The sequence below is a fragment of the Mobula birostris genome, chromosome X (assembly GCF_030028105.1).
Source record: "Mobula birostris isolate sMobBir1 chromosome X, sMobBir1.hap1, whole genome shotgun sequence".
Classification (NCBI taxonomy): Eukaryota; Metazoa; Chordata; class Chondrichthyes; order Myliobatiformes; family Myliobatidae; genus Mobula; species Mobula birostris.
The window spans coordinates 48,602,645-48,674,733 of NC_092402.1; the positions used below are offsets into that span (position 1 = coordinate 48,602,645).

General features: G+C 42.6%; 1 protein-coding gene across 1 annotated transcript; it reads right to left on the bottom strand.

The window, feature by feature from the left end:
* Positions 1–35,600: 35,600 nt before the first annotated feature.
* LOC140191588 (G-protein coupled receptor 182-like) lies at positions 35,601–40,590 on the bottom strand. Its single transcript, XM_072249106.1, has 3 exons — positions 40,535–40,590; positions 39,796–39,849; positions 35,601–38,061 (listed from the first exon to the last, which is right to left on the bottom strand). The coding sequence occupies exon 3, from the start codon at positions 38,052–38,054 to the stop codon at positions 37,032–37,034; it is 1,023 nt and encodes a 340-aa protein (XP_072105207.1). The 5' UTR covers positions 38,055–38,061; positions 39,796–39,849; positions 40,535–40,590; the 3' UTR covers positions 35,601–37,031.
* Positions 40,591–72,089: the final 31,499 nt, after the last annotated feature.

Below are 72,089 nucleotides of genomic sequence, written 5' to 3' on the forward strand. Positions count from 1 at the left end.
TATTTGTCTCCCCCTCTGCGTCTTCTCCAGGCCTTTCACACCTCTCCTCTCTCAGTCCCTCTTGCGTCTCTGTCTCTCTGTCTCCATCCGTCTCTCACACAACACATTCACACCATATCTTTTGCTTTTCTTCTTGCAAATTCCTCCTTCATTTGTCATATTTTCTCCCGCTCTCTCTTCCACATCACGCACACTCTTGTTCATCACATAAATAGGCTTCTCGACGGTGCTTTAACCTAAGCTCCGAGGACAGGATGCTTGTTAAATCACCAGGAAATGTGAGTAGAAAGGGACATGATACTGGAGGGGGTGGGGGCGGGTGATGGAATAAGAGGGATGGACAATCAAAATGCCAAAGGAAGGAGAAAGAAGTCTGCAACGTTTAGCACAGAACAAGTCTAAATTAAGAACACGGAAAACTACAAACACAAGGGTTAACAGTTAACAGTTTTTATTTGAATTGACATAGCCCTTAGAAAAATGTTAGCTGAATTCACGGCGCAGATAAAAAAAATTAAGAGTATGAGCTAATAGGTATTGCACTGACATAGTACAAGATGAAGAAGGCGATGTGCTTTGTATTTTAAGTTACACAATTTCCCAGCAAAATAAGCTAAAAGGGGGGAAGGGAGATGAGATAGAATTATTATTCAAGAAAGTCACCGGAACGGTGCTTAGTCACGATAAGGAAACATTGTGCTGTGGAGATATTGGAAACTGCAGATACTGGAATATGGAGCAACAAACGATCTGCATTCCTTTCCCCTCACAGATGCTGTTTGGACCAATGAGTTCTTCCAGCAGTTGGTTTGTTGCATTGTGTTGGGCTGAGTCGGAGATATTGAATGACTGGGGAATGAAGACCGGCGGCTCACGCATTCTCCTAGAGCGAGGCCTGTCAGTGGAGCTAAACATACAAATCCAGTCAAGGGGGTCAATGAGATATTAAATCCAGAAATAGCAACGCCTGGAGACAGGCTAAACGACTGTTTGCTTTCAGGAATTAGCAGCAAAGGACAAAAAAAAACGCACGAGAAAAGAGAACATCGACTGTGGTGAAATAAAAGCACCTATAATACCTAAACGAAAGGCAGAACATTTCTGTAGATATGCAAAAAAGAGGAAATATATGTGCAGCCAAGTCACCAGCAAATGAGTTTGGGTAATTTACAGTACATCATGAAACTATGATATGGTGGACATGTCAATTTATTCTACACCAAGTTTCACTGAAATTAGCGCGCTGTTCAAATATTATGGACAAACTTGTCAAATCCTAAACACAGCGGGGGGGGGGGATTGAATAAATGAAACATGAAATTAAGTAGAGTCGACTCGCCAGCAGGAATGTTTAAAGGAGTTCTTGCTACCTGACTTGATTCGTTTGTTCAACCTCAGCTTTGATCTTAAGTGTTCACCATGTGCACTTGCTTCCTTGTTAGTAGTGTTATCCGCGCCATTGTTAACATAAGGACACAACAAAATACGAGCAAGAGTAGTCCATCACACCCTTCAAGCCTACACGGACTATCCCTGTATCATGACTGATCTATATTGCCGTGACTTCTCTTCTGCCACAGCTCCTCATAATCCTCACTTCATCGATCTTTCAAATATGCGTCTATTGTGACCTTACGTCTATCCAATGATCTGACCATCGCCGTCTGCCAGGGTAGAGAATTCTGGAATACAATGTTCTCTAAGGGAAGAAATTTCAGTTCCAAGTGAATTTCCTTATTTTGTAGCTTTCCCTCCTTGATCGCAATGATCACACTTTCGAAATAATCTCAGCTTCCACTAGGTCAGCCTCCCCTAAGGGTCTTCTATGTTTGAATAAGATCATTATTTTAAACCTCAAGTGATGCAAGGTGATATTGCGTAGAAATCTCAGCACTCTCAGCCCAGGAAATTGCCCGGTTTTATGTGCTGAGCTCACGGTCGTCAAGAATTTTGCTAGTGTTTGGATAAGATGCGGGGCGAGGGCAGACGTAGTGTTAGCTTGGAGTTCATTCCGAAACTAATCCTCTCACTATGAGGCGGGTTTATCAGTAGCTGGAATTTGGTCTTTGGCTTGCGTTACAGGGGCGGATTTGTTTAACTAATTCAAGCAGCGAGGTAACCGGATATGTTGCGGCGCTCTTCACCCGTTCCCTGAACCTGGACTGTAAGGTGTTCGTGCAGCAACTGAAATTTCTAAGCAAATATCCAACTTGTTCAAATGCAAGTTCCGAATCATTACCACCTTCTCCTGTTCCTGTGAGGTTATAATATAAAAAACTTCTAATACGTACGTCAACCATAAGAGAATGAAGCTGCCGGAGAGGGTGAAAAGTAAAACCACAGACCTCCTCCGGCTCTCCATCTCCGGGTCACTGCTGTTCTCCCCCTTGCTCTGACCCCTCAGCCCCTTACGGATACGACTTGCCACTCAAATGTGCCTGACTGTCAGAGCGTTGAGCAGTAGAATTATAGCGAAAGGAAGCAGAGGAGTTAAAACCGTATCCAACCAGTCAAATGTCAACCACCCAGGATCAGTGTAGAAACTCATTTTCCATACACAGAACCAAGGTACTTCGTCAATGATCTCTCCGGGTACCTCTGTGAAATAAAGGGGAATGTTTTCCATGCATATTAGACACCCGGTAGTTAACAGTACTCCAGCCGCACATTTCCCGGTGCAATACTTTGTTTTCAGCTTCTGGCAACAAATAGCAACAAATCGATCAAAGGTGAAAGTGACAGTGAACCAGACTGAACAATCTATAGCCTCATACGTTAGTGCAGTGATAACGCTGCACACGGGGGTGATATCCAGGACCGATCTTGGGAAATAAAAATATTTGATCCGGAAACATAAGACCTCCGTAATAATCACCAGTAGATCTGCCACGGCCATGGCTACGAGGTAACGAGTAGTGCAGGTGGAAAGGCCACATTTTCTCCGGGGCAAGATCACAATCGCCATAAAATTAACTGGGAAAAGGAGAAGATGAAGTAAAATATATTACTGAGCAAATATTTCCCTGTATGTTCTTCATTTGCATTTGAACAGAGTGATGCGTGGGTTCGAATGGGATCAGTAGTTAGAACACCTTCCCAGTTGAGGGTAAAAGGGAGAATGGGGGTGCGTGAGGTTAACAACGGGGAAAGAAAGAACAAAATACCACCTCCAGCAAATGGGTTGAAGTATAAGTTCATGTACGTTGCTTGGTTTTGCTGGAACCAAATTCAGATTTATTTCGTTATCACATGTACATGGAAACGCACTAAACTGGGTTGTTTACGTTAACAGTCAACACAAACCAACGATGTGCTGAGGGAAATTTGCAAGAGCGCTTTTAACTCTTAGCTCATTAATTGCTTTCCTCGACTTTGCTGGAACCGAATTCGCGAATATAACTGAAACCAGCCATGTGACAGTCGCTTCTGGAAACTCAGTAACCTTCTGTAGCTGACCAAGGCTGCAGAGGGACAGAAATCGCAATGTCATGTCCGACAGACTACTACCAAGTACCTGGCAGTTTGCTTGGAGACAATAGTCTGATAACTTCATCAGCCGCCGGGAAAGGCAATTTTATCAATTTAAACTCCTATACAAAATAAAAATAGTTCCCGAATCAATGTCGGCAAAACCACCAAATTTTCGCAAAATCTTACATTCGCTACTGGCTTTGATTAAATGAAATTTGGCGTTCTTATTCGTCCTGACGTTTATACGATTCCGATCACAAGGCAACGCAGGACGTTCAGCGGTTCTCCGAGATGCCCGCAATGCATACGCAATTTAGGGACACGACGATGGATTGTGACTGAGAGAAGTACTTACATTCAATGATCAGAACTGTAAAATAACCTTTTCTTGTGGACCAAGAAGCTGATCGGACACTATCTAAATGCATCACGGAATCAGAATCAGAATCAGGTTTATTATCACTGGCATGTGTTGTGAAATTTGTTAACTTAGCAACAGCAGTTCAATGCAATGCATAATCTAGCAGACAGAGGTATAATAATAATAATAATAATAGTGCCAGGTTGTTGCTGCGGCACCACTCCACTAGTTGGCATATCTCACTCCTGTATGCCCTCTCGTCACCACCTGAGATTCTATCAACAATGGTTGTATCATCAGCAAATTTATAGATGGTATTTGAACTATGCCTAGCCACACAGTCATGTGTATATAGAGAGTAGAGCAGTGGGCTAAGCACACACCCCTAAGGTGCGCCAGTGTCGGTCGTCAGTGAGGAGGGTATGTTATCACCAATCCGCACAAACTGCGATCTTCCGGTTAGGAAGTCGAGGATCCAATTGCAGAGGGAGGTACAGAGGCCCAGGTTCTGCAACTTGTGCGAATGATGGTATTAAATGCTGAGTCGATGAACAGCATCTTGACGTAGGTGTTTGTGTTGTTCAGGTAGTCTAAAGCCGTGTGGACAGCCATTGAGATTGTGTCTGCCGTTGACCTCCTGTGGCGATAAGCAAATTGCAACGGGTCCAGGTCCTTGCTGATGCAGGAGTTCAGTCTAGTCATGACCAACCTCTCAAAGCATTTCATCACTGTCGATGTGAGTGCTACCGGGCGATAGTCATGAAGGCAGCTCACATTATTCTTCTTAGGCACTGGTATAATTGTTGCCTTTTTCAAACAACAGTGTACCAAGGACTGAATTAATGCCTGTGGGTGGGCAGCGAATGCTACAGTAGAAGGGAGGGACACTAGCAGTTTACTTTCAGTCTGGCAAGAATTATTGTCGTCACTGTAAAGCGGAGAATGGGTGCTCTGCTAGGTGGTCATGTGCAATCTGCAAGCCTCGATCAATTATCATCCTGCTGATACCAAAGCTGTCAAAGTTGTGCTCTTCAGACCCTGTTTCCTCGTAGCCATCTATTTGATCCTTTGATTTCCCAGAGCCGAATGGCTGCAGCGACTCACATTCAGGGACCGGGATCGAGAAGCACATGAGGGAAAAGCCATTAAGGGTTATACATAACAGCATTGGTAAACACGGGATGGAAAAATGCCACGGAGCACCTAAACATGGGCAAAAGCCGTTCAGTCGGTGGCCAATTGAACTGCTGGAAGCGCCTCATGACTTGAATGAAAAACATCGCTGATTAGAAACTGCATTCTTGGTTATTGAATGTGCAAATCATTTCATCATCTTGGTCATACAAAAATATTGTACAAAGTAACTAAACATCCCTGTATTCTGTAGAACACACATTATTTGAACAGAATTCAAATAGATTGTATGAATAAATATGTAGTAATAGTAACTTAGAACACTTCCATCAAATACTGAGAGGCTGCTGTCATGAACAATTCAGCAACATCAGTACAATATACACTGTGTTCAATAAAGCATATGTAGGGATGACACTCTGAATCCAAGGACATAGTGCAAATATAAACAGAAGCAAATAGTGTGTTTAAAGTAAATGTATGGAGAATAGAAACGAGTTTCTGCACGGAGGACTTAAACATGACATTGGAGATGCTCGACTTATTTAACGTTTAACATTTGATTACAGCGTATCTCACGCTAGAATTCAACAAAAATTAGTCATTATTTTCATTCAAAAGCTTACATGCAGAAAAAAACATTCTTTTGGCAGTGAACTAAATATACATTTTTACTTTATATACTGGAACAGCACTGCGTGCAATATACATTCGTTGATTCCCCCAATACAGTAATATTTGTCAAAGATGTTCAACTCCTGCATTCTAACTGTGAAAGTCTTACGCAGTAAATAAAAGTGGTTATTGTATAAAGTCGTGGAACAGTACAACACAATACCAGGACCTTCGGCCAATCTAGTCCGTGAGAAACTGTAATCCTGACTGATTCCTTCGACCTGCACCTGGACCATAGTGTTACATACTCCTGCCATCAATGTATTTAACTAAATTTCTTTTAAAATTTGAAATGGTACCCATACCCGTCACATCCGCTGGCATCTCAGTCCACATTTGCACTACCCCTTGAAATATTAAGTTCCCCTTAAATATTTCAACTTTCACGCTTAACTTTGTGATAAATAACCCACTATCACGAAGTTACTTGATAGTAACTACTTTCTTCCCAACCCCTTTGATACCACCGGATAGTTGTGTATCCTAAGATTTCGTTTCACTGTACATAATATCCCGCTGAAGGCAAACGGCAGTTTACACGGTTTCATCCGAAATTTATTTTTTGCTTCCCTATAAACTTAGACCACTCTAAGGTACGAATTAATAATATTGATTCTTCTGCAAGCAAGATACAAATTGGTAAAATAACTATGAATCAAAATCATCGCACACACGGTGTTGCACAGCACGAAATATTGTGTTCACTTTACCGGGAACACCAATGACGGCAATGATCACATACAAAATTTTCTCGACAATAAAGTAGATTTCCAACATTTGCGTTCTTTGCGAATACGTTTCTGTCTACAACGCAGGCAGTTCTGATGAATACAATTTAGAGCCGATACGTCGCAATGCTTCTTATACGCATTTAAATTGCCAAGGGGATACTGCTGTGTCAGAAAATTAAATATAGATAAAGATACGAAGAAGTCCTCGCTGGCACAGATTTTTTTTCAGTATATAACTCCGGAACTCCAAAGATTTTAGAATCTGTTGGGAGTGGTATTCTTCCATTAAAGGAAATATTATATCGATGACCATTACATCCAGCTCTCCATCTCGGGGGAAGTCCCTCAGTCTGTCTCATGCAGCAAAGTGAGTTCCAATGCGTTGAGGATACACGTTTCACAATATTCTAAGGTGGATATTGTGAGATTTACGTCCATATTTTGAAAGAATTACATTGATATGCAATCTCAGACTAGCAGAGAGAACCAAGCTAATGTTATTACTGAAACCAAAAAAAAAATACACATCCTTAGAATCTTACGTTATTTCCAGGTGGTATGAGAAATTAAGATTGTACATTTAATCGACACATCTGCTCAGCTGAAATTGTTCAAACCGATGTCGCAGTCTCAATCTGATGTCACTTGTATAACTATTAGATCCCTCTCAAATGCTATCTGGCAGAACTATTGCGCAACTCAGTCGAATCCAGCATAAGTTAAAAAAATATATTTAGTCCAATACAGAAAATCTAAGTAAAACAGCGTCATTAGTTAAACGAAATCATTTGAACCAAATCTAGAAAACTTAAATGAAGGAATGTTTACTGTTTAATCAGAGTCGTCAGGCTTTAATAGCAGAGCGATGAATTTAGATAGACTCCAGAAATGATTTTGAAAATAATTCTGGATCATTAATAGAGTCATAGGGTTACGGTCCCTTCGGTCATCAAGACGGTGCCGGCTGTCATTCTGCCTGGACACATCGACCCGCTCCAGGACCATATCCCTCCCATCCATGTACTTATCCAAAATTCTCTTAAATGCTGCAACCGAATATGTATCCACCATTTCCGCCGGCAGCTCATTCCACAACTGAACGACCCTCTGAGTGAAGAAGTTCCTCCTGAGTCTCGTCTTAGATACTTCACCTTTCAGCCTTTAACTATGATTCACCCAACCTCAGTGGAAAATGCCTGCTTCCGCTTTAGCCTATCTCTAGCCCTCATAATTTTGTATACACTTATCAAATCTCCACTCATTCACCTATGCTCTAGCAGGTAAAGTCCTAACCTATTCAACCGTTCTCTGTAGCTCAGGTCATCAAACCTTGGCAACGTACTTGTAAGTTTTCCCTGTGCTCTTTCAATCTTATTGATATAATTCCTGTAGATAGGTGACCAGACATGCACATAGTACTTCATATTTGCTCTCACTGCCGTCCTATACAATTCAACAAAACTCGTGTACTAAATACTCAAATTTCTGCTAATTAATCCATTTCTTTGCAAGCTGGAAGAACAGGAAGAGAGCTTGCAAGAAGAAATGATCGAAATTCAGAATGATGAAGAAGCAAAAATGCTTTTCAAAAATGTCGGCTTTTGTAGCGTGTGGTATACTGTTACACCAAGTTTTCTGGTCTTAGAAGAAGAGCCAAACTGCTCGTCATGGCGGACTGAGTGTAGGCACATAATTCTCCATAACTTCGGCCATCTCCAACGGGATCCCATCACCAAGCACATCTTGCCCTCCCCACCCCACCACCCCCACTACTTTCTGCTTTCCGCATGGATCGCTCCCTACGCGACTCCCTTGTACATTCGTCTCTCCCCCACTGATCTCCTTCCTGGCACTTACCCTTGCAAACGGAACAGGTGCTACACCTGCCCCTACACCTCTTCCCTCACTAACATTGAGGGCCCCGAACAGTCCTTCCAGGTGAGGTGACACTTCACCTATGAGTCTGTTGGGGTCATCTGCTGGATCCGGTGCTCTCGGTATGGCCTCTTGTGTATCAGTGAGACCCGATGTAGATTGGGAGACCGTTTCGCCGAGCAGCCATGCTCCGTCCGCCAGAAAAAGCAGGATCTCCCAGTAGCCACCCATTTTAATTCCACTTCCCATTCCGACATGTCAGTCCATGGCTTCCTCTACTGTCGCGATGAGGCCACACTCAAGTTGGAGGAGCAACACCTTGTATTTGATCTGGGTAGCCTCCAACCTGATCGCAGAAGCATCATTTTCTTGATCTTCCGGTACTGCCCCCCCTCCGCCCCTCACCATTCCCTACTTCCTGTCCCCCGCCCGCACCTTATCTTCTTAACTGCCAATCACTTCCCTCTTATGCACGCCCCTCCCCTTTCTTTCTTCCATGGCCTTCTATCTTCTCCTATCAGAAACCCCCCCCCCCTTCTCCAGCCCTGTATCTCTTTAACCAATCAACTTCCCGGCTCTTCACTTTGCCCCTCCCCCACCTCCCGGTTTCACCTGTCACCTTGTGTTTCTTCCTCCCCTCCCCCACCTTCTTACTCTGACACCTCATCTCTTTTTTTCTGAAGAGTCTCGGCCCGAAATATCGACTACATTCTTTTTCTTAGATGCTGCCTGGCCCGCTGAGTTCTCCAGTATTTTGTGTGTGTTTCTCTGGAATGCAGGTGCGGCACTTTGAAGCGGAGGGATCTTAGCCATTGTTCTGGCCTCTAGAGGCGCCCTTCGTTTTATATGCAGTTCGTTTTATGCAAACTAAAGGTGTAGCCATGGGCACCCGTATGGGTCCCAGCTATGCCTGCCTTTTTGTTGGCTTTGTGGAACAATCCATGTTCCAAGCCTATACTGGTATCTGTCCCCCACTTTTCCTTCGCTACATCGACGACTGCATTGGCGCTGCTTCCTGCACGCATGCTGAGCTCGTTGACTTCATTAACTTTGCCTCCAACTTTCACTCTGCCCTCAAGTTTACCTGGTCCATTTCCAACACCTCCCTCCCTTTTCTAGATCTTTCTGTCTCTATCTCTGGAGACAGCTTATGTACTGATGTCTACTATAAGCCTACGGCCTCTCACAGCTACCTGGACTATTCCTCTTTCCACCCTGTCTCTTGCAAAAATGCCATCCCCTTCTCGTAATTCCTCCGTCTTCACCGCATCTGCTATCAGGATGAGGCTTTTCATTCCAGGACGAGGGAGATGTCCTCCTTTTTTAAAGAAAGGGGCTTCCCTTCCTCCACCATCAACTCTGCTCTCAAATGCATCTCCCCCATTTCACGCACTTCTGCTCTCACTCCATCCTCCCGCCACCCCACTAGGAATAGGGTTCCCCTTGTCCTCACTTACCACCCCACCAGCCTCCAGGTCCAACATATAATTCTCCGTAACTTCCGCCACCTCCAACGGGATCCCACAACTAAGCACATCTTTCCCTCCTCCTCCCTTTCTGCTTTCCGCAGGGATCGCTCCCTACGCAACTCCCTTGACCATTCGTTCCCCCCCCCCCCATCCCTTCCCACCGATCTCCCTCCCGGCACTTATCCTTGTAAGCGGAACAAGTGCTACACATGCCCTTACACTTCCTCCCTTACCACCATTCAGGGCCCCAGACAGTCCTTCCAGGTGAGGCGACACTTCATCTGTGAGTCGGCTGGGGTGATATACTGCGTCCGGTGCTCCCGATGTGGCCTTCTATATAATGACGAGACCCGACGCAGACTGGGAGATCGTTTTGCTGAACACCTATGCTCTGTCCGCCAGAGAAAGCAGGATCTCCCAGCGGCCACACATTTTAATTCCACATCCCATTCCCATTCTGATATGTCTATCCACGGCCTCCTCTACTGTAAAGATGAAGCCACACTCAGGTTGGAGGAACAACACCTTATATTCCGTTTGGTAGCCTCCAACCTGATGGCATGAACATTGACTTATCTAACTTCCGTTAATTCCCCACTTCACCTTTCGTACCCCATCCCTTATTTATTTATTTATTTCCCCTTTCTCTCTCTCTCTCTCTCTCTCTCTCTCTCTCTCTCTCTCTCTCTCTCTCTTTCTCCCTCTGTCCCTCTCACTATAACTCCTTGCCCATCCTCTGGGCTTCCCTCTCCCTTTCTTTCTCCCTGGGCCTCCTGTCCCATGATCCTCTCATATCCTTTTTGCCAATCATTTGTCCAGCTCTTGGCTCCATCCCTCCCCCTCCTGTCTTCTCCTATCATTTTGGATCTCCCCCTCCCCCTCCCACTTTTAAATCTCTTACTAGCTCTTTCTTCAGTTAGTCGTGACGAAGGGTCTCGGCCTGAAACGTCGACTGTAGATGCTAGAGATGCTGCCTGGCCTGCTGCGTTCACCAGCATTTTTTACGTGCGTTGCTTCCAGCTCACAGGCTGTTTTTTTTAACATCTTTTCCTGTGCGGGTTAATATGGATTTCGACTTGCAGCAAGCACGGTAGAAAGACATCCATCTCCATCCACAGTTTATTTGCCTTCGAAACAGCAACATCTGTGGGTCTTAAGCTTTCTTAATATAAGTAAACATTTAGTATGTATTATGAAGGAAATATTATGTATATCGTCCTTCGCTATTGAGCTATCGTTGCCCCTCCAGTTCACTCTCGTCTACGGCATAGCTATTGAACATTGGGCATGCATGATGATCGTGAGAATAATATTAGTATATTCAGGCGTGCGACGATCATGTATTGAATCGAATACATGTTTACTTAACTTTCTGCAGTTTCACAATGCTTTTCATTGAAAACCCTAAAGAAAGCTTCAGGCTCGGGCTATTTTTGAGAAGGTGTCTGGCTTTGAACGGAACGCACTGCGAGGGCAGTAGAGTGAAAAGATAACCTGCTTTCGAAGGCATCGCCCACGATCCGGAGACGAGATTCAACGCCGTATGCTACAATATTAGCTTCCGATCCCGACAACGTCGATCGCCTCATCCTGGAACTCCGGTCAAAATGAGGCGCATGGATCGCGTCTTCGCAAAACTCAAGCAAGACCACGATTAGCCGAGCTGCAGCACGATCCCGCGCCAGAGTTGAAGCGGCAAGAATGAGAGCAGAGTATGTTAAGTGCAAAGTTGAAATGCTGGTGGAAAGAAAGCTGCTTTAGACATGGAGGAAGCTTGTATAAACATGGACAAAGCAGGCTCAGACATGGAGAAAGCTTGTGTAGAAGCTGCACTGAGTGAGCTCAAAGGAGGCTGCCTTGGCAGAGACAAAGGTGCATGAAGCAGCAGCTGACTTAGTGGTGGCAGTCTCTGTGGGAAGATGATTGAAGAACTGATCAATCGTGCAAGGCTTCTAATATGTCATGGTTGCTCAAAAGAGGATGAAATCGAAGCAGCAGACACAGATAGGAACCAGCTTCCTGTAATGTTTCACACCAAATGTTTGCCCAGTCCTCCTGAACCTGCATCCGCTGCTTCAGATTCAAACTCAGAGAAAGATGAACCTTCATTTAATGTAGAAATTGAGAAATGCCCATGGTCACCCAACTTGGGAACAGTTGGGTGTTCAGCGCTTAGTAAGAGCACACCAGGGCTAAACAGTGTACTAAGAGCATCAGTGGCTGACCTTTCAACAGAAGCTAACACGGAACCAACTGCACAGCCCTCACTCGCTCCACCGGGCTTGGAGATAAATCGCCATTGAACAATAGCTTGAGTGGGATGTTGAGTCTGGCCAGAGAAGGCCTGAGGCAGAGTCAGCCCGAATCTGGACAAGACAGTCATCCAGAGAGGTGTGGAGAATCTGGGGAGAGTAGCGAGGAGAACTGGAGAAACAGTAATAAAATGTTGCAGAACATGGATGGACACATGGTGCAGCAACCTCCAGTGGCCTCCAGGAAACTGAGCGAAGAATCTATTAACACTTCAGAAGAATTAAAACAAGAGACCGCGGTAAATTCCAGCCCAGCGCCTTGGGCTGCTGTTTCCAGCACACCCGTAGATGTAATTTGAGGGAAATACTATGACTATTGTTCATTGTTATTAAGCTATCGTTGCGACACGAGTTCATTCTAGTCCACAGCAGAGCAAAAGAATGTTACGTATGTTTATTATCTTGCTTGACGCTGATAATGTTAGTACTTGTTGTGGGTATGACTCTAAACTGCAACCGCTGATGAGGCTCTGGAGACTCTCTTGAAGCACTAGATGGAGTAAGTCGCACTTGACTTTGCTGCGTTCTTTTTTTTCATTAATTTACCACCCGTTTAGTATTCACATTGAAGTGTTTACATTATTTTTGTATGCTTGAATTTTGACTTTTAATTCTTGGAAATGACAACCAGAGGGAAAAAGGCACTTACAGAGAGAAGGAAGCTGACATTGGAAATGGAGAAGGAGGCGACCCTAAACAGTCTAAACAGGCACAACTGACTTTCAAAGTTATATCCAAGCTTTTGGATGACAAACTTCACAAATTTGATAAAAGATTTTCTAATCTCGAGATAAAGTTAAATAATATTGAAGATCAACTCGGAGCAATTAAATGTTTGAGAATGAAAAGCAACAACAACTAATTTCGGATCTTGATGAAAATGGCAGATAAAGAGACCGCAGACTGAGCTCGTTGGAGAAGAAAGTAATCTCGACCACTCAAACACAGGAACGATATAAAGCCAAGATCATTGACCTGGAAAATCGCAGTCGTAGACAGAATCTACGGATTATAGGACTTCGTGAGGATGTTGAAGGTGGCGATCCCGCTCAGTTTTTTGCTCAATTTTTAATGGAGGTATTCAGTACTGAAGTGTTTTCTAACCCCCTATACTAGACCGCGCTCATCGCTCATTGAGGGTTAAACCTCCGAAAAATTTAAAATCCAGAGCCGTTCTACGATTCCACTATGTGCATACAGTACTAAGGAGCATTTAATTCGAGTTGCACGTCGGAAAGGAGTGATTGAGTATGGGGGTCTCAAATTTCGTTTGGTGGAGGATTTTAGTCCAGAGTTATTACAAGAGAGGTCTCTTTTTACGTCGGTGATGTCGGAATTATACCAAAAGAAATTATACCCTGCGTTGCTATATCCTGCGCGTTTAAGGGTTGTTTTGCCAGATAAATCACGTAAATGGTTTAAATCAGTAACGGACGCTCGTCAATTTCTTGAAGATCTTGACTAGTTTTCAACTGTTTAATAAATTTACTGCTTTCTCATGTTTGAATGTAGTTGTTTACTAGTTTAAAACTAATGTGTAGATTTGCCTTTAAAGTTCGGGAATTCTCATTCTTGGTTGGATTATACCTGTATTTTTTTTGGAGTATAGATGTTTATTATGCTTTTATGTTAAGATTTCTTTTCTCGTTTATTATTTTATGTAAGTATTTTTAACTGTTCGTTTAACGTTTTGACTTGGCGACTGACTGTTTTTTTTGAAACATTAATAAAATCGTATTTTGTTTCATTTTTCAAGATTTCGCCTTTCAAAATATCTCGCAATGACTGGGTTCTTTTTTTCAATATTTGTTTTGTCCTTTTCTTGGTATTTCTCACAATCTTTTGTCTGTGTGTGGTTTATTACATTCCTTCCATTTGGAATTATGACTTCATGAGAGTTGTGGGTAATATATTTGGGATTTGTTAGCATACTGGCTGGCTATTGATCAGTTTTTTTTTCGGGCTTGGTGGGTGGGAAATGGGGATTCTTTTAGTATTTTCCCGTTGGGATGTTCTGAAACTACAAATATGTCTGAATTGTCGTAGATTCCGGTTCCTCTTTAAAGTTTCTCCTCTTCCTGAGTCATCGGTTTCCCGTGCAGTAAGGTTAACCCTTTGCATACCATTGCTTATTGTAGTAAAATGGACAATGTTATTAATTTTGTTTCATGGAATGTAAATAGTTTGAATCATCCGATTAAACGGAAGAAGATTTTTAAAGTCTTTCATAGACTGAACGCTCAGATTATCTTTGCTCAGGAGACTCATATGAGGACGGTGGATAATCTGTTTTTTTTGGGTTTTGGAAGAAACAACGGCTTATTCTAATTCACAATCTAAGGTAAAAGGAGTCTCTATTTTTATAGACTCCTCGATTTCATTTGTTCATTATGAAACAATTTCAGACTCGGATGGTAGATTTTTGTTAATTACTGGTTTACTTTATAATCAAAAAGTTGTTTTGGTTTATATTTATGCACCAAATACTGACTATCCTGAATTTTTAAGCATTTATTTGCATCTTTTCCTAATTTAAATGAATATAAGTTGATAATGGGTGGAGACTTTAATTGTTGCTTGAATCCTTTGATGGATAGGTCTGCCCCGAATCAAATATCTCCAAACAAATCAGCTATTTTTATTTTTAGTTGATTCCGGAATCTTAGATGTTTGGAGGCTTTTATATCTTAATGGGAAAGAATTCTCATTTTTCTTCCATGTATATCATAGTTATTCGAGAATTCGTTATTTTTTTATATTGATTCTCGATTAGCTTCGTCTGTTATTGCATGTGAATATGATGCAATTACTATTTCTGATCATGCACCTCTGAAACTATCAATTAAATCCACTGACTTAATTTCTAGTACTAGACAATGGAGGTTTAATTCCACTTTGCTTCAGGATTCAAACTTTGACAATTTTATTAAAGAAAAGATTGATTTTTTTCTTTTCAACTAATTCTACAGATGAAATTTCCAGTTGAATATTGTGGGATACTTTTAAAGTATATATTCGTGGGCAAATTATTTCATATTCTGCTGGATTGAAAAAACGAATTAATAATGAAATATGTATATTGGTTGATAAAATTAAAGAAATTGATTAAAAGTATTCTGTTGCTCATAATCTAGAACCCTATAAAAAGAGGGTTGAACTTCAGATGCAACATAATTTGATATTAACTTCCCCGATTGAAAATCAATTACTTTAAGAGTCAATTTTATATACATGGTGATAAATTGGGTAAATTATTGGTAGACCAACTGAAAGCTGCTTCAGCTAAACATTTGATGAGTAAAATTTCTAAACGGGATGGTACCTTGACAGTTGATCGTGACAAAATTAATAAATCTTTTCAAGAATTTTATACCTCTTGATATCAATCAGAATTTCCTGAAGAGTCTACTATTATGCATGATTTTTTAAGGAAATTGAACATTCTGAAATTACCACTTAATGAATGCCTAGAACTAGATGCATCCATTACAGAAGATGATATTAAAAAAGCAAATTTTGCGATGAATACTGGAAAAGCACCAGGTTTGGATGGATTCACAGAAGAATTTTATAAATCTTTTTCCAAGTTACTTTCACCATGGCTATGTAAAAGTTTTACGGATGCCTTACTTGTTGGTAAATTACCACAATCCTTTTACGAAGCATCCATTTCTTTAATTCCTAAAAAAAAAAGGACCTTACTGATTGTGCACCATATAGACTTATATCTTTGTTGAATGTAGATTCCAAAATTTTTTTCTAAAATAATAGCAAATAGATTGGAAAAGGTACTGCCACAAATTATTTCTGATGATCAGACAGGATTTATTAAAAATCGTTTTTTAACATTTGTCAAAAATGTTAGGAGATTAATGAACATTGTATATACTCCGTCATCTAAAGTTCTGGAATGTGTTATTTTGCTCGACGCCGAGAAGGTGTTTGACAGAGTTGAATGGAACTATTTATTTAATGTGCTTGAGGGATTCAACTTTAGCCCAAAATTTATTTCATGGATTGAATTGATATATCATTCACCTTTGGCTTCCACAGTTACCAATAATCAGAGATCCCCCTTTTTTAGACTTTTCAGAGGTACTAGACAGGGTTGTCTATTAAGTCCTTTGTTATTTGATATAGCTTTGGAACCCTTGGCAATTGCCTTTCGTGATTCACCCAATATATTTGGAATTACTCGTGGGAAGGAGACGCATAAAGTATCATTGTATGCAGATGACTTGTTACTATATATCTCTAATCCAGAGAAATCCATCCTGGCAGTTTTATCACTACTAGCTCAGTTTAGTAGTTTTTCTAGTATAAACTAAATCTTAATAAGAGTGAGCTTTTTCCATCAAATATGGAAGTTCCAATTTATAGACAATTACCACTTCAATTAATTACTGATTATTTCACATATTTGGGTGTCAAAATTACTAAAAAAAATAAAGATCTATTTAAAGTTAACTTTCTACCTTTAATTGATCATGTTAAACAATTGTTTACTAAATGGGACCATTTGTCACTGTCCTTATCATTGATTAGTCAAATTAATGCTATTAAAATGACTGTTTTACCTAAATTTCTGTATTTATTTCAAATGGTACCAATTTTTATCTCTAAATTCTTTTTTGATATTATTGATTCTAAAATTTCTTCATATATATGGCAGAATAAAAATCTTAGATTGAGTAAGAAACATCTACAGAAATCAAAAAAGGACGGTGGTTTAGCATTGCCGAATTTTAGATTTTATTATTGGGCAATTAATATCCGATATTTAATGTTTTGGACGCAAGATTGGGATGAAATTCATTGTCCACGATGGGCGAACCTGGAGGGTGAGTCTGAGCAGGAGTTCTCATTAGCTTCTATTTTAGGAGCTTCGCTCCCCTTTGCATTAACTAAACGGAAGAAACAAATAATTAATCCAATAATTAAACATACAATACGAATATGCTTTCAATTTCCCAAATTTTTTGGATTGAACGAATTTATTTTATCTAGTCCTATTATATCTAATTTTTTCTTTCAACCTTCTAGCATTGATCAAGCTTTTTCCTTATGGAAAACGAGGGGCTTAGCATGCTTTCGTGATTTATCCATGGATAATGTTTCATGTCGTTTGAACAATTATCTAATAAATATAAGTTGTCTAGTTCACATTTTTCAGATATCTGCAGATTAGAACTTTATTGAATGGTATTTTACCTAATTTTCCAATATTTCATCCAACTAATATTACAGGAAAAAAAATTAGGTTTAAATCTCTATCAGAAGCGCTTAATAGTAGTTTTGTATGATTTAATTACAAAAATACATCTAGGTGCATCTGATAAAATAAAAAATGAATGGGAAAGAGAACTTCAGGTATCTTTACCTATAGAGAAATGGGAAAAAATTCTTCAACTAGTTAATATTTCCTCAATGTGTGCTAGACATACACTGATATAATTTAAAATAGTCCACAGGGTTCATATGTCCAAGGATAAATTAACTCTTTTTTACCAACATATAAATCCTGTGTGTGACAGATGTAACTCTGAGGTGGCCTCTCTGACACATATGTTTTGGTCTTTCCTTCTTTTAGATAAATATTGGAAAAATATTTTTGATATTATTTCAACAGTTTTGCGTATTAATTTAAAACCTCACCCTATTACTGCAATTTTTGGATTACCAGTGACAGATGTTGGTCATTTATCCGTTTCAGCTGGTCGTTTGATTACATTTGTTACACTAATAGCTAAAAGATCCATCTTACTTAAATGGAAAGATTCTGATCCTCCTACTAATTTTCAGTGGTTTTCTCAAACTATATTATGTTTAAACCTGGAAAAAACTAGGTGTGGTATGGTTGATTCTTCAGTTAAATTTGAAGAAACCTGGAGACCGCTTATTCAACATTTTCATATGATGTAAGCTGTCCTTTCAGAACCGTTTTATTTTTTAATAATCTTTTGTTTACCTATGGAGGAGCAGAGTTAATGACAAATAATGTTCTTATCCGAAGGAATAGGACATCCCAGTTTTTTGTGTGTGTGTTTTTAAGTTTAGGGGGTTCTTTATAAAATTCTTTTTTCATGTTCAATTACTCAGAGATTGGGAGGCTTGAATTATATATCTTACTCGAATTATGTTTGTATAAGTTAACCATTATCAATGTTACACCGATATCTTTGTATCATTAGTATCGTTATGTATATTAATCTGAAATTTAATAAAAAGATTGAAAAAGGAAAGGTGATGAGGCTCTGATTGGGGACTTTCAGAGCTTTGGGGAAAGTGGAGTTACCCCTTAGTCATTCATTGGAATAATACCAGAAGAGATGAAAAAATCAGTATCTATCACTCTTCCTAAGAAACCTGGAGCAATAGAATGTGAATTACATAGGACCATAAGTTTAATGAGTCATATCACCAAAATACTTCTAAGAATTTTGATAACAAGAGCTAAAAGTAAGATACAAGCTGAAATAGGCAAAGAACAATGTGGTTTTGTGAAAGACAAAGGTACAAGAAACGCGATATTGATGTTAAGGATACTATCAGAACGAGCTATTCAAGTGCAAAAAGATTTGTTTGTTTGTTTTATCGACTACACAAAAGCATTTGATAAAGTGAAGCACAATAAGTTATTTGAAATATTACTGAAAACTCTAGATCTAGATTCGAAAGACCTCCCCCTAATCAGAAATCTGTACTGGGAATAAACTGCCGCTGTAAGAATAGATGGAGAAGTGAGTCAGTTTACAAAAATCAAGAGAGGCATTAGACAAGGGTGTATTTTCTCCCCTGATTTATTTAATGTGTACAGTGAAACAATATTACAAAAAATAAGAGACATCTTGGAAATCAAAGTTGGTGGTGAAAACATCAATAATTTCAGATATGCAGATGACACTGTGTTAATTGCAAGTACGGAGGAAGAACTACAAAACTTAATTGAGGAGGAAGAACCACAAAACTTAATTGATATAGTTGTTGAAGAAAGTGCAAAAATGGATCTATCTATCAATTGCAAAAAGACAGAATGTATGGTGATATCCAAAAAGAAGGAGAATCCTATCTGCAGGCTGAGAATAAACGGGGAAGACATAAACCAAGTACAGAATTTTTGCTACTTAGGAAGCTGGGTGACATCAGATGGCAGGTGCGACATGGACATCAAAAGAAGAATAGGGATGGCAAAAGACTCTTTTACGAGAATGAAGAGTATACTGACCAACACTAAACTAGGCATGACAACCCGCCTCAGAGTACTGAAATGTTATGTATATCCAGTTATGTTATGTGGCTCAGAATGTTGGGCACTATCTAGTAACATGAGGAAACGAATTGAAGCAGCAGAGATGTGGTTTTTGAGGAGGATGCAAAGAATATCATGGACGAAACGAATATCTAACGAGGATGTCATGAACAGAGCAAACACAAAGAGAGAAATAATGTATGAGATCATGAAAAGGCAACGTGACTTCATCGGATATGTGATTAGGAAAGAGAAGTTAGAATGCACGGTAATTATGGGAAAGATTGAAGGGAAGAAAGCAAGAGGAAGACAAAGACAAATGATGATGGAGACAGCAGCCAGAGAACTGGAAATGAATACCAATGAATTGATCCACTTGACCCAAAACAGGAGTGTGTGGGTCATGGCAGGCAAAGCTCAAACTGGGCACGGCACCTGATGATGATGATGGTGATGGTGATGAATGTCAGTACATTAAGGCGCGCGACGATTCTGTATTGAGTCTAATACGCGTTTTACAAAGGCTTCTCATTAAAAACCCTGTAGAAAGCTTCCGGCTCGGGTGATATTTAATAAAGTATTTAACTCCCTGTCTAACTTTGAATGCAAACGCACCGCGGGGCAGTGGAGCTATCATTGCCGAAAGAGAGGTTGAAGAGACGGCTGGGGCAGATATCAAGCCAAATCAAAGCGTCGAAACCCGAGAGTGGAAAAGCCCGTCCCATCTGACTGCGTTTGACCTGTTTCCCTCTCTTCCCGCTATAATCATCGGGCAGGGGTCTTGGATTCTCGCCGCTACGGTCGGGAGCAGATCGGCTTTCTGGGGCGGCTGAGCTCGCCTCAGCGCTGAACTGACTCAGCATTTGGACTCACTTTCGGGGACTCTGCAGCCCACGCTCTCGGTATTATTACTTTACTTTTTTATTTGCATCATTTGTCCTCTTTTTCATACTGGATGCTTGTCAGTCTTTGTTATGTTTGGCTCTTCGTGGATCATTTTCTTTGTTTCCTGTAGGTACAGTACCTGCAAGAAAATGAGTCTCGAGGTTGTATACATACTTTGATAGCACATTTAGTCTGAATTTTGAACTTCCAGCCACCCACCGTTCCCTGGAAAACCTCCCCACACAATCCCTTTGAACCACATTAGCTCACTGTAAATATATCCACTCGAGTGTTGGATACTTCGGCACGGGGAGCGTGGGTGGTATGGAAAGACACCTGCCATTTACCCTATTTATAATCGCGAAACTTCGGAGTGCCACACAGCTGAATATTTCCGAATATAATCTCTCTTACTGATGGATAGCCCAGTACTAGCACGAAATCCACATAGGGATGGCTAGCAATTAATGTCCTGCCTCATGAAGTACCAGTACTGGAACTCTTCACTCACCAACGTGACTATCAAGAATGTCGCAGTGAATATGAAAATGGTGCACAGGTGAAACAGAATACAAACGTTCCTCTAACCGGTTTCCCTGCCCCAAAGGGTACGTCAGATCATATTGATACAGCGAACAGCTATATCATACCACATGGTGATCTGTAAAGGGGAAGGGAGCGTGTGGAGTATAAAGAGAGTTTGATGTTAATAAGTATATAAATACAGACTGCCAAGTAGGGAAATATCATTGATAAGATTGTAGTTTCCAAGCATTTTGTCAATCTATTGCTGGCATGAGTATAGCAAGGGTAAGTGTGCAAAGGATGCATGTATGTCGTAGATAACTCTCATTTCGCTTGGAGAATGCGAGAATGGCCGACGCTGAAATGTATATATAGCCCTCATTTTTCTTCATTTCATCAACCAGTATTTGAAATCTAAGTTACAATTGACAATAAAAGGATAATTGTTTAACGATTACATTTTGTTTTAGCTGTTTGTAGCCTAATGTAGTAAATGTGGAAAATACATGCGTGAGTGCGCGCGAGAACACGGTCGTGTGCGTGTCTTTGTACGCGCGCACGCGCGCCTGTCATTTCTCTCTCTCTCTCTCTCTCTCTCTCTCTCTCTCTCTCTCTCTCTCTCTCTACTCTCTCTCTCTCTCTCTCTCTCTCTCTCTCTCTCTCTCTCTCTCTCTCTCTCTCTCTCTCTCTCTCTATATATATATATATATATATATATATATCTTTTATGCTGCAAGGCCCGGAACGGCAATCATTTCATTCTCCTTTACACTCGTGCGCTGAATAATGACAATAAACAACCTTGAATCGTAAATCTTGAGACACACACGCACGCACGGAGAGACAGGGAGAAAATGAAATCTAACGGGATTCAGGATGCAGCAAAGCAGTGACAAAAAGAAAAGAAAGTAACAGTCCGTTAGTGAATTGCAGACATTACGTTGATTGAGTGTCAGATAGCCATCTGCCTGGGAGATTGAACACACGTAGTGAATTAGAGTGAGAACGGTGAACATCATTGTGCATGATGTGTATTTGAAGCGATCTGAATTGTGTTTTTAATTGTGTCACATATCAGCGACTAGCAGTTTCCACAGGGGGAAAAAGACAGCTAGGCCCACTGGAAGAGAAGCAACCTGCATATTTCACAGTTCACTTCACACTATAGGCGACTACATTGACTATCTCGGTCTCAAAACATGAATTTTCATTGCCTCTTTAAACATTATTGTCAGGCACCTCCCAGTCTCCACCCAGCTAACAGGAGTCATCTGCCACTCGTTTCGAACTGATAACCCACAGCCTCTTTAAACCAAGCCCACATCCAGTCCTTATTCACTCATACGAACCACCCAGCCTCTCTACCAGTTGCTCCTAGCCTTCAGTTAGCTTGTTGCCTTGTCGTGTTAAGTATCTGTACTCTCTTGTTCTGTAATCTCCCCTGGCTTGTTATTTTGCAGTTTATTATTAAAGTTATCGCTCATCGCTAAATCACCTCCACTGCTTGTGTTTGGGTCAATCCTCCTCTATATTCCCTGATAGGATGGGCGATTTACCGATTGACCCAGCAGAGTTTCCTCACTTAGAGAAAGTCGTCTGTTGATAAGAGCACACGATCCAGAAGCAGCAGGGGAACAGTTCACCACTCTTCCAACTCTCCGTCTCGATATGCCACCCCACGACCGTGAACCGTCTCCCCCTGAGCCCCGGAATCTGGCCCGAAGGCTTCGACAGATCCCCAATCCGAAGCCGCAACTCTCTGACCCAGGGCGTCTTGCACTTCGCGCTCCAGCCATCCCTGTACTGTACGAGCCGAGCCAAGGTTCCTTCGCTATCTCTCTCTTTCAACTGGGTGAGCTCTGACATAGGTTGCCGCTAACTGGAACAATAAAAGCATCATTTGCAATAAATATAAGGATTCTACCGCTGAGATGCAACTACTGCCGCCAAGCCAAACAGCGTCAGCGCCCAGCCAAACTACTCCTGCCTGAGGAGCGTGTCTAGCGATCCACGCGAGATCTGTCCCTACGCACCGACTCCCGCAAGTTCTCTCCCCGTTTCGTCGGTCCCTTCAAGATTACCAGTCAATCCAGTCACTTCCATTTCCACCTACCACTTCCCTCAGGATCACACCTACCTTTCTCCTGCGCCGCCTCAAGCCCGTTTTTCCTGAAGCACAACCCACCTGAGCTTGTACCTCCGGGACCTAGGAAGGTAGAAGCTGGTCCCGTGTACACGGTTTGTCGGTTGATGGATCACGTCATCGGGGTATGCACTGCCTGGTTGACTGGGGAGGGTATGGCCTGCAGAAGAGGGCTTTGGTCCTGTCCTGTTTCATCGTAGATCCGTCGCCCATCGCCACCATGGGGGGGGGGGGGGAGGGGGAGTGTTGTCCTGTCAGGACTGTACAGGCGTGCACACCCCTCCCCCAGTCTCCACCCAGATAACAGGATGCAACTGCTATTTGTTTCCAACTCATCTCCTGGAGCCTATTTAAACCCAGCCCTGATGCGCTGACTTGCTTCACCCATCGAACCAGTCAGCCTCAACCCGTTGCTCCTAGCCTTCAGTTCCCTTGTTGGCTTGTCGTGATACATATCTGTTTCTGTTTTGTGGCCCCCGTGACTTGTTATTTTGCAGTTTATTATTAAAGTTATCACTCACCGCTAAGTCGTCTCCACTGCTTAGCATTTGGATGAAGCCTTGTCTGCATTTACTGACAGAGATATGCCCGTAAAATAGTGTCGGCACTTCCCTTCCTCTTCAAGGCATTCAGAAACAGCTGCTGATAACTCCTGCTGAACTTCAAACAGCCTCTCACGCGAATCGCTCCCTTCTACTTCTTGATTACAATATAGAAAGAAGTGTGAAATAATTTGGTTTTAAGTGAGATTATAGCGGTCGATGCTCGTCATGGATCTTTTTACAGAAATGCTTGTCTCCATTCTCTATTCTCTGTGACCCTGCAACACCAAAGGGGCAGAGCGCACTCTCGGATCAACTTACAAGTTTGATGTATCTCCTCTTCTTAGCTCTTCTCAACTCTCGCCGCCAGTCGTAAAAACACCCGAGATAAACCGGCATATTGATTTTACAATTTCATTTTTCTCCGCTTCACGAGTCACTATCCTGCTCGCAGGATTCGGCCATCTGGCCCTTCAATCTAACTCCGGAATCAAAGTGATCAGGGCTCAGCTCCTCCACTGCGCTCAATTCGCAGATCCTTCAAGAAGTATATGCCTATATTCCAAACGTTTCTACTGACTAGTATCTCCAACTTTCGCAGGCAAAGATTGTAGCCGTAGCAAGGCTCGGTACAATCGCAACAATTTCCCACATTCCTTAAATCTAATAAAGGGCCATGTTCCTTCCTACTGCACATACGTGCAAATTGGTCGTGATTCATGGTCGTGATTAAATGCCAATGCCATCACAGTATCACGTCTATAGAAATTACTCTAACATATTTTTGCATACCTTTGCAAAGTTTCCTTCTTCCTCTTGGTCTCCGAAGTAAACCAGCCCAGCCTTTGCACCAGCAGGTTTGAATTCTGCTTGTCCCATCGCCAAAGAAACAACGGAAGTAATTCGTTCATGCTGCCCGCGCACTTGTTTTCATACAATTTCTATTTAGTCTTCACTAATATCTGATCTATTCCATGCCAGATCATCTTCCTACGAATTTCCTCTGCACCGGCAATCACGTACTTTGCACACAATATCCCAGCGTATGCTAACCAATGCTTCGTAAAGTAGCGTCAAAATGCCCTTGTCCGAAAATCTGTATGACGGACCGTAAAGCCGGACAACCAAAACGTCGTTTTCAAATGGATTAGAGGACTTAGTTATGGAGAATAAGTTGATGAGACAAACGCTTTTTTCACTCCTGAGTGACTGAGCTATTTCGCGAAATTAAGATAGGATGGACAATGAGAATTACTTCTCTGTATCTGTCACAATGGCGGGGGCATTGGGAGCAAGAGTGGACCCAAATGCAAGACACATCCTGTGAGGTTACTTAGATTTAGTTCATTGTTCGATATCAGGAGAGCTAGGCAGGAGCAGGAGTAGCGAACAGGATAAGGACTCAGGACTACAACTAGGCTGGGACCAATGGTCTGGGCTCGGACTCGGAATCGGCTCCCAGAACTAGAGGAGACATGAAGAGGCTAGGGTATGGACTCCGAGCCCGAGACTGGGCAAGGACCCAGTACCCTGGTCTTGCCTTGGGCTCGGACCCCAGAACCAGGCAAGGACATGACATGGGCAAGGGAGAGGAGGAACATGGGAACACAGAGCCTCGGTCTCGGGGAGCAGGTACATGGAACCATGGACACATACACAGAACACAGAGTCGGGACCCCTCCTTGGGTACAGGACATCATAGGGCTGGGACTCACACACAGAACAGGGAGCCGGGACCCCTCCTTGGGTACAGGACATAGGGCCAGGACTCACACACAGAACAGAGAGTCGGGACCCCTCCTTGGGTACAGGACGTAGGACCGGGACTCATGATCCCCCGCGGGGCAACGGCAAGACGGCCTGACTTACCCCACGGAAGCGAGGACAAGACAAGACCAACACGAATGAACACCAGACAGTACCTGTCTAGCTCCGGCGGTGGAACTGGACCGAAGTCCAGGCGGGGGCTGCAGACGAGGGCTAGAGGCGAGACGGGCAGAGAAGGGATTCAGACAAGGGGGTAGGACAAGAATCACAGACCGCCAGGGCCAGGACTCGACTCAGAGCTTGAATGCCGCCAGGGCCAGGACTTGACTTGGTGCTAGAATGCCGCCGGAGCCAGGACTTGACTTGGAGCCTCTGGGTAGTGGCGAGCTCTTGACTCGGCCCGGGAACAGTAGACAGTGGTTCTTGATTCACTCTGGTGGATTAACTGATGGACCCACCTCGGTGAGGAAACTTTGCAGGCTCGCTTTGGTGAGGTAACTTGACTGGGTTGCTCCGGTGAGGAAGGGTGAATTACCGGCACTCGCTTCGGCAGAGACTAGGCTTGCTCCAGCCAGATGACATCGACACACCATGACTTTACAGATGCTCCCGTGCCGAATGGCTGAAAGCCAAAGACTATAAACTACTGGTTCAGCCCAGTGTTAATTGCCCCTAATCACCAAAGTTGAGGGACACGGGAAAGCAGGGAATCAACGGTCCGGATAGTAACATAAACAAGGTAAATTTAAAGGGACCCCGATCCGGACCATGACAGTATTAGAGAGAGAGGAGTCAAATTACGGTTATCAGAGATTCCAGGACCATTTTGACCAGCAGGAAAATTGGTCTGAAAAACAGCAGGCGGATGTTAATTTGAACAAGTGCGATCCAACACAGGGATTCATGGGGCTGCAACAATACCTCGGGGCTCTTGAAATCAATTTCCTGACTAATAAAGCCAACACTGTATACACCTTCTTAACAATCCTGTTATCAGAGTGCACGGAGGAAAGCAGACTCCTACGTGAAGATGGCGACCATGTTTTTATTGATAAGATTTTGAACAAAACATTGGTGGCTCGACAGAGCGTCACCGCGAGATATAACATTCTCAAACCTAGGAACCCATTATAAGCGTTAAGTGCGTCTGCTTAAATAACAACAGGACGTGGAATGACCCAGCCAGTCAAAATAAACTTAACAAGATAGAACAGAAATCACCAAAGATAATCTACTCTCGTTAACACAGCAATAACCAATTCAGGTGCTCTAGAAATCTCAGAACCCAATACTCTCCGGCTCCCCGCACAGGCCCGAAGGGCTCCTGACAGAAATCCCCTCCCTAAGGCCGGCAGCTAACAGCCTAGGGAGACAGGGAGACCTGGGGAACTCGAGACAAGGCTGCAAAACTCCAGACAGATTAGTGATCTCAAGACCAACCTGGTGATCTTGAGACAGACCTGATAAACTCGAGACAGGCCTGGGTAACTCGATACAGGCCTGGGTAACTCGAGACAGACCTGGGTAACTCGAGAGAGGCCTGAGTAACTCAAGACATTGAATAAACGTAGGAAACATTGAATAAACATGGAAAACATAGAATAAAACTTGGAACATAGCATAAACCTCGGAAACAGTGAATAAAGTTCAGAAACATGGAACAAATCTTGGAAATCTGGAGGACCATGGGAGACTAAGGAAACATTGAAAACCTTGGAAAAAGCCTTGAACGTAGAATCAAGAAGCTCAGAATGTGAACTAGAGAAACCCAGAACACAGACTCGAGATACTTGGTAGGAGACAAATGTCAAGACACCCCTGTTCAACCTCCACTTGTGGGGTGCTTCTGTTGGCATCGCTCTGCAGAGCCACCAATGCTTTGTTGGAACTCATAAATATACCCTGGCCATCGTCTTCATATGAGTCTGTCTTTCCTCCTCACGTGGGTTCAGTCTTTGCCAACATACACTGTGACACCTATGAACTTGGAGGCAATGTTGAAGGATCTATGGATGTGGACTTTAAGATGTTTCTTCACTCTACCAAGAGTCTTGACAATAAACCTATATTCTGCCTTCAAATTTGACCTTCCAAAGTGAATCACTTCATGCTTTTTTGTTTTGAACTCAATCTACCACTTCTCATCCCAGCTCTGTATCTTACAATGGCCCATTGTAACCCTGGACAAACTTCTACACTATTCTACATACCACCAACCTTGGTGTCATCTGCAAAACTACTAACCCTTCCTTCCACTTCCTCACCAAGTCATGTGTAAAAATCATAAAGAGCAGGGGTCCAAAAGCAGACCCGTACTGGATGCCATGGTTTACGGGACTCCAGGCAGAACTGCTGCATCTACTGCTACTTCTTGCCTTCTGAAGGCAACTCAGTTTTCAATACACATATCAAGTTTTCTTGGATCCCATACTTCCCGACTTTCTGAAGGAGCATACGTTTGGGAAACTTATCAAACACCTCATTAAATTCCATCTGCTCCACTTTCACTGTTCTACATATATCAAATTATTTTGTCACATCCTCAAAGAATTCAATCAGGATCTGATCGCCAGTTGCAGAGGGAGGACCAGGGGCCCAGGTTTTGGAGCTTGGGGAATGCAACTGAGGATATGACTGTGTTGAACGTTGAGCTGTAAATCAATAAGCAGCGGCCTGATGAAGTATTGCTGTTGTCCAGGTGATCGAAAGCTGAGTGGACAGCCAGTGAGATCGGATCCGTTATAGATCCTTTGTGGCGCTAGGCAAATCTCAGCAAGTCCACGTCATTACTTGGGCAAGATTTGATTCTGGCCATGACGAACCTCTCAAATCACCTCATCCCAGTAGATGTGAGCGCACTGGGCAATAGACGTTGAGGCCGCTCACCTTGATCTTCTTGGGCACTAGTGTGAATACTTGGGTAAGTATGTTGAAGGTTAAAAACACCTGCTTTCTCAACCTTATATTTTCTTGCAACTGTCTGCTATGTTTCTACAGATTTGCTCCTTTAAATCCTACTGAACATTGGGTGGTCTGTAATGCAATCCCATTAATGTGTTTGTTGCTTTCTTATTCCGCATTTCCACCCATATAGCCTCGGTAGCTGAGTCCTCCAGTCTCTGCTATCAGAACAAAGAACAAAGCAACCATTATGGGAGCGGCCATTATGTGAGTAAGCCAGTGTCAGAGCGGAGTATGAGGCTTTTGCTCATAGAGACCTCAGTGAGGTGAGGCAAAGGCTGTACGTAGATAGCGGTTAAATTTATTTCTTTCTTTTTGCACAGTTAGAGCAATAGAAATGTCAGGTAGGGTAGTGGCATGCTATTCGTAGGGGTTGTGGGAAGGCAGAGAGACATCCAGAGTCCCTGACGTCTGCATCTGCAAGAAGTGCATCCAGCTGCAGCTTCTTACATACAGTGTTAAGGAATTGGAGCTGGACGTGGATAAATTCCAGATCATTCGGGTGGCTGAGGGTTTGATTGAATGGCAAAATGAGGAAGTAGTTACACCTACAGTGCACAGTATAGGAAACTGGGTGATCGTCAGGAGCAGGAATGGGGATAGTCAGCCAGTGTAGGGTATCACTGTGGCCATTACGCTCAATAATAGGTATACCGCTTTGGATACTGTGGGCGAAGTAGGGGTGGGGTGCTGTGCCCTAGCAGGGGAAAGCCACAGTGACCTGGAGTCTAGCACACAGAGTTTGGCTTTGTCCTCAGAAGGGAAGGGGAAGGGGCTGTAGTGATAGGTGATTTGTTTATTGGGGGAACAGATAGGAGGTCTAAGTGGATGAGAACGAGCTCCTGGTTGCCAGGGTCAGGGACATCTTGGGTCAAGACTACACCATTCTTAAGTGGGCGGGTGAGCAGCCAGATGCCATGGTCAATGTCGGTACCAATATCATGGGTACAAAGGGTGACAACATCCTCCAAAATTAGTTCAGGTGTTAGGTGCTAAGATAAATGACAGGTCCTCCAGGGTTGCGACCTGTGCCACGTGCTAGTGAGGGCAGAAATAGGAGGTCAATAAAGTTTAACACGTGGGTAGGGAGATGGTGCAGGAGGGAAGACTTCAGATTTTTGGATTATTGGTGTCTCTTGCAAGGAAGATGGGATCTGTACAAACAGGACGGTTTTGCTTCAGAACTGGGGGGGGGGCAACTAATATCCTTGAAGGAAGGTCTCTAGTGCTGCACCAGGGGGAGGGGTTAAACTAGAGTTGCAGGGGGACGGGAACAAAAGAACCAGAGCAGATAGCAGAGTGGTTCTGAGAACAGAATGTTGTCAAGCCTACATACAAATACAGGAATCAAAAGGTTGCGCATGATGGGAATAATGTTCTTGGTTGTGTATGTTTCAATGTAAAGAGTAATATAAGAAAGACAGATGCCCTTAGAGCATGGAATTATGGCATTGTAACTACTAGTGACCTTGGTTGCAGGAAGCAGCTCAATGTTTCGCGGTTCTGTTGTTTCAGACATGATAGAGTGGGAGGAGTGGAATTACTAGTCAGGGAAAATGTCAGCAGTGTTAAGACATGACAGAATGGAGAGCTCGTCTACTGGTGCTATATGTGTGGAACAGTGGATAACCACATTAACGGAATTATACTATAGACCACCCAATAGTCAATGAGATTGAGAGGAGCAAATGAGTAGAGAGATGGTGGACAGCAGCAAGAAGCATAAGGTTGCAATAGTCAGTTATTTTAACTTTCCACATATTGACTGGAACTCCAATGCTGTACAAAGGCTGGATGGGACAGAGTTTATCAAATATGTTGAAGAACGTTTCCTTAATCAATATACGGAGATCCCAACTAGAGTGAGTGCGATACTGGATCTCCTATTAGGGAACGATGCAGGGCAGGTGACAGAGGTGTGCATAGGGAAATACTTTGGATCTAGTGATCATAATGCCATTAGTTTCAAGATAATTGTGGATAAGGATTGGCCTGGTCCTCTGGTTGAGATACAAAATTGGAGAAAGAACAATTTTGATGACATCAGAAAGGGTCTGGCCAGTGTGGATTGGTATAGGTTGCTTTCTGGCAAAGTGAGAAGCCTTCAAAAGTGTAATTTTGAGAGTACATAGTTTGTATGTTAGAATAAAAGGTGAGGATAACTTGTTTAGGTTTTTGAGCAATATTGTGGCCCTGGTTAAGAAGTGGCAGATGGGATATAGTGTTAGGAAGTATAAGGTCATGCACTTTGGTAGAAAGAATAAAGGCATAGACTATTTTCTAAATGGGAACAAAATTCAGAAATCAGGATTCCATGAAGGTTAACTTGCAGATTGAATCAGTGGTAAGGAATGCAAAAGCAATATTAGAAGTTATTTTGAGAGGACTAGAGTATAAAAACAAGGATGCCTGCAAAAAATGATTCTCAGGAGTGTATACGGTGACATATATGTACCTTGACAAAAAATTTACTTAGAACTTTGAACTTTATAAGGCATTGGTCAGACCACACTCCAAAGGTTCAAAGGTTCATTTTATTGTCAAAGTATGCATGTACAGTACAACTCTGAGATTTTCCTCTCCAGATAGTTATTAAATAAGGAAAACCATGGGTTTTGATGAAAGAAAATACATCAATTCCCCCCAGCACGAAAAAGAAAAGAAACAAAACTTGCAGACCCCAAAATCCTCCCCCATCCTCCGCAGCAAAAAAAAACAGTGACAATAACAGGCCTTGACCCTGTCAGTTGGAATATTGTAAGCAGTTTTGGGCCCCATATCTAAGAAAAGATGTGTTAGCATTGGCGATATTCACAAGAATGAGTCTGGGCATGGAAGGGTTAATGTATGAGGAGCGTTTGATGACACTGGGTCTGTACCCGCTGCACTTTAGAAGAATGAAGGGGGATCTAATTGAAACCTATTGAATATTGAAAGGCCTAGATGGAGTGAATGTGGAGAGGATGTATCCCATAAAGTGGGAGTCTAGGACCAGAGGGCACAGCCTCAGAATAGGGGGACATCCATTCAAAATACAGATGAGGAGGAATTTATTTTAACCAGATGGTAGTGAATCTGTGGAATTCGTTACCACAGACAGCTGTGGAGGTCAAGTTGTAGAATCATTTAAAGCAGAGGTTGATAGGTTCTTAATTAGTAAGGGCGTCAAATGTCATGGGGAGAAGGCAGGAAAATAGGGTTGAGAGGGATAATAAATGAGCCATGATCGAATAGTGGAGCATACTCAATGAGCCAGATGGGCTAATTCTGCTCACATGCACGAAATCAGTGTTTCCAGAGCAAAATGCACACACTACCAAAGACTGCAAATGGACTATGTGTTAACTTGTTTCAAACGACTTTATTTCATGTAGCTCATGGTGCAGTGTGTTTTGTTGTGCAATTTAAATTTAGGAAGATTAATCTGACTGTACAACAAATTGACCAGTTAGGATAAATCAGTACTTCCAGAGAAAAATGCATACAGTGCCACTGTTGGATCGGACTGTATAATTATTATTTTCCTTTTAGTTTAACTTTCTGATGCTTGCTTGTATGCTATATAATTACCTACAGTATATACATGTGTAACCCTCTCACCAGGCACGTATGCAAACTTGCTTCGTTAGCTAACTGCTAACAGCCACGTGACTCAGCAGTGAGAAGGCCACCTTTATGACAATGTACATCTAGGGTCGGTTTGATTTGGGGTTCAACCAAACAAGAAAGTTGGGATGCTCTGATTGACGGAACCTCAATTTGAGCGAATGCTGTTTAAGTACTGCCCATACAGAATTACTGGTCGCCAAGAAATTACAAATCATACACTAGCATAAAATTATAAAGAAAGTATATTTACCAATTTCAGCTTTATCGAAGTTATTAAGAGAAAGAAAAGAAAGAAAATGGTCCATTACAGTTAAACCAGTCCAAATGTGCACATGTCATTGGAGCTCATCTCTTCCAAAAGCTGGGTATAACCATTACTCACGGCACTGATTTCCCATCACCAATCACCGGTAGAGCTTCCCATTTTGGATTCCTTCATCTTGCGGAGAACTCCTTGCGGTCTCCTCTTCCCATCAGGACGAATCCTATGGGTGTCTCTCCCGAACTTCTCCTCTCCATATCTCCCCCAAAAGATCATGAACCCCACCACTGTCTATCACAAATCTCTCTGCTCCCACCTCTCTCTAGAACCTTCTGTCCATCCCACCATCCTGATTGGTTGACACAACATTCCCAAGTTGAACAACCCAGCACCTTATCTTTAGCCGAGACCAAAACATTCTACCAGCAGGACACACTGCTTCACAGAAAACTACTAAAATGAAATACCTCACAGCATAGCAGAAGATATCTTAATCAGGGCATTACACATGTATTTGTTCAGTGTGTGTTTTTAGTGCTTGTGGTTGTCTTTATATCTTTATAGAAACTTTCTAGTTTCAGTGACAGTTATTGCATTACTTCGATATGGGCTATTTCGTTGGTTAATTTAGGCAACGGAATTTGAATGGAACAAACTATTATCAGAAATCTGGTAAAAGAGGACCAAACCACACTGGTTTGGTCTCTTTGTTGCCATTTGTCTCCCTTGCGACTAGGCTCTGTTTTTGCTCTCTTCTACTGTTGCTTTTCCTCCATTCCTTTGTTCCTGTAATGCTTAATATTGGATTGTTCAAGTTAAATCTGATCAATTAGATGCAGATGTATAGCAAAACGACCACACAGTCAAATCAGCGTTTTCAGTGCAAAATGCATACATTGCCAACTTCTTCAAAACACGGTGTGTTCACTTGTTTTAAACAACTGTAATTTATGTACAATATCTCATGGTGCTGAGTGATTTGGAATCATTTGTTTGGTTGTGCAACTTACGCCTGAGAAGATAGATCCAAATGTATAACAAAACGACCATGTTGAATCCATGGTAAGTCCTTACTTCTCAAGCAAAATGCATATATTGTCACTTTCTTCAAAAATACTATGTGGTAACTTGTTTAAAGAAACTTCTTTTTATGTATCTCATTGTGATGAATGCGTTGGAGTCATTAACTTGATTCTACTACTTAAGTTTACAAATATAGATCTAAATGTAGAACAGAATGACCACATAGTCAAAATGATGGTCTCCATTACAAAATACATACGTTATGGCGAGAGACCTAGGCGAGGACAGTTAGGACCCAAGTGTTGAAGTATCTGAAGCTAGAATCGAGGCACGATATGAGACTGAAATGAAAACAGGGTTCAAACTGGATGCTAGACGTAAGACCAAAATTGATCTGATGATTGAACATCGAACCTCAGTTCAGCTGCTCTGTAAATATTAAAATCCTAGTGGTGGGGGGGGGGGCTGAATCTTTAAAGGGGCCGCGCCAGGTATCCATGGAGGATGGTGCGGTCGGGTGTATGTTGGAACAGGAACCCCCTCTCCGACGCCCGACTCCTGACTGCCCTGGCTGCTCGGAGAGACGATAATGGTGGTCATGGATGAGCGCCAGATCCAAGGTGTCCCTTCCTCAGGTCCGATTTCCTCCCAGTCCAGGAGGAACTGCCGAACACCCTGAACAGTTCATGAATCTAGATTTCTTTTTTATGGTAAAGGCATGTTCCCCATCAACAAACCCAGGTGGCGGTGGGACTGGTGTTTACATGTTTTAATTTGGAAGTGTGGAAGCTGGAGTTGATCTTGAGGGTCTTGGGAAGCTGCAAAGTGTAAGCCACTGGGTTTGCTTTCTTGAGCACCTTACTAGTTCCAGTGCTCCCCGACTAGACAGGGTCAGGACTCGCACGGTCCAATTGGCTGGAGCCAGCTTGTCTGTCCTTGGAGGTAGGACTGGGTCTCCCGAAGGGTGGTGAATTTGTGGAATTTATTACCATAGGCAGATGTGGAGGCCAGGTCGTTGGGTATATTTAAGGCAAGCTTGATCGGTTCTAGATTGAACATGGCATCAGCGGTTACTGGGAGAAGGCTGAGGAGTGGGGCTCAGCAGGGGAAAATAGGATCAGCCTTGATTGAAAGTCTTATGGCCTTATCTTAAAGGACCTGATACTGCCACTACATGTAAAGGATAGACTGCAAGCACCCTTTTGTATTAAACAGACTGAATTTTTAAAAAGTTCCAAACGAAATGATAATTTAAAGTAATGTTTTTAGACTTTCATTCATATATTAGCGGTGACCTGATAGAGGTGTATAAGATGATGAGAGGCATTGATCCTGTGGATAGTCAGAGACTTTTTCCCAGGGCTGAAATGGCTATCACGAGAGGGCACAGTTTTAAGGTGCTTGGAAGTAGGTACAGAGGAGATGTCAGGGGTATGTTTTTTACGCAGAGAACGGTGAGTCCGTTGAATGGGCTGCCGGCGACAGTGGTGGAGGTGGATACGATAGGGTCTTTTAAGGGACTCCTGGATAGCTACACGGAGCTTAGAAAAATAGAGGGCTATGGGTAACCCTAGGTAATTTCTTTTTTTTTGTAATTTATTTTTTATTGAAGTTCATCATATACATGCTCGGCACAGCTTTGTGGGCCGAAGGGCCTGTATTGCGCTGTAGGTTTTCTATGTTGTCTATGTTTCTATGTTTTTATAATCTATTATTGCCTGGGTCCGCCCTCTCGCTTAATTTTAAAGCTGCATCATCAGAAGACAAAGAGGAGATAGCTTGCGCAGTTCTCTTGTCATTGCGGCCGAGTGGCTGCGCTGCTGCGTGTAACTGACATTGATTTCTTGAACAATATTCACATGCAAATATCCATTTCTCCCGGTGGTTTTCTGTTATAATTGTCCGCCCTCTATTGGGAGTTTCTGTAGTTTGTTTCCCCAGCTTGTTAAATAGTTAAACACATCTTCTGTAAAAACTGACTTTGCTGAAGCATAAATTTTCCGCGCCATCTCAAATTGGCACAACATTTTAAATGTTTCCTGAACACATGAAGAGAATAATACTGATTGGATCCTACATGACAATTTCGACTCCAACATCGTTATTCATCACTTGGTTACCGCATGCTGATGTGAGTCTACCCATACATGTGGAGCATATATGACTAGCCATACGGCAGTTCTATGAGAACTCTAGGTTGCCTACCTTTGCTGCTATCACTTGCATTGCTCCAGAGCTTCCATGGGATAGTAAGTTGGTGGCAGTAGCCCTGGAATTCATCTGTAATCCTGATGAAGGACCTCGGCCCGAAACGTCGCCTGTACTCTTTTCCATAAACGCTACTTACTGAGTTCCTCCAGCATTTTGTGTGTGTTGCTGGAATTTAACTAATGGCATTTGGACTCACTGGGATCTTGGAATGTTCTTACATCTTACCTTCATTGTGTGGGTAGTTAGTGAGACGTTTGTTTGTGTGATGTGATGGAAGAGATTGAAATTTGACAAAGGTTTTAATTAAGCAAGTATCGAAAATGGAAAATAATCTTTTGATTATTAATGAGAAAACAGACTTCCTCAATAAAGAAGTAATTCACAACACACGGTAGTCTTGATATCCACAACATTTCATTGTATGGATTATGCTCGATATTCACAACATTTTTGTATAGATTATGCTCGATATTCACAACACTTTTGTATAGATTATGCTCGATATTCGCAATACTTTATCGTTTAGGTTCTGAGCCACTTGCCACCCCACTCCATGGTGCATTTGGCACATTATAATTCTGAAATTGCTCGCGTGCCTGTTTGTCAGGTACGAGCTTTCACGATGATCTCAGAAAGCGCTTTATTACACCTTTCTCAAAACGTCATGGAGAATCTCAGTGCCTTCTTATCTACGCGTCGTGCGCTAAGTGATAATGAGCTGCAAGTAGGTTGCCGCCCCTTAACTCAGGTTGCTGAGATCAATTGCAACATGGCTAATAATGGCTGATAGAACTGAAGCCAAGAAGAAAGATATGCATTTAAAAATAGCGCCATCATCACAGCTCTCGATGTTTTTTTCATACGTATTGTAAGTGCAATTACTTATTATAAAGACAAATGCAGTTGCTACTTTTGTGCATAGCAGCATCCTAATCAGTTAATGTATTTAGATAGTGTAGGTTGAGGGAATTGTGTTCACCAGGACACCAGAATGGTCACCAGTCAAAACTCTTGACTTCTCTAACCATTGCTGAGATTGTTGATGTCCTGACCAACCATTACCTTTTTAGAATCAGCCTAGATTATGTGTTCAAATACTAGGCATAGTGCTCATACCACACCCTTCAAACTTCCAAGTGAGAATATGATCAACTGAGCCAAAATATCATGGGTTATTTTGTATTTACTTTCCTTGTTTTACTCCTCTGATTCCTACCCAATGCCCTCCTGTTCCAAAATGCCAAAAGAAGAGCTGCATCCACTTGGTAGCCAGGAATAGCACCCATGTGGTTTTCTCTCCTGTTGTCTGGATCTCTGGGAATCCACGATAAGGGAAATCATGTTGAAATATCAGAATGCTTCCACCTAGATGCTCAGTGCATTGGTGCTGGTCTTCAACCCATGAACCACAATAATCCAACTACAAAGCCCCAGAATTCGATATTTGTGCTTATAGTTTGACTTTTGTGGGCTGGTGGTTTGGGGAGAAGCTGTTCTGGGCACCGCACTGCAAATTCATGGATGAACAAATTAAAAAAAAGATCCCTCAATATTTTGTTTGGCAGTGGCACCTTTAAATATCCATGAATTAATGAGACTAAGAGGGATCACAGTTTGATAAAAAAAAATTGGACATTCCTTTTGGTAAGCCCTCAAGCTTTGCTGCTTTACATTTTTAATAAGACAATTTAATATAATTATTTAATGCTTACTGGGCATTGGACGATTGTAACTTTTTCCTCCAGACACTAAACAGGAATCAAGAGAAGGAAATGCTCTGTTACAATAACTCTGAATGAATTACATTTTTCTTTCAGTGGGCTAAATCATGAAATAACCACAATTTGTTTGGTGTCTGAAGAAATGGAAACATTGTCAACTTCTTTGACATATTTTTTGGGCAAGAATTTCACAACATTGGTTTCTAAATGATACATGAAATGTTTTTGCATAAAGTTGTAGAAGATGGGATTCACGACGCAGTGAGAAAAGGTGAAGCACTTGCCCAACTCATGAAGTAATGAAATTACAGTCTCCATATTACAGTTTGTGGACCAATCCACTGCAGAAATAAATGTGGTTATGTAAAAAGGTGACCAACACAACATAAACACTATGATATAAACAGATATTAATTTACTGAGCCGAATACTTTCTGTGTTATGGGAGGCTTTTGAGGCTTTTGTAGTGAAGATATTACTCACGATGATGATGGGGAAGGGGATAACAAACCCGCAAATTGTGACAAAAAAATTTGCAATATTCCAAGAGGTGATACTATCTATGAAGCAAAATGTATGCCAAGATTCAAAAACGTCATAAAGAAGATAATGAGGTATGGATAATACTACGGCAAGAGTCCACAAACACACACACACCATCCAGCGGATGCGTCGATCCCTTGGTCCTAGAGCTTGATCTGGGTATCGCAGTGAGAGGTATCTCTCAATGGTCATATAGGTTAAGAAAAAAGTGCTGCTGTACAGATTAACACAATACAGGAAGGCATCAAGTTTACACAGAAAGCTGCCCCAGAACCATTCGTAACTGTGCGAGATCTCCATCAGCCTGAATGGGATGGTTAAAACTGCACCCATGTCAGCAACGGCTAAATTAAAAACATAGAAGTAGCTTTCTTTCTTGGCCTTTTTTATCTTCCAGTTTATCCAAAGGACGAGGGCATTCTCTACCAAACCTGCTATAAAAAATAATATGTACATAACTATTAATGAACTGTCCAGTATGTCAAAATCTACATAGATGGAGCAGGAACATTCTGCACCAAGGCAATGATCGTTGTTGTCATTGTGCAAGCTGTCACTTGGTACGGTCACAGTTACTTCCTCCATGGGGGACCTGCGGATATGAGAACCATTATTAGAATTATATTGAATAAGGTATCCATTCACAGCCACAGAAAATGGCTCAGCCCTTTGCTCTGCTAGTATCCTGTACTGTTTTAAGTACAGTAAAGAACACTAGCAGAATTAAGTATGGAGAGGATCCTTCACTAATGTATGATTAAGTTATCTTCAGAAACAATTTTTTCTTTTAACAAGGCTCTGCCAATTACCACTTGTCCCCAAATGAACACCACCTCCAAAAGCAAAATGAGTAATTAAATTTTATAGTCCCCTGGTGAACGTTCAAGAGCAACCCATTTTTGAGGGGAATTTCAGGTTCCCATTATAACTATGCGAAGGATTGCTAATGTTCTTTGATCTCCCTTTACAACTGTCCCAGACCATGCCACACAACTCAGCGGGTAAAGGCAACTCAGCCTTCCATCTGGGTGTTTTATTTCAGCACCAAACTGGTTATTATGGCAGAAACATTGTTGGCTGTATAAGATCATAAGACTATAAGATAGAGGAGCAGAATTAGGCCATGTGGCCCATGGAGTCTGCTCCGCAATTTTATCATGGCTGATCTGTTTTCCGTCTCAGCCTCAATATCTTGCCTTCTCCCCATAACCCTTCATGCACTGATTAATCAAGAATCTATCAAACTCTGCCTGAAATATACCCAATAACTTGGCCTCCACAGCCACCTGTGGCAATGAAGTCCACAGATTCACCACTCTCTGGCTGAAGTAATTCTTCCTCATCTCCATTCTAAACAGACACCCCTCTATTCTGAGGCTGTGTCCTCTGGTCCTAGACTCCCCCACCATGGGAAACACCCTCTCCACATCCATTTTATCAAGGCCTTTCAATATTCGATAAGTTTCAATGAGGTCACCCCTCATTCTTCTGAATTCCAGTGAGAAGTGGCCCAGAGCCATCAAACACTCCTCATATGACAAACCTTTCAATCCCAGAATCATTTTCATGAACCTCCATTAAACTCTCTCCATCATCAGCATATCCTTTCTTAATTTTTTGCATTTTCTCTTCATTTAGAAAATAGTCTACCCTTTTATTTCTCTTACCAAAATGCATGACCATACACTTCCCAACACTGTATTCCACCTGCCATTTCTTTGCCCATTCTCTTAATCTGCCTGTCCTTCTGTAGCTTCTCTATTTCCTCAGAACTGTCTGTCCCTCCACCAGTCTTTGTATCATCTGCAAACTCTGCCACAAAGCCATCAATTCTGTTATCCAAGTCATTGACATATAATGTAAAAAGAAGTCGTCCCAACATCACTAGTCATGGCAGCTAACTAGAAAAGGCTCCCTTTATTCCCACTCTTTGCCTCCTGCCAATCAGCCACCACTTTATCCATGCTAGAATCTTTCCTGTAATACGACAGACTCATAGCTTGTTAAGCGGCCTCGTGTGTGGCATCTTGTCAAAGGCCTTCTGTAAATCCAAGTATACAACATCCACCAATTCTCCTTTGTCTATCCTGCTTGTTATCTCTTCAACGAAGTCCAACAGATTTGTCAGGCAAGATTTTCCCTCAGGAAATCATGCTGACTACCGCTTACTTTATCATGTGCCTCCAAGTACCCCGAAACCTCATCCTTAATAATCGACTCCAACATCTTCCCAACCACTGAGGTCAGACTAACTGGCCTATAGTTTCCTTTCTTCTGCCTCTCTCCCTTCTTGAAGAGTGGAGTGACATTTGAAGTATGGACTTACTTCTGTGCTGAATGACTGTAAATCACAGCTTCATCTGGAAGAACTGTTTGGGTCCTGGACAAAAGGAAGGGAAGAGATAAAAGGGCAAGTCCATTTCTTGCAGAAGCAATTGTCCCTTTTTTTGAAATATTTTCCTTTCATCAGAGTAGAAAAAGATTTCCACTATTTCTGCTACGACCAGCCCCCATCCCCTCAAAAAGAGCAAAGATGTGGTTCCTCTTGTTCTTACCTTTCCCTCCACCAACCTCCACATTCAGTTGATCGTCCTATATAATTTCAACTACCTCCACCGAGATACCACCAACTGATGCACCCACCCCTCTATCAGCAAAGGACTGCTCCCTCTGTATAATGGCTCATTTCTTAAAATAGTCTGTGATGTAAACAACTCTCTGTATTAAATATGATCTTTAAATCATGTCGGGAATATGGAAGAAAAACAGAAAATGTTGGAAAGACTCAAAAGGTGAAGCTACAATTGTGGCGTATGAGAAACAGAGTTAATGCTTCAGGTCAATGGCCCTTCACAATTGCTCCTTGCTTCATATTTCCTTCAAATCAGATAATTCTATCAAAGCTGAGCCTTGATTGCTCAGTTTTTGAGATCAGTGTAGATTAATGTACCGTTCTTAACTAAAAGAAAATATAACTAAATCGATAGAGACTTTTTTCTCATTACAACTCTGAACTGTCATATTGTTCACTTTTCAAAGTAATGTGGTATGAAGTTGTCACTGACCTGAATAAGTGCTCCTTTCAATCTGCTATGTGAGTTGCTCCAACACAGAAGTAATCTTTGCAAATGGTTGTGAGGTCCGATATTTATTGAGTTTTGAAGCAGGGAGGAAGGAACCTGAGGGGTGATCTTGTGGTAAACAGGAAACCATGGGAGCTAAACAAAAGCAAAGCTCAAGTGGCCATGAGGTGTACTGAGATAATGAATGTTTTGTTTGGCTTTTGCTTTGAAAGGTCAGCATCTTTACTTCCCCGAATGAGGCAAATTGCTAACAACTGGCTGAAGGTGCGGTGTACCAATCCATTGACTAAATTAGCAGAGGAGGACATTTTGTTCCAGAAGTAAAATAGGAGGGGCGGTGAATGGGAATATTTTCAACATGAAGTTGTAGAATTGTGTCCCAGTGTGTGTCTGTGACTTCAAGGGAGCATAAGAAAAAATTGAAGGGAGGAATAAGCCTTTTCAGGATGCCCGGTGATTGTTCAGAATTGTATAATTTTCTCACACCTTTCGGACAACTTTTCCTCAAGTCTGCCATTATAAGACCATAACAGATTCAGCCCATTCAGCCCATCAAGTCCACTCTATCATTCCCTCATGTCTGATTTATGACCCCTCTCAACCCTATTCTCCTAACTTCCTCTTTGTAACCTTTGACACCCTTACTAATCAAGAATCTATTAACCTCTGCTTTAAATATACTCAATGACTTGACCTCCACAGCCACCTGTGGCGATGAATTCTACAGATTCACCACCCTCTGGCTAAAGAAATTCCTCCTCAGCTCTGTTCTAAGTGGTGTCCTCCGATCCTAGACTCCCCTACTACAGGTTGAAGTGTGTCTATTGTAATGCAAAAAATATCAGGAACAGTAGGGATGAACAGAGCATGGGACAGCACATGGAACTATGATGTTGTGGCTATTACAGAGACTTGGCTGTCACAAGGGTAGTAATGGCTGTTGGATGTTCCAGGGTTTAGATGTTTCAAAAGGAATAAGGAGTGAGGTAAAAGAGGTGGGAGAGTGGCATTTCTAATCATGGATATTATCACATCAGGGATAGTATCAGAAGGAGAAGATGTCATGGGGCAATGGTCTACTGAGTGTCTACAGTGTGTGTGAAAGCAAGAAACAGAAAGGGAGCAATAGTGTTCACAGTGATTTTGAGGAAAGTGGCAATGCATGCATTTTGCAAGGGGGACATTCATTTTGAACATGTGGTCATCTTGTTCTACAGTTGGATCTATTTTCTCATAGTTAAGTTGTACAACCAAATACATGATTCCAAAGTACTCAGCACCATAAAGTTGCTTAAAACAAGTTAACACATGGTATTTGGGAAGAATCAGAATCAGGTTTATTATCACCGGCATGTGTCGTGGAATTTGTTAACTTAGCAGCAGCAGTTCAATGCCGTACATAATCTAGAAAAAAGTAAATCAATTACAGTAGGTATATATATATGTGTGTGTGTGTGTGTGTGTATTAAATAGTTAAATTAAAACATTGCAAAAACAGAAATATTAAAAAAGGTGAGGTAGTGTTCATGGGTTCAATGTCCATTTAGGAATCGGATGGCAGAGGGGAAGAAGCTGTTCCTGAATCGCGGAGTGTGTGCCTTCAGGCTTCTGTACCTCCTATCTGATGGTAACAGTGAGAAAAGGGCATGCCCTGGGTGCTGGAGGTCCTCAATAATGGATGCTGCCTTTCTGAGGTACCACTCCTTGAAGAAGTCTTGGATACTACGAAGGCTGGTACCCAAGATGGAGCAGACTAATTTTACAACTTTCTGTAGCTTCTTTTGATCCTGTGCTGTAGCCCCTCCTCCCCCATACCAGACAGTAATGCGGCCTGTCAGAACCATCTCCACTGTACATCTGTAAAAGTTTACAGGTGTTTTAGGTGACAAACCAAATCTTCTCAACTCTTGCCTTCTTTATAACTACATCGATATGTTAGGACCAGGTTAGATCCTCAGAGATATTGACACCCAGGAACTTGAAACTGCTCACTCTCTCCACTTCTGATCCCTCTATGAGGATTGGTATAGAACATAGAACATAGATTAGTACAGCACAGTACAGGCCCTTCGGCCCACAATGTTGTGCCGACCCTCAAACCCTGCCTCCCATATAACCCCCCACCTTAAATTCCTCCATATACCTGTCTGGTAGTCTCTTAAACTTCACTAGTGTATCTGCCTCCACCACTGACTCAGGCAGCGCATTTCACGCACCAACCACTCTCTGAGTAAAAAACCTTCCTCTAATATCCCCCTTGAAATTCCCACCCCTTACCTTAAAGCCATGTCCTCTTGTATTGAGCAGTGGTGCCCTGGGGAAGAGGCGCTGGCTATCCATTCTATCTATTCCTCTTATTATCTTGTACATCTCTATCATGTCTCCTCTCATCCTCCTTCTCTCCAAAGAGTAAAGCCCCAGCTCCCTTAATCTCTGATCATAATCCAAACTCTCTAAACCAGGCAGCATCCTGGTAAATCTCCTCTGTACCCTTTCCAATGCTTCCTCATCCTTCCTATAGTGAGGTGACCAGAACTGGACACAATACTCCAAGTGTGGCCTAACCAGAGTTTTATAGAGCTGCATCACTACATCGCAACTCTTAAACTCTATTCCTCAACTTATGAAAGCTAACACCCCATAAGCTTTCTTAACTACCCTATCCACCTGTGAGGCAATTTTCAGGGATCTGTGGACATGTACCCCGAGATCCCTCTGCTCCTCCACACTACCAAGTATCTTACCATTTACTTTGTACTCTGCCTTGGAGTTTGTCCTTCCAAGGTGTACCACCTCACACTTCTCTGGGTTGAACTCCATCTGCCACTTCTCAGCCCACTTCTGCATCCTATCAATGTCTCTCTGCAATCTTTGACAATCCTCTACACTATCTACAACACCACCAACCTTTGTGTCGTCTGCAAACTCACCAACCCACCCTTCTACCCCCACATGCAGGTCGTTAATAAAAATCACGAAAAGTAGAGGTCCCAGAAGCGATCCTTGTGGGACACCACTAGTCACAACCCTCCAATCTGAATGTACTCCCTCCACCACCACCCTCTGCCTTCTGCAGGCAAGCCAATTCTGAACCCACTGGCCAAACTTCCCTGGATCCCATGCCTTCTGACTTTCTCAATAAGCCTACTGTGTGGAACCTTGTCAAATGCCTTACTAAAATCCATATAGATCACATCCACTGCGCTGCTCTCATCTATATGCCTGGTCACCTCCTCAAAGAACTCTATCAGGCTTGTTAGACACGATCTGCCCTTCACAAAGCCATGCTGATTGTCCCTGATCAGACCATGATTCTCTAAATGCCCAGAGACCCTATCTCTAAAAATCTTTTCCAACAGCTTTCCCACCACAGACGTAAGGCTCACTGGTCTATAACTACCTGGACTATCCCTACTACCTTTTTTGAACAAGGAGACAACATTCGCCTCCCTCCAATCCTCCGGTACCATTCCCGTGGACAACGAGGACATAAAGATCCTAGCCAGAGGCTCAGCAATCTCTTTCCTCGCCTCGTAAAGCAGCCTCTGGAATATTCCGTCTTATCCATCCTAATGTATTTTAACAACTCCAACACCTCCTCTCCCTTAATATCAGCATGCTCCAGAACATCAACCTCACTCATATTGTCCTCACCATCATCAAGTTCCCTCTCATTGGTGAATACCGAAGAGAGGTATTCATTGAAGACCTCGCTCACTTCCACAGCCTCCAGGCACATCTTCCCACCTTTATCTCTAATCAGTCCTACCTTCACTCCTGTCATCCTTTTTTTCTTCACATAATTGAAGAATGCCTTGGGGTTTTCCTTTACCCTACTCGCCAAGGCCTTCTCATGCCCCCTTCTTGCTCTTCTCAGCCCCTTCTTAAGCTCCTTTCTTGCTTCCCTATATTCTTCAATAGACCCATCTGATCCTTGCTTCCTAAACCTCATGTATGCTGCCTTCTTCCACCTGACTAGATTTTCCACCTCACTTGTCACCCATGGTTCCTTCACCCTACCATTCTTTATCTTCCTCACCGGGACAAATTTATCCCTAACATCCTGCAAGAGATCTCTAAACATCGACCACATGTCCATAGTACATTTCCCTGCAAAAACATCATCCCAATTCCCACCCGCAAGTTCTAGCCTTATAGCCTCATAATTTGCCTTTCCCCAATTAAAAATTTTCCTGTCCTCTCTGATTCTATCCTTTTCCATGATAATGCTAAAGGCCAGGGAGCGGTGGTCACTGTCCCCCAGATGCTCACCCACTGAGAGATCTGTGACCTGACCCGGTTCATTACCTAGTACTAGATCTAGTATGGCATTCCCCCTAGTTGGCCTGTCCACAAACTGTGACAGGAATCCGTCCTGGACACACTTAAACTCTGCCCCATCTAAACCCTTGGAACTAATCAGGTGCCAATCAATATTAGGGAAGTTAAAGTCACCCATGATAACAACCCTGTTATTTTTGCACCTTTCCAAAATCTGTCTCCCAATCTGCTCCTCTGTATCTCTGCTGCTACCAGGGGGCCTATAGAATACCCCCAATAGAGTAACTGCTCCCTTCCTGTTCCTGACTTCCACCCATACTGACTCAAAAGAGGATCCTGCTACATTACCCATCCTTTCTGTAGCTGTAATAGTATCCCTGACCAGTAATGCCATCCCTCCTCCCCTTTTTCCCCCCTCTCTATCCCTTTTAAAGCACTGAAATCCAGGAATATTCAGAATCCATTCCTGCCCTGGTGCCAACCAAGTCTCTGTAATGGCCACTACATCATAATTCCATGTATGTATCCAAGCTCTCAGTTCATCACCTTTGTTCCTGATGCTTCTTGCATTGAGGTACACACATTTCAGCCCTTCTACCTTACTGTCTTTACACCGTTTATTCTGCTTCTCTTTCCTCAAAGCCTCTCTATATGTCAGATCTGGCTTTACTCCATGCACTTCTTTCACTGCTCTATCGCTCCGGGTCCCATTCCCCTTGCAAATTAGTTTAAACCCTCCCGAACCATGCTAGCAAACCTACTTGCAAGGATATTGCTCCCCCTCGAGTTCAGGTGCAACCCATCCAATCTGTACAGGTCCCACCTTCCCCAGAAGAGATCCTAATGATCCAAAAATCTAAAATCCTGCTCCCTGCACCAACTCCTCAGCCATGTATTCAACTGCCATCTCCTCCAATTCTTACCATCTCTGTCACGTAGCACTGGCAGCAATCCTGAGAACGCCACCCTTGAGGTCCTGTTCTTCAGCCTTCTGCCTAGTTCCCGAAACTCACACTTCAGGACCTCATCCCTCTTCCTGCCTATGTTGTTGGTACCAAAATGTATCACGACTTCTGGTTGCTTTCCCTCTTGTACCAGGATGTCGTGCACCCGGTCAGAGACATCCCGGACCCTGGCACCCGGGAGGCAACAAACCATGCGGGTGTCCTTCTCACATCCACAACATCTCCTGTCTGCTCCCCTGACTATAGAGTCTCCAATGACGACAGCTCTCCACTTCTCCAACCCACCCTTCTGCACCACAGGATCAGACTCAGTGCCGGAGGCCCTGCCACCGTGGCTCACACCTGGTCAGTCGTCCCCGCCAACAGTATCCAGGACGGTAAACTTATTATTCAGGGGAAAGATTACAGGGGTGCTCTGCACTACCTGACTGCTCACCTTCGCTTTTCCCCCTCTGACTGTCACCCAACAACCTGCTTCCGACAGCCTAGGTGTTCTCTTGTCTTACCCTTCCTGAAGTCCATAATCAGCTCTTTCATCTTACTAACATTTAGTGCAAGGTTGTTGCTGCGACCCTACTCAACTAGCCGGTATATCTCATTCCTGCACATCTTCTCATCTCCATCAGAGATTCTGCCAAATTTATAGATGGCTTTTGAGTTATACCTAGCCACACAATCATGGGTACAGAGAGAGTAGAGCAGTAGGCTAAGCACACATCCCTGTGTTAATTGTCAGGTGGAGATGTTATTCCGAATCTGCACAGATTGTGATCTTCCAGTTAGGAAGTTGAGGATCCAATTGCAGAGGGCGGTACAGAGGCCTAGGTCCTGTAGCTTATCGATCAGGACTGTGGGAATGATGGTGTTAAACGCTGAGCTATAGTTAACGAGCAGCATCCTGGCATTTGTGTTGTCCAGGTCACCTAAGGCAGTGTGAAGAGCCACTGAGATTGTGTCTGCCGTTGACCTATTGTGGCGATAGGCAAGCTACAGTGGGTCCAGGTCCTTAGCTGAGGCAGGAGTTGATTCTGGCCATGACCAACCTCTCAAAGCACTTCATCACCGTAGATGTGAGTGCTATTGGACGATAGTCATTAAGTGACATTGTATGCATTTTGCTCTAGAAACACTAATTTGGCTGTGTGGTCAAATAAATAGCTCCAAAGCATTGGATACCATGAGATACATTGAATAATGTTGTTTAAAACAAGTTACCACATGATAATTTTGAAGAAAGTGGCAATGTATGCATTTTCAATGGAAACTCTCATATTGACTATGTGGTCATTTTGTTACCTGTATATATTTGGATCTGTTTTCCTGAACTTAAGTTGCAGAACCAAGAAAATAATTCCAACACACTCAGCACTATGAGATACATGAAATAAAGTTGTTTACAAAAGGTTACCACATCGTGTTTTTGAAAAGAGTGGCAATGTATGTTACAACATGCACACGACCATGCCAGGCTCCGGGGTGTAGATGCCCTAACTCTCCAGAATATGGATAGCTGGGGTGGCCTCTTTAAAGATTCAGCCTGCCCCACTAATGGGGGGCCATGTTTTGGCACCAGGATTTTAACATTTAAAGAGCAATTGAACTGAGTTCAATGCTTGGGCTGCTGTGGAGGGGGTGTCCTGAGGCCCCATCATTTTGGGCTCTGGCTGTTGGTGGCACGAGACTGTGAATGATGTGGGGATGTTGGAAAATAGTGTAGTTTCGGGTAATGGAAAGGATTTGGAAAAGGAACCTGAAACTGAGGGTCGGGGAGAGTGTGGGTTGGTGGGAAGAGGCTGGAATGAAACGTAGAAACGTAGGAAATCTACAGCACAATACAGGCCCTTCGGCCCACAAAGCTGTGCTGAACATGTCCCTACCTTAGAACTACCTAGGCTTTACCCATAGCCCTCTATTTTTCTAAGCTCCATGTAGCCATCCAGGAGTCTCTTAAAAGACTCTATCGTTTCCACCTCCACCGCCGCCGCCGGCAGCCCATTCCACGCACTCACCACTCTCTGCATAAAAAACTTACCCCTGATGTCTCCTCTGTACCTACTTCCAAGCACCTTAAAACTGTGCCCTCTCGTGCTAGCCATTTCAGCCCTGGGAAAAAGCCTCTGCCTATCCACACAATCAATGCCTCTCATCACCTTGTACACCTCTATCAGTTCACCTCTCATCCTCCGTCGCTCCAAGGAGAAAAGGCTGAGTTCACTCAACCTATTCTCATAAGGCATGCTCCCCAATCCTGGCAACAGTCTTGTAAATCTCGTCTGCACCGTTTCTATGGTTTCCATGTCCTTCCTGTAGTGAGGTGACCAGAATTGAGCACAGTACTCCAACTGGGGTCTGACCAGGGTCTTACATAGCTGCAACGTTACCTCTCGGCTCTTAAACTCAATACCACGGTTGATGAAGGCCAATGCACCGTATACCTTTTTAACCACAGAGTCAACCTGCGTAGCAGCTTTGAGTGTCCTATGGACTCGGACCCCAAGATCCCTCTGATCCTCCACACTGCCAAGAGTCTTACCATTAATGCTATATTTTACCATCATATTTTACCTACCAAAATGAACCACCTCACACTTATCTGGGTTGAACTCCATCTACCACTTCTCAGCCCAGTTTTGCATCCGATCAATATCCCATTGTAACCTCTGACAGCCCTCCACACTATCCACAACACCCCCAACCTTTGTGTCATCAGCAAATTTACTAACCCATCCCTCCACTTCCTCATCCAGGTCATTTATAAAAATCACAAAGAGTAAGGGTCCCAGAACAGATCCCTGAGGCACACCACTGGTCACCAGCCTCCATGCAGAATATGACCCATCTACAACCACTCTGCCTTCTGTGGGCAAGCCAGTTCTGGATCTACAAAGCAATGTCCCCTTGGATCCCATGCCTCCTTACTTTCTCAATAAGCCTTGCATGGGGTACCTTATCAAATGCCTTGCTAAAATCCATATACACTACATCTACTGCTCTACCTTCATCCATGTGTTTAGTCACATCCTCAAAAAATTCAATCAGGCTCGTAAGTCACGACGTGCCTTTGACAAAGCCATGCTGATTATTCCTAATCATATTATGCCTCTAAATGTTCATAAATCCTGCCTCTCAGGATCTTCTCCATCAATTTACCAACCACTGAAGTAAGACTCACTGGTCTATAATTTCTTGGGCTATCCCTACATCCATTCTTGAATAAGGGAACAACATCTGCAACCCTCCAATCTTCCGGAACCTCTCCTGTCCTCATTGATGATGCAAAGATCATTGCCAGAGGCTCAGCAATCTCCTCCCTCACCTCCCACAGTAGCCTGGGGTACATCTGTCCGGTCCCAGTGACTTATCCAACTTGATGCTTTCCAAAACTCCAGCACATCCTCTTTATTCATATCTACATGCTCAAGCTTTTCAGTCCACTGCAAGTCATCCCTACAATCACCAAGATCCTTTACCGTAGTGAATACTGAAGCAAAGTATTCATTAAGTACCTCTGCTATCTCCTCCGGTTCCATACACAGTTTTCCACTGTCACACTTGATTGGTCCTATTCTCTTACATCTTATCCTCTTGCTCTTCACATACTTGTAGAATGCCTTGGGGTTGGGTTTTCCTTAATCCTGTCCACCAAGGCCTTCTCATGGCCCCTTTTGGCTCTCCTAATTTCATTCTAAAGCTCCTTCCTGCTAGCCTCATAATCTTCTAGATCTCTATCATTATCTAGTTTTTTGAACCTTTCGTAAGCTCTTCTTTTCTTCTTGACTAGATTTACAACAGCCTTTGTACATCATGGTTCCTGTACCCTACCATCCTTTCCCTATCTCATTGGAACGTACCTATGCAGAACCCCACGCAAATATCCCCTGAACATTTGCCACATTTCTTCCATGCGTTTCCCTGAGAATATCTGTTTCCAATTTATGCTTCCAAGTTCCTGCCTGATAGCCTATTTCACCTTACTCCAATTAAGCGTTCCCCTAACTTGTCTGTTCCTATCCCTCTCCAATCCTATGGTAAAAGAGATAGAATTGTGATCACTATCTCCAAAATGCTCTCCCACCGAGAGACCTGACACCTGACCAGGTTCATTTCCCAATACCAGATCAAGTACAGCCTCTCCTCTTGTAGGCTTATCTGCATATTGTGTCGGGAAACCTTCCTGAACACACCTAACAAACTCCACCCCATCTAAACCCCTCACTCTAGGGAGATGCCAATCAATATTTGGGAAATTAAAATCTCCCACAACAACAACCCTGTTATTATTACTCCTTTCCAGAATCTGTCTCCCTAACTGCTCCTCGATGTCCCTGTTACTGTTGGGTGGTCTATAAAAACACCCAGTCGAGTTATTGACCCCTTCCTATTCTGAACTTCGACCCACAGAGACTCCGTAGACAACCCCTCCATGACTTCCCCCTTTTCTGCAGCCGTGACACTATCTCTGATCAACAGTGCCACGCCGCACCTCTTTTGCCTCCCTCCCTGTCCTTTCTGAAACATCTAAAGCCTGGCACTTGAAGTAGCCATTCCTGCCCCTGCACCATCCAATTCTCTGTAATGGCCACAACATCATAGCTCCAAGTGCTGATCCACACTCTAAGCTCATCTCCTTTATTCATAATACTTGTGGTATTAAAATAGACACATCTCAAACTATCAGTGTGAGCGCGTCCCTTCTCTACCACCTGCCTATCCTCCCTTTCGCACTGTCTCCAAGCTTTCTCTATTTGTGACCCAACCTCCCTTTCCTCTTGCACTTCAGTTCGGTTCCCACCCCCCAGCAGTTCTAATTTAAACTCTCCCCAATAGCCTTAGCAAACATCCCCACCAGGATATTGGTCCTCCTCGAATTCAAGTGCAACCCCTCCTTTTTGTACAGGTCACGCCCGCCCCAAAAGAGGTCCCAATGATCTAGAAATCTGAATCCCTGCCCCCTGCTCCAATCCCTCAGCCACGCATTTATCCTTGACCTCATTCTATTCCTATCCTCACTGTCACCTCACTATCCTCATTGCACAGGCAGTAATCCCGAAATTACTACCTTTGAGGTCCTGCTTCTCAACTTCTTTCCTAACTCCCTGTAGTCTGATTTCAGGACGTCCTCCCTTTGCCTTCCTATGTCATTGGTACCGATATGTACCACGACCTCTGGCTGTTCTCCTTCCCACTTCAAGATATAGTGGACGTGATCAGAAACATCCCAGACCCTGGCACCTGGGAGGCAAACTACCATCCGCGCTTCTCGAATGTAGATCTGGAAAACTGGAAAAAAAATAATATTGGAGTGATTGCAAGTGATAGAGAGAAAGGGCGAGATTTTTTGAAATAGAGGTAGGAAAACTTTAAGGTATTGTTTAAATTTGACCCGGAACAGCCTTCTTCCATCAATCCCATTAAGTTAACTAGAGAGTTAAAATCTACTATAGGGGTCCCAGAAAAGATCCCTGAGGCACACCACTGGTCACCGACCTCCATGAAGAATATGACCCATCTACAACCACTCTTTGCCTTCTGTGGGCAAGCCAATTCTGGATCCACAAAGCAATGTCTCCTTGGATCCCATGCCTCCTTACTTTCTCAATAAGCCTTGCATAAAGTACCTTGTCAAATGCCTTGCTGAAATCCATATACACTACATCTACTGCTCTACCTTCATCAATGTGTTTAGTCACTTCCTCAAAAAATTCAATCAGGCTCATAAGGCACGACCTGCCTTTGACAAAGCCACACTGACTATTCCTAATCATACTATGCCTCTCCAAATGTTCATAAATCCTGCCTCTCAGGATCTTCTCCATCAAGTTACCGACCACTGAAGTAAGACTCACTGGTCTATAATTTCCTGGGCTATCTCTACTCCCTTTCTTGAATAAGGGAACAACATCCGCAACCCTCCAATCCTCCGGAACCTCTCCCATCCCCATTGATGATGCAAAGATCATCACCAGAGGCTCAGCAATCTCCTCCCTCACCTCCCACAGTAGCCTGGGGTACATCTCGTCTGGTCCCGGTGACTTATCCAACTTGATGCTTTCCAAAAGCTCCAGCACATCTTCTTTCTTAGTATCTACATGCTCAAGCTTTTCAGTCTACTGTAACTCATCCCTACAATCGCCAAGATCCTTTTCCGTAGTGAATACTGAAGCAAAGTACTCATGAAGTTCCTCTGCTATTTCCTCCGATTCCATACACACTTTTCCACTGTCACACTTGATTCTTTCATGTCTTATCCTCTTGCTCTTCACATACTTGTAGGATGCCTTGAGGTTTTCCTTAATCCTGTTTGCCAAGGCCTTCTCATGGCTCCTTCTGGCTCTCCTAATTTCTTTCTTAAGCTCCTTCCTGCTAGCCTTATAATCTTCTAGATCTCTATCAAAGGTCATCAAGCTGTAATGGTTTGATTGAAGAAGAATTTTTAGGTATTTCTCATCTTATGTGTCTTAATGATGGAGGGTTATGTGATATAATGTTCATAATAGTTCTGAAATGCTATTGATTTAACTTTTGTTTTGAACATTCTGGTTGGAGTGAGTGAGTGGGACATCATGGGAGATGAAACATTGGGGAGCCATCATTTTCCTATATTTATAAGCGTGGATTTGAATTTGTATGGGGACAGGAAGGCACTTTTAGGAGGTGGACTATTGGTAAAGCAAATTGGGAGAGGTTTAAGATTTTATGTGATGAACGTCTGTCAGGGCTGAATGTTGAGGATGATGTGGATTTCTGCAATTAAAGGTTATGTCACATTATTCATCAAACTGTAGTGGAAATGATTCCTATTAAAAAGGGCGTTAATAGGAGAAAGGCTGTACCATGGTAGACTGAGGACAGTGCAGAGGCAATTAGCGAGAGAAATAAGGCATTTAGGAAAGTTAGGAAGCATCACTCTCCAAGTGACCTTATTTAGTATTAAAGGACACAGACCGTGGTGAGGAAAGTGGTGAATATTGCAAAATAGGTTTACTGGAGGTTATATTGTGATAGTATTGGAAGGGATATTAAACTCGGAGATGTTTGGGGAATGATTAAGAAAATGGGGGGGGGGGGGAGATTTGTAGGGATAATAATATTCCAGTATTGACTAAAGAAGGTAAAATGATTGTTACTGAAATAAAGAAGATTGAGTTACTGGCTTGGTCATTTGCTGTAATTCATAATCAAGATAATTTAAGTGAAGAAGTTAAGGTCCTAAGTGAATATCCTGATGTGTTGGAATCCAGCTGTAGCAATGATAGCATTACTGATGCAGAGTTTTCTTTGTGTGAATTTAAGTAGTCTATTAACAGTACAGGTCAGACAGCTCCAGGAAAGGATGATATACTGTATGATTAGACATACGATTGACAACTCTCTTGAGATAATATTAACATTTTTGAACAATATTTGGAAGTTAGGCCATCTTCTTTCCTCATGGAAAATGGCAGTAGTAGTGCCTATTCTAAAACCTGAGAGATCCTCATCTGATCCTTCTGGTTAATAGACCAATATCATTAACATCCGATTTGTGTACACTTATGGAATGTACAGTAATAGAGCATTTTAATTATATTTTGAAGAAAGTGGTGACATAACATTTTATTAGAGCAGATTTCAGAAGGGTACAATGACAATGGATTCAGATTTGTGTTTGGAAGATAATATTAGGAAAACACAGGTAAATAAAGAAGTTGTAATAGCAGTATTTTTGAGACAGAAAAAGCACATGCTATGAAAGGAAAGACTTTTGATTAAATTATGGAAATTGGGAGTGAGGGGAAGACTGTATAATTATTTTTCTGAGTTTTTTTATTTGAACGGTTTATGCAGGTAAGGGTGGGTAAAGTATGAGTTAGAGAATGGGACCCCACAAGGCAGTATGTGTAGCCCTTTATTATTTAATATTGTTATTAATGATATTTTCTCTGAGGTAGATACTGGGGTGGGTAAATAGCTATATGCAGATGATGGAGCTTAATGGATTAGAGGTAGAAATTTCAATTTTATTGTATATAGAATGCAATTAGTGATTAATAAGGTCAAGCAGCAGGTAAATAGATGGGGATTTAAGCTTTCAGAAGCCACAACACAGTTATGTGTTTTACAAAGAGGATTAATAGACCTGCATTTGATTTGAAATTATACGGTCAAACTCTTGAATAATTGAACGGATAACAAGCTGACATGGAAGAACCACATCAGTAAAAAAAATAATAAATGTAAAGGAGAATTAAATATTCTCAGCTGTCTACGTGGGTATTCTTGGGGTACTACATGAAAATCCTTGTTGACCATTTATATTTATGTAATTAGATCTGCTCTTGATTACAGCTGTGTGGCTTATGGATCAGCTTCATCTTCAACTTTAAAATGTTTGGATGTAATACAAGCACAGGTTCTAAGATGCAATAAGGTAGTCTCCTGTTTTGGCTTTACAGGTGGAAATGGGACAATTACCCTTACAGTTGTGGAGGCTGAAGTTGTTGGTAACATACTGGATTAATTTGAGGGAGCAGAAAAATGATCACCCTGTTAAAAGTGTGTTGGACTGTTGGGAACATAAGGGTGTTCTTAGTTTTGGGTGGCTGGGTTCTTATCACGTTTGGAATATGGGTTTGTTGGATTATGCAATATGCCCCACTGTAGTTTTCTCAGTAACCCGTCCTTGTTTTTTTCCCCAATGACTTTAGTTGATTTTAGGTTACATGATTTAATAAAATCTAATAATTCTGTTATGCCTGAGAGTCTGTTGGTCCATCAATATACTAAGGAACACTATTATGACACATAAACCATTTTTACAAATGGATCAAAATATAATTTAACTGGGAATGTTGGCGTGGCTGTTTTTGTGCCTGAGTTACAGGTAACAACAAAGAAATATCTTACTACTCATCTATCAGTATATACAGCAGAATTGGTTGCCATCATTTTGGACTTACAGTGGGTGGAGGAAATTTGTTCTTGCAAACTTGTAATTTGTTCAGATTCTTTTTCAGTTTTGATGAACCTTAAAACATTTCATTCCAGCAGTAGGTCAGATTTATCACTGGAAGCTCTTCAAACTTTATTTCATATTCAAAGTATTGGCTTACATGCCTGCTTCTTGTGGGTCCCTGCACATAGAGGTGTTGAGGGGAGAGAGTGGGCTGATTGTTTAGCTAAAAGAACTGTTAAAAGTTCAACAGTAGATATAGACCTTCTACTTAGAAAATCAGAAGCTAAGGAGTTGGTAGGGTTAAGAATTAGGGGGTTATGGTAAGACTTGTGGGATAAATGGCAAAAGGGGAGAAACCTTTTTAATATATATTATTTCTGTTTTTAGCAGGAATTAAAATTTATTCAATATACGAATACTGTAATTGATTTACTTATTTATTATTATTATTTTTTCTTCTATATTATGCATTGCATTGAACTGCCGCTGCTAAGTTAACAAATTTCACGACACATGCCGGTGATAATAAACCTGATTCTGACCTTTACAAAATACATAAAACCGTTGGGTTTATGTGAGATGGGGGTAAAACAAGAAGGGAAGGAATCACACACAAGAGAAAATCTGCAGAAGCTGGGAGTCCAAGCAACACACACAAAATGCTGGAGGAACTCAGCAGGCCAGGTAGCATCTATGGAAAAGAGTAAACAGTTGATGTTTCAGGCCGAGACCCTTCATCAGGACTGGGAAAAAAAAGATGAGAAGTCAGAGTAAGAAGGTGGGGGAGGAGAGGACGAAGTACAAGGTGGTAGGTGATAGGTGAAACAGGCAGAGGGGGAGGGGTGAAGTAAACAGCTGCAAAGTTAATTGGTGAAAGAGATAAAGTGCTGGAGAAGGAGGAATCTGATAGGACAGGGTATAAGACCATGGAAGAAAGGGAAGGGGGAGGAGCACCAGAGGGAGGTGATGGGCAAGTAAGGAGATAAGATGGGAGAGGGAAATGGGAATGGGGAATGGTGAAGGCGGGGGGGGGGAGGGGGGAGGGTGTGGAAATTACCAGAAGTTCAAGAAATTGATGTTCTTGCCATCAGGTTGGAGGCTACCCAGAATGAATATAAAGTGTTGGTCCCCCAACCTGATCACGACAGTAGAGGAGGCCATGTACTGACATGTTGGAATGGGAATGGGAAGTAGAATTAAAAGTGGGAGATCCCACTTTAGCTGGCAGATGGAGCATAGGTGCTTGGCAAAGCAGCCTCCCAATCTACATTGGGTCTCACTGATATACAGGAGGCCACACCGGAAGACACCTCCTCATGTTCACCCCTCGAACAGGACCATCACTGACTTTATTAACTCTGGGGATCTCCCATCCACCGCCACCAACCTCATAGTTCCCTTAACCTGCACCTCCTGTTTCTACTTCCTACTCAAGATTCACAAATCTGCCTGTCCAGTAGACCCATTGTTTTTGCTTGTTCTTCCTCACCAAACTTATATTTGCATACTTCGACTCTGTTTTATTCCCTCTGGTTCAGTCCTCTCCTACCTACATCCATGACACTTCACACACTCTGGATCTTTCCAATTATATCAAATTCCTTGGCTCCGATCATCTCATTTTCACCATGGATGTCCACTCCCTATACATCTCCATCCCCCATCAGGAGGGACTTAAAACTCCCTGCTTCTTTTAAGATAACAGACCCGACCAGTTCCCTTCCACCACCATTCTCCTCTGTCTGGTGGAACAAGTCCTCACTCTCAGTAATTTCTCCTCCCACTTCCTTCAAAACAAAGGTGTAGCCATCAGCACTTTCATGGGTCCCAACTATGCCTGCATTTTTGGTCAGCTACATGGAACAGTCTATGTTCCAAGCCTACACCGGTATCACTCCCTGACTTTTCCTACACTGCATCGCTGACTGCACTGGTGCTGCTTCCTGCACCATTGCTCAGCTCATCGACTCCATCAACTTTACCTTCAACTTCCACCCTGCCCTCAAATGTACCTGGTCCATTTCTGACACCTCCCTCCCCTTTCTCGATCTCTCTGTCTCTATCTCTGGAGATGGTTTACCTACTGATATATTTTATAAATCCACAGATTCTCACAGCTACCTGGACTCTACCTCTTCCCACCCTGTCACTTGTGGAAAAAATGCCATCTCCTTCTCTCAGTTTCTCCGTCTCCACCGCATCTGCTCTCAGGACGAGGCTTTTCATTCCAGAACTAGTGAGATGTCCTCTTTCTTCAAAGAAAAGGGCTTCCCTTCCTCCACCATCAACGCTGCCCTCAACCGCATCTCTTCCATTTCGTGCATGTCTGCCCTCACCTCAACTTCCCACCACGCCTCCAGGGATAGGGTCCCCCTTGTCCTCACGTACCATCCCAGTAGCCTCTGTGCCCAGCACATAATTCTCTGTAACCTCTGCCATCTCTGTAATGCACCTTTAAGTTGGACTGCCAATCGCCTTTAAAAGTCAAAAGAAGAAGAAGGTGGTTTTGTGCTCAGTCGTTGGCTAAACTTTGGATTCTCGTCTAGCGTCTAGTTTTGAACCCTGTCTTCGTTTCAGTCTTATATCATGTCTCAATTCTAGTCTTGGATAATCCAGCACTTAGATCCTAACCATCCTCGCCTAGGTCTCTCGTCACACTGCATTTGAGCCAACATGGACCCAGCGGGGTATCAGAGTCTGTCAACAGCTGTGGCCAGTCACAGCAAGAAAATTCCTAGACAGAGCCTGGAGATTCACAAACTCCAGGTCACCGTGTGCCAACTATCGCAATAAGGAAGCCGGGGTCACTTGGGGTGAGTCGGTCGTTCTGCGGAGCCAGTTCATCTTCCAACACCGGAGAGATTTGGCAGTGACCCAGGCTCTTGCCGCGGCTTCCTCACTCAATGCTCGCTGGTGTTTGAACTCCAGCTGTGCCGGTTCCCAACGTAGCGTGGAAAGGTGGCCTTCACGATTTCTCTCCTGACCGGAAGAGCCCTGGCCTGGGCCACTGCCCATTTGGAGTGAAGGTCGGAGATTTCCTCGGATTCGGAAGAAGCATATCCATCAGAAGGAGTATGTTCCATCGTCCTGGTGGAGCAAACCGAGACTCAGACCATCTGAGGAAGGTGCCTCGGGGTAGTGGGTCAGCAGCCACTATTGAGGAGTTTTGGACTTCGGCTGAAGAGAGTGCCTGGAACAGGGAGGGCTTGGCCACTGTTTACCACCATGGACTCTGGAGCAAACTAAACGATGCCCTTGCCTTGGGAGAGTCGGTAGAGAACGTAGAGGCTTTGATCAACCAACCCACCCTCCTCGATAATCGCTTAGCAGAGCGAGAGTGGGACTACCTCAAGAGGTGGAAGAGGGCTAGCCCGAGTCTGACCTCAACACATCGCAGTTCCACCTCCCGATCGGACGATGACCAGCCCGTCTCTTGCTCAGGATGCTGTCGAGCCTCTGCAAATCGACTGCACAAAGACTCTCTGCCGATGAGCAGTCCCAGCGTCGAAGACCAGATTCCTGCTATTAATGTCAATTACAGATGAGAACACTCATATAAGTCCCCAGAGGAATGATTGTCATCTTCAGAACAGCATCTTTGTGTACTGTGAGGAGAAACTAATTGGGTTATAAAGGTGGCAGACACACAGCTTTGTACCAAAAGTTTTTAGGATCTACATTCAGCATTGGCCCTCCCTTAGCAGTTTGCAGTGGTGCTCTGACTGCAGTTGGCACTGGTGCTCTGACTGCATTCCTCCGTCTGCAGTCCCCTCTGAAAGCATGACACTGTCCCAGCACAGCTCCACACTTGGCCTAGACTTTGTACCCATGTTTATGTTGCAACTCTATAGAACTCAGGTTAGGCCATATCTTGTGTATTGCATAGAGTTCTGGTTGCCCAACTATAGGAAGGATGTTGAGGCTTTGGAGAGAGTGCAGAGAAGGCTCCAGGATGTTCAACTGGAGAAAATCTGCAGATGCTGGAAATCCAAAGCAACACACACAAAATGCTGGAGGAACGCAGCAGGCCAGGCAACATCTATGGAAAATAGTAAACAGTCAATGTTTCGGGATGACACCTCTCATCAGGACTCGTGAAGGGTATCAGCCGGAAATGTCGACTTTTTACTCTTTTCCATGAATACTGCCTGGCTTGCTGACTTCCTCCAGCATTTTGCGTGTGTTGCCAGGATGCTGCTTGGATTTGAGGGCATGTGCTATCATGAGAAGTTAGAGAAACTTGGGTTGTTTTCTGTGGAGTGTCAGAGGCTGAGGGGAGATCTGATAGAGGTTTATAAGGTTGTGAAAGGTTTAGACAGAGTAGACAGGGAGTATCTGTTTCCCAGAGTTAAAATGTCTAATACCAGAAGACATGCATTGAAGGTGAGAGGGAGGAAGATTCAAGGGGGATTGAGGGCAAGATTTTTACTCAGAGGCTTTTAAGATATATTTAGATGTGAGGAAGATAGAGGGATATGGACATGGTGTAGGTAGGCAGGCAGGATTAATGTTTGGGCATTATTGATTTGCTTTTTAACTGGTTCAGCACAACATTATGGGCCGAAGGGCCTGTTCCTGTGCTGTACTGTCCTATCTTCTATGTTCACTGCAATGGAACTTGCACCCACAACCAGTGGACAGAAGTGAAATTGCTGCCTTCTCAGCTAATATTAATTAAATCATTCAAAATTGATGTAGAACAGTTTTAACAGCCATTTTCCCTTCAGCCTTATTTTGTACTTGAGGAGGTAGCTGAGGAAAGATTACCTGTTTTAACTATTACAGAAATGAAATTGTGGACAGTGTCCTTTTGTTCTCTATTGCTCCAGATGAAAGAATGCACCTCAGCACCTTTGATGGGACAATCTTAGGAGAGGGCTGAAGGAGAATGGGAGTTATCAAAAATTCACCAAGGATGATTTAATGATTAGTCAGGACAACAGTAAAACAGACAATGAATGCTGAATTTTATTTGAACAAGAGAGAGGGGATTGGAGACAATGGGAAGTGAATCAATAGTGTCCACACATTGACAGTATAGAGGCATAGTACATTATTCTTATAATGCTGGGTCTCCAGTGATTTCCGGACAGAAGTAGTGCTTAATCTAGACAATAGGTCTACAGTGAAAGGAAGTCCGCCTACTTAGAAAACTGACAACACAGCAAAGATATTGAGCGCCGATTTGTCCATACACGCAACCTGCCCACTAACAAGACATTCCTCTTAATCCAGGGAACGAACAGGAGCTGTGCGGGTAAAGTACAGCCGCTGCTGACTCCTCGAATATTTATGCCTCGCGGCAACAAATTTCCTGAAATCAGTAGATTTACAAAAGACGGAAACTACTTAACTACGCAGATACAGATCAGACCTAATCTGGCAGCAGTGATAAGCGACAGATTCATTAATCATTGTGGGGGACATTTCAACTGAAAAGTGCGGAACAGGGACCCGTCCCAGATAAAGGCAGGCGAGCAGCCGTGCTGAAGCCATTAAACATTCCATCCCACTTGACCTTAATCAGTCCTTCCTTAAGTCCCGATTTCGAACTCATAACTATAGAATATGAATATGACAATAAAAGAGAAAATTATAAATTATGAACATTTTAAGTAAAATCAAGAAACAGTGAAAACACTACAAACGGTCATTACTGTTTTTTTGCATTCATCAGCATTGAAACACGAAGGACAAAACAAGGAAGCACGTAATGTGAAAGTAAAGAGGGCAGTTGGAAGAAACATGAAGATCTTAATACCGACAAGATTTAACCAGATTAAGTTGAAGCTCATTTACACTGTGGAAGGCACTGGAAAGACAAAATCAACCAATTTAAACCAAGATTACAAAGGAAAATGGGAGAACGCGGTGGAGAGATGTGGAAGTGGCACGTAAGATATTTCTATGTAACTGCCCGGGTTTATAAATAACTGTGACACCAGCATGTAATACCCGAGGAGTGCATACATATTTACCAATTTAAGCTAATAAACAAAACCTTACTACCTTGGTGCACTCAAAATTCTAAAGAACTATTTTAACAAACATAATACAAGAAAATCGGAGCTGGGGTTTGGCATCCAGTACCTTCTATCTACACTGCTATTCAACAAGATGACTAATCCTGTGCCTAAAGTCCACCTTCCCTCCCAGTCCCCATTACTTCTGATTCTTAGCTGTGTGTTGAATACAAGCAATGACTGTGCATCCACAGCTCCTGGAGGCAGAGAACATCAAAGATTCACAACCTTCTTCATAAACAAGTTTCTTCCCATCTCTATTTAAGGTCCAACACCTTAAAGCTGAGGCTTTATAAGACATTAGTCAGACCACATGGAGTATTGTGAGCAATTCTGGGCCCATTATCTAAGGAAGGATTTGTTGGCATTGGAGAGGGACCAGATGAGGTTCACGAAAATTATCCTCGGAATGAAAGCATTGGCTTATGAGATGCATTCAATGGCTCTGAGCCTGTACTCACTGGAGTTTAGAAGAATGAGGGGGGATCTCATTGAAACTTCTCAGATATTGGAAGGCCATGATAGAGTGGTTATGGAGTGAATGTTTCTCATAGAGGGGGAGAATACACAGAATAGAGGGATGTCCATTTAGAACTGAGGTGAGGAGGAATTTCTTTATTCAGAGGGTGGTGAATCTGTGAAATTCATTGCCACAGATGGCTGTGAAGGTAAATCATTGGGTATTTTTAAAGTGGAGCTTAATAGGTTCTTGATTAGTAAGAGCATCAAAGGCTATGGGGAGAAGGCAGGATCAGAATCAGGTTTAAAATCACTGGCATATGTGGCGAAATTTATTGTTTTGTGGCAGAAGTACATGGCAATACATAATAAAAACTACAACTCTCTCTCATATATATTTTAGTGCAAAAAGAGAGGAAAAATAGAGGCAGTGCTCATGAGTTCATTGTCCATTCAGGAATCTGATGGTGGTGGGGAAGAAGCTGTTCCTGAAATGTTGAGTGTGTGTCCTCAGACCCCTGAACCTCCTCCTTAATGGTAACAACGAGAAGAGGGCTTGTTCTGGGTAATGGGGGTCCTTAATGCTGGATGCTGCTTTTTGAGGTGTCCTTGATGTTGGGGAGGCTGGGGCCCATGATGGAGCTGGCTGAGTTTGCAACTTTCTGCAATCCTGTGCAGTGGCTCCTCCATACCAGACGGCAGGAGAATGGGACTGAAAGGGATAATAAATGAGCCATAACTGAATGGTGGAACAGACTCGGTGGGTTGAATGGCCTAATTCTGCTCTTATGTCTTATGACCTTATACCTGAAACAATACCTCTGGTTGATGACTCTGCAGCCTTCTTTTATTACCTTTAACAATCCTCAGACCTTGCGGCTGATATCACTTCACATTATTTCAAATGCTAACGCTTACACTGATATTGCTCAATTTCTCATCATTTGAACAAATTGCCATTCGAGAAATCCATGTCCTGAAATACAGTGCACTGACTCTAGAGGAAGTCTATCCTTCATTCATTACAGAGACCAACATATTAAAATTATGATGCTGAAAGAATACGAGCCTGAAGGGATTTCCTTGGTCTGAAAGAAATAGAGCTCAAGGTTGGAATGATAGGAAGAGGAAAGTTCCCATCTCTAAGCTTGACTCCCATGTTTGCTCACTGTACAGTGGTGACGTAAATGGTTTAAATTGATCACATTAGCAAATGCTCGTGAGAAAACTTAAACCCTTCATGTGTTGTCATGACCTGATCAATTTCCATTACCCCCACCTCACTAATTTCCTTAGCATCTGTGATTAAAGCCTCCATCTCAGTGTACCTGACAACTCTCTACATTTGACCAAAAGCCCCAGCAATTTGGAGGACTTTGTCGTCCCTCTTGACTTAGGCACACACTGCACCCCCACCTCTGGGACTGCACATGCATTGACTGCAGGTGACCCCACACTCCTATCCCCACTGGGTCTTGGGGCGAGCAGATCTCCCAGAGGTGAGTGGCAGACTTGAACCTACTTGACACGCTCCCAGCTGTGGAGACAAAAGAGACTGTTAATGCTGGAGGAACCTGACGGATCAGGCAGCATCTGTGGTGTGCTGGGGGGAAATGGGCAGTCAATGTTTTGGATCAAGACCTTTCATTCCTCCAGAGATGCCGCCTGTCCCACTGAGCTCCTCCATCATCTAGTGTTGTTCTTATCTTAATTGTTGTTTGCAGGATTTTCAGACTTCTACTACCCCACTACCCTACACCTTACCTTTCATTTTTAAGGCCCTGTCCAGGTTGTCTGAAAACCCTGATCAGCAGAAAGTTTTTCTCTTAATTTCACTTAATACCATGAAAATAAAAAGGGTCCCAGACCTAACACATTATCTTTCCGCAGATGCTGTCTAAGCGTTTCTTCATTTTCAGTTTATCTTAGGTTTCCAGCATGCGTAGTTTTTCTCAATGCACTGTGTAATGATCTGATCTGTATGAACAGTATGCAAGACAAGCTTTTCACTGTATCTCAGTACATGTGACAATAATATACCAATTCCCGCCTCCCCAAAACCTAACTCTTGGTCCAACAATAACAAAAACACAAAAATACGCACAAAGAAATAGGCGGAGACCCCTCAAGCCTGCCCTACTGTTCAATATAATCATGGACAATCTTATTGAAATAGAACAGCAGATGCTTGAATCTGAAATGCTGGAAGAACTCAGCAAATCAGGCAGCATCTGTGGAAAGAGAGACCAGTGGATGTCAGCAACCCTTCCTCAGAACCAGGGTATAGCTTATAGTTTTCAAAGCAGAGCTGGAGTGAGCTGAAGTAAGACACCATTAGGAGTTCATTAGATATACTTAAGGTGCAGATAGATAAATAGTTAAAAGATCAGGAGGTTGAGGGTTATATTCACCTGGAACACAAAAGGAATTTTCACTTTTGCCTTCACTTTTTGCATCCAAGTTTTCACTTGGTGTTAGTGGTGCCCTCTAGTGAAACAGCCCCTTACATTTCTCCAGCTGTAATTCTGAGCTGTAACTATTTGCAAAAGAGCACCACTTGCTGGCTGAAAAATGGTATCACATGAACAGAATATCCTATGTCCCATGGCAAGTCGAAGATCCTTCATAACAGTAATGTAATGATATTAAGTGTACCCATTCTGGAGTCCTAAACATAAATTTTATATGTTATATGTGGCTACTTGTACCCTCAGTTTTGGGAGATTATACCATATCAACTTATATTTCAAATACATACTATTTTACTGAAGAGACTACTTTAGTCTCTTTCCTGAAGGGGCTTAGCTGTCAATAATCTATTTCTAATTCTGTGTCTACCCTCCCAACCAAGCAGGAGATACTTCCTGGCAAAGCAGATTAAACAGTTATTTTATTTTAGGCACAAGTAAAAAAATTCTGTAAAATGAAGACGCTTTCAAAAATAATGAAATGGATCGTTTCCCAAGTATCAAAAATACTATAAAGAGCAGTAAACAGCAAAAAACCTAAATCAAATCAATATTTGGTGTGACCGTCCTTTAAAGTTGCATCAGTCATGCAGATTTATAAGAAAATCGACTGGCAGGTTGTTACAAGCATCTTGCAGAACTTGCCACAGTTCTTCGGTTGCTTCAGTCTCTCTAGGTATTCCCAGACAGCCTACATGATATTGATATCAGGGCTCTGTGGAAGCCACACCATTTATTTTTCTTTATTTTTTCTTAAATTTGGAAAAAAGAACCCCTACTAAAACAAGAAAAAAAACCCTAATAACAAAAAAAACAGGGACAAAACCCATTTGGAGCACAAACCCGGAGCTATACGCCATACAAGCTTCCGTAAAAAAAGACATCAATCCACCAACCAAATCCATTTACCCAAGAATCAGAAGAGGACCATCTTAATTAATTCAAATCAAGTGATAGTAACAGGCAAAAGAGCCCCACCTTTTCTCAAAGTCAAATCTAGGATCAAAAGTTCGACTTCTGATTTTTTCCAAACTAAGACATAATATCACCTGAGAGAACCATTGTATCAAAGTGGGAACAGAAGCATCTTTCCATTTTAATAAAATAGCCCTTCCAGCCAATAATGTGCACACCATCTGATGCAGAACTTTTTGTTCTTCTTTTCACTGAAGATAGTTCTTTATGACCTTTGTGTTTGGAGTCATTGTTCTGCTGCAGAATGGAGTTGGGGTTGATCAGATGCCTCCTGATTGTATTATGTGATGGATGAGAATCTGCTTGCATTTCTCAGCATTGATGATTCCATTAACTCTGACCAGACAACCACCTCCATTTGCAGAAATGCAGCCTCAAACCTGCAGGGAACTTCCACTGTGCTTCACTGTTGGCTGCAGACACTCATTCATGTGGCACTCTCCAGCTCTTCTACAGATAAACTGCCTCCTGTTTGAACCAAGTTTCAAATTTTGACTTGTCAGTCCAGAGCACTTGTTCCCACTGTTCTGCACCCCAGTCCTTGTGTTTTTGTGTGTAGGTGAGTCTCTTGGCTTTGTTTCCACTTAGGAGGAATGGGTTTTTGACAACAACTCTTCAATGAGGACCAGTTTTGACACGACTTCTCCAGACTCCGGTCTACTTGGGTTTCAGTGGTTCCTGTGAGTTGAGAGCTGATAGTAGTGCTCGACTTCTTCCCACTTAAAAGTGACATTAGTTGATGTATCTCTCATCTGCTGCATTGTTTCCATGGCTGACCACTGCATTTCTGGTCCTCAACCTTGCCCATTTCTTTATGCTTCTTCAAAAGAGCTTGGACAGCACATCTTGAAACTGGTCTGCCACAAAATTTGTTTTGGAGAGATCTTGCTGATGCAGGATGACCACCGTTTGTCCTGGTGCTATGCTCACTCTTGCCATGGTGTAAGAATTGATGATTTGAAGGTTAAACTGTCACATATACCATATCTTAGAGTCTTTGTTGACATACCAGAAGTCCTCAAACTGCTAATGAAATATAGCTGCTGGCAAGCTTTCTTCATGATTACATCAATATATTGGGTCCAGGATAGATCTTCTGAGATGTTGGTATCCAAGAACTTGAAGCTGCTCACCCTTTCCACTGCTGACCCCTCAATAAGGACTAGTGTGTGTTCCCTCCATTTCCCCTTCCTGAAGTCAACAATCAGGCCTCCAGTCCCTGGCTCAGACTCGCAGACATTGGGCTCCAATTTCTGGGTATGTTGACCCAAGGGTTTCAACCATTGAGCCTTGACTTCTGGACTTGTCAACTTTGGTATTAACCCCAGAACTTTTTGAACTCTGGACTCACATGGACCTCTGATCCCAGGACTCACCAACATGAAGTGGGGGGGGGGGCGGTGTGCGGAAAGGGGCGATTCACTGGCCCTTATGCCTTCTGCCATGGGACTTTGATCCAGGGACTCGAGACCTTGTCACCATCCCTTGTTCAAGGGGCCCATCAACCAACTCCTGACCTCTAATTCCCCTCATGCCTGTCCCTATACTCTGACCTCTCTTCCAACTCTCTGCACTGCCTCCAAAGCCATCCATACAAACCTAAAAAGCAACTAAGTCTGAGCTTCAACCTCAACGGACATTGCAACTCGACGCCATCTTGACCAGAAGTTCAGAAGCTTAATATCTAGCTGTCAGCAACCGTACAATAATGTTTTCTGGAAGAGTGAACACACTATTTGGCATGTTTTGAACAGGAAGCAGGGTAAAAAAAAAAAAAAGGGGGCTTCCTACAAACTAGGGAGTTCTGCACAATATGTGGCTTCAAACTATTGCAGGACCCTCAAGAACAAGAGCCAGCCCTCTGAGGACTTCGTACACTATTGTGTAAACAGGGTAATTAGCACAAGTGAACCTCTGCACTCCTGTGCTTGGGCCCAGGATGTTCTTGCCTATATTCTGCAGTGAGCTGTAAGTGGATTGCTGGTTTTAAACTAGAACAGCAAAATGAAGTTTTATCAGGTTTACAATGCTAGACTTACCTCATGTTATTTATCATGCAGTGAGAATACTGCACTTTAGTGAAAGATATCACTTGATCTTCCAAGCACAAATCACACAGCCCTCGCAGTCACCATGGATGAGTACAGCACCTTATTTTACAGGACAGCCAACATGACAACCCCAACCCAATTTACTTGTTAAAGACAATTCACAGCAGTAGTATTGTCTCAGCATTTAGGAAATAAAGATTTATTTTTAAACCTTACTTAGGAACATAATGTGGTACAGCTTCAAATTTTGTGAAACAATATACAGGTAGTTGAAATGACTATAGAAATAGGACACTTTAAGAACTTGTGCAAGATTAACAATGTCCTAAAATTGAGACCCATTGGTTTCTTAACTGCCATTTACACTAGAATCCTTCCAATTATTTCTCAGTCATCCAACAAGTCCCTTCAGTTAAAAAAAACAACCATATTCAGTGGCAAATTCTAATTTAATAAAAACCATTCAGAAGGCTGCTGTGCCTAAGATTATTTTTTATCTCTCAAAGTAAAGACCACACCCGGTACTCAGGCCCATCCTTAATCTGGTGATGAAATTGGAATAAAATGCTTTCTGCATACCTAAAATGCCCTCCAACCGATGCTCGTGGACCACTTCATGACAAATAGTATTTAATCTTTTCAATTCTGAGTCAGTGTGGTGCTGAACACCATACAAAAAATGCTCCTCGATACCCCACATTCTCACCCTTAAAGGTACCAATTCTTGCTAAGAATGTTTCCTTGAGTTTTGGCCAGCCAGCCCATGCCTTGTTCAAATAGTATTTTACAAGTAGAGCACTGGTGAGGTATTGGACCATGAGAAATACTATAAAGTATGGATTTGAAAAATGAAAAAATACTGACAGAGAGATGGGGGTAGATATCAGACCACTGGAAAATAATGCTGGAAAGGTAGTAATGGGGGATAAGGAAATGGCAAACAAACTAAATAAGTATTTTGCATCAGCCTTCACCGTGGAAGGCACTAGCTGTTTTGATGGAATTCGAGAGTGTCAGGGGCGCAGAGGTGAGTGAAGTTGCCATTTCTAGGGAGAAAGTGTTGGGGAAACTGAAAGGTCCGAAGATAGATAAGTCTCCTAAACCAGATGGTCTACACCTGAGGGTTCTTAAAAAGGTGGCTGAAGAGACTGTGGAGACATTAAAGAATCAATGGATTCTGGCATGGCACCAGAGGACCAAAAAATTATAAATGTCACTCTACTCTTCAAGAAGGGACAGAGGCAGAAGAAAGGAAATTATTGGCTAGTTAGCCTGACCTCAGTAGTTGGGAAAATATTGGAGTCAATTATTAAGGATGAGGTCTCAGGGTACTTCGAGGCACATGATAAAATAGGCTGTAGTCAGCATGGTTTCCTTAGGGAAAATCTTACCTGACAAATCTGTTGGAATTCTTTGAAGAAATATCTAGCCAGATAGACAAAGAACCGGTGGATGTTGTGTAGTTGGATTTTCAGGTCTTTGACAAGCTGTCACACATGAAGCTGCTTAACAGGTTAAGAGCCCATGGTATTACAGGAAAGATACTAGTATGGATAGAGCAGTACATCAAAGTTGCTGGTGAACGCGGCAGGCCAGGCAGCATCTCTAGGAAGAGGTACAGTCGATGTTTCGGGCTGAGATGAGACCAAAGGTTAGTCCTGATTAAGCGTCTCGGCCCGAAACGTCGACTGTACCTCTTCCTAGAGATGCTGCCTGGCCTGCTGCGTTCACCAGCAACTTTGATGTGTGATGCTTGAATTTCCAGCATCTGCAGATTTCCTCGTGTTTGCATGGATAGAGCAGTGGTGGATTGACACGAGACAAAGAGTAGGAATAAAGTAAGTCTTTTCTGGTTGGCTGCCAGTGACTAGTGATGTTCTACAGGGGTCTGTGTTGGGACTGATTCTTCTTACATGTCAATAATTTGGATGATGGAATTGATGGCTTTATGGCCAAATTTATGGACCATATGAAAACAGGTGGAGGGGCAGGTAGTTTTGAGAAAGTAGAGGCGCTACAGAAGGACTTAAGACAGATTAGGAGGATGGGCTAAGAAGTTGCAGGTGGAATACAGTGTAGGGAAGTGTATGATCGTGCACTTTGGTCAAAGCACTATTTTCTAAATGGAGAGAAAATTCAAAAATCTGAGGTACAAAGGGACTTTGGAGTCCTCCCGCAATATTCCCTAAAGGTTAACTTGCAGCAGACTGTGGTGAGGAAGGCAAATACAATGTTAGCATTCATTTCGAGAGGACTGTAATATAAAAGCAGGCATGCAATGCTGTTGCTTTATAAGGCACTGGTAAGGCCTTACTTGGAGTATTGTGAGCAGTTTTAGGCCCCTTTATCTAAGAAAGGATGTGCTGACATTGGAGAGGTTTCAGAGGAGGTTCACCAAAATTATTCCTGGATTGAAAGGCTTACCATATGAGAAGCATTCAATGGCTCTGCGCCTGTACTCACTGGAATTCAGAAGAATGAGGGGGTATCTCATTGAAATCTATCAAATGTTGAAAGGCCTCGATAAAGTGGATGTGGAGAGGGTGTTTCCCATGGTGGGGGAGTCTAGGACCAGAGGACACAGCCTCAGAAGAGGGGCGGCCATTGAGAATGGAGATGAGAAGGAATTTCTTTCACCAGAGAGCTGTGAATCTTTGGAATTCGTTGTCACAGGGGGCTGTGGAGGCCAAGGAACTGGGAATATTTAAGGCAGAGGTTGATAGATTCTTGATTAGTCAGGGCATGAAGGGGTACAAGGAGAAGGCAGATTGGGGCTGAGACAGAAATGGATCAGCCATGATGAAATGGCGGAGCAGAGTTGATGGGCCAAATGGCCTAATTCTGTTCCTATATCTTATATTCTTATGGTCTTATAGTAGCTGGTTCTGATTCAGGGTCATCAGACAGATGCACTGTTTCTCTCTCCACAGATGTGGAGTTATTTCCAGCATTTTCCTTTCTCATTCCAGCTATTTTGTTCTGCTTCCCCATTCACCACAACCTGTCCCAACATCTATATTGCCCAAAAAGCACAAATTAACCCCAGCTAAGTGAGTGATTAGTAAGGCCACTTCAGGGATCAGAGTCAACACAGTAGTGTACAACTGAAGTCATGGATAGCCTAAACAACACAGGAGGACATCCAAATATGTCCATAGTCATTTTGGCAGGATTCAAGGAATCAACCCCAAGACTACCAGACAAAATACTGCAGTCAATAGACCCAGTAGCCTTAACAATTCTAAATTATTGATCTGTCATCAATTTGCCAAATGTAAATATTACAAACCAAATACTACATAAAATGCATGGTGGAATAAGAAAAATCTATATAGTTCATTGTGTTGTTCTAATTTTGAGATCAATACCAGAGATTTAAGTACAAGAACCTAGGCTGGCACTCCACTAGAGCAGTGCACCAGTGGAAACATTGTGTTCATTGCTAATTGCCTGAGAAGGTGGGGGTGAGCTGCTGCAGTCCTTCTGGTGAGATACTATTGAGGGCTGTTGGTGAAGCTCTGGATTTAGATCCAGTAACGATGAAGATACATGTCTCAAAGGATCCCATGGTATCACTTTGGAGAACAGAAGGTGAATTATCCCTAACATCTTGGCAAGTATTTATCTCTCAAATAGTATCACTAAATAGAGATTAACTGATCATTATCTAATTGCTCTTTATGGGTGTGTGTGTGTGCGCGCAGATTGGCTGTATTACAACAGTGGCTACACTTCAAAAGTACTTCATTGGCTCTACGGTGCTCTGGGATGCTCTGAAAGGCACTATAGAAATGCAAGATTTTTGAGACTTCATTTCTCTTGCTTCCATCTAAAATTGATTAAGTGTTTTGATCCTGAGAATAAACAACATTAATACAGATGAAAGGTGGCAAGATGAAAGATACACACCAACAGCAATTTACAGTGGCTCATTAGCCTACCAATCTGTCCACCTTTGGAGGTGAAAAAGCCAGAGCATCCGGAGAAAACAGAGAGAATGTACAAACTTCACACAGAAAGCAGAGGCTAGGTTCTCTGAGGTAAAAGCTCCACTAGATGCACTATCGGGCTGACCAGAAAGAATGCCAAATTAACTGCACGAAGGGAACTTTTACCAAATTTAGCGGTACAACAGGTTACACATCTGCCCTTTAATATTGATTATATTGTAGATAGACTTCCAGTGCAACCTTCAGACTCCTTACAATATCCTTCCTTGCATCCAAGAGTAGTTAATTCATCACAGCCCTGGAAATGTAATGCATGCACTATGCTGTAATGTTCTATGTAATCCCCTGGGAGATTCAACTTAAATCTGAAGATGCTTTTGGCCAGCCAAGCTATCAGTTGACCCAAATACATTTGTGGGTGTGTTAGAATAAATGCTGGTCATAGTCAAACCAAGACTTGATGCCAGGTGGGAAGGCCTAACATGAACCTCAAAATGACTATATTTTACCTCCAGCCAGTTCAGTAAAAATAACACAGATGCACTCATATACAGGACAAATTATGTCCTTGAACTGAACAGGCAATGCTTAGGACATTTCACCTAAGACAATGACATTTGAATAATGAATTTTTAGAGCAGTTTAAACAGAGGAACAGTTCACAATCAGAATCTAGGAGTGCAACCAAACTAACAAATTTAATTAAAACTCCCAAGTATTTACTTAAAATTAACTTCCTGTACATTGATACCAGGAATTATCAAAGGACTTTAGTAACACACACAAAATGCTGGAGGAATTCAGCAGGTTCAGCAGCATCTAAATGGGTTGGGCGGGGGGGGGGCGGATACACAGTCAACATTTTGGTCTGAGACCCTTCATCAGGACCTCAGCCCAAAACATCAACTGTTTATTCCCCGCCATAGATGCTACCCAACCTGTTGAGTTCTTCCAGCACTTTGTGTGTGTTGCTCAAAATTTCCAGCATCTGCAGAACTTCTGGTGTTAATGAATTTTAGTAAATTGATTTGGTCATCTGCTTGATATCTAATTTCAGAAATAATTTCATAAATATTTTATGACAAAAGAACTGAAAATGCTTCATGTTGCAGTGTAACAGATCACAACACAAATTGTGAATCCATTGCATCAAAAACATAAATCACTTGCATTATATTCAATCAATTCAGTAACAGATCTCTAAAACCAAAAGGCTTTTTATTCACTTATGGGATGTAAGCATCACTGGCACTACCAGCATTTGCTACCTGTTGATACTGCCTGCAAGGCAGTGATGAACTGCTGCAGATCTGGAGAAGGAGCTGTTGGATACGGAGCTTCAGAATTTTGATGCATTGAGTATGAAGGTAAAATATGACTGGTTGGCATACAATTTAGGAACAGCTCTTCAAGTTGCCCTCCATGTTCCT

Excerpts from the sequence above, each read along its gene's own strand:
- LOC140191588 (XM_072249106.1), bottom strand. The coding sequence starts at position 38,054 with ATGGAGGAAGTAACTGTGACCGTACCAAGTGACAGCTTGCACAATGAC.